Consider the following 72,089-nt stretch of genomic DNA (forward strand, 5'->3'; position numbering starts at 1 on the left):
AGTAATTAATTACCAGTTGGCATTCAAGTGTATTTCTCCCAATCGCATGTGGTAAATTCCCAATTCCGACTTGGTTACGAATGCAGCATTAGTTCAAGGTCAGAATACGAGTAAAGAGGAGAATGCATAATATGGAATTAAGTTCCATTTACTCACCTTTAACTTGGGTCTTAATTCCTTTTTTATGAATCTAATCTATTGAAGGTATTCATAATTGTTTTGAATTCAATCAGTCAGCTTTAGTAATTTGTTCTGTAGTTACCATAAATGGACATGAGAGGTCAGCTGTGTCCATGTATTCACCACTGTAGCTTCATTCTACTATTTTTGCTCCAAAACTGATATAAAAACAGGCTATAATTTAGATATTACATAGATTGCTCTTGATATGGAGACCTTGCCAAAAGTAAGAAAGTGATAAGATACTCGGTGAATGACCAGTTATGCCATGGTCTCTCAAATCATGCCTCGCGTCACTATCCCACTTTATTTTATGAAAACAAGTTTTGCTTCTTTGTAGGTGACTGATGTAGAATGTCAATTAGTCACCTCAATGCTGTCTGTAACACACATTATGTTAATATAGAGCAGGGGTGGGCATCTCATGGCCTCCCTTTTGTTGAGAGTTAGAATAATAGAACACACAAGGTGTAATTTCAAAATTTGGTTGTTCCTCAATCGTCACTCAATTGTCAGCTAAATGTTTTTAGATTGGTATGTTAGTCTAGCGGCCAGCTATCTAACCTTGTAGTAAGTACGGTCGAATTACCGACCGAGGTTGGTCCCCGTTGATCATAAGTTATAATATTAAAAACCACAAATATTTTCCTTCACCCTATGGCAAAATGTGTAAAAATGTAGGAAATGAGCTGTAAAAATGCTAATTTCTCTGCCTATGGCAAATTGTGTAGAATTACAAACTTGCTTTAAAACACCAAATATTTTCTCTATGCTCCATATCAACATGTGCAGAATTGCAGAAAATAAACTTTAAAACTTACTTTGCTGTCATGAGGGAGGCCGCAGACCCACGAGCCACTGCGCCCCATGAGTTCCATTTTTTGTGGTCCCCACCCCAATCAGTTGCCCATCTCTGATATAGGTCATTGCTATTAAGTGTTGCAAACATTGGCAAAGGGCATATCCCATGGTTGGTATTAATAATGCAATCAGTATTTTCAGTTGCACATTTTCAATAAATGTAACGTATTAATGTAATTTCAATCCCCTCTAGTTTTAAATTGTACGTACGGGATACTCATGGTATACGTCGTCCAACGAAATGCTTAATTCCAGGGTCCTTCCTCGACAATGTAGCAACGATAAGAACAATAAACGATAAGAATATGAACAGGGGTACATGGCAGTAGAATAAAATAGATATTAACATTTAGCATCCTCTCATGTTACGCAGAGTGGAACCCAAGAGCAGACTCAGATGAGGAGATTGGGATGAAGTAACTAAGGTATTAATTGAAACACAGGGGAAGATGGAGTGCAGGCCAGGGGAAGCTCGGACGGGTTGCAGGAAACCAGGTGCGGAGGCTGGAGCGAGAGGGGTTGGGACAGGGTAAGCAGGTCTGGGGGGGGGGGGAATCCAGGACAGAGTAGCTGGATGACGAAACGTTGAACTGGAGACAGGGACCAGAGTCAGAGCAAGCAGAACTGTAGCGGAGAGGAAAACAGCATCAGGCATGGATAACATGCTCTAATAGCAACAACCGGTTAGAAGGGTAGACTGACTGAGCAGAGATTACAATCTGTGGAAGTGGCAGGGCTGAGTATTTGTAGACGTCTTGATTATGGAATGGGTTGCAGCTGGTGGGGATCTGCTCTGACTCCAGCACACCTTTCTCCGCCCACACAATCACACACACACATAGAGAGAGAGGGAGGGGGAGAGAGTACTGGGGGAGTGGCGGCAGGTCAAGGACACACAGGATGAGCAGTAGAGGGCGTTGCAGGAGCAGATGTGACAGTATGTAAGAGTATTGTATACTGAACAAAAATATGAACTCATCGTTCAATGATTTACAGTTATATAAACTGAGTTACAGTTCATACAAGGAAATCATTCAATTCAAGTACATTTGTTAGGCCCTAATCTATTCACATGACTGTGAATACAGATATGCATCTGTTGGTCAGATACCTTAAAAAAGAAATTTAAAAGTAGGGGCATGGGTCAGAACCAGTCAGTTGTGTGTGTGTGTATATCTCTATAAAAAGAGGTTGGTGGCACCTTAATTTGGGAGGACGGGCTTGTGGTAATGGCTGGAGCAGAATTAGTGGAATGGTATCAAATAAATCAATGGTTTCCATGTGTTTTGAATTTCTTACATGTAAGTATTTAATTAGGCAAGTCAGGTAAGAACAAATTCTTATTTACAATGACGGCCTACCCCTGCCAAACCCTAACCCGGATGACACAGGGTCAATTGTGCACCACCCTATGGGACTCCCAATCAAACCCAGGATCGAACCAGGGTCTGTAGGGACACCTCTAGCACTGAGATACAGTGCCTTAGACTGCTGTGCCACTCAAGAGTACATTGATGCCATTCCATTTGCTCTGTTACAGCCATTATTATGAGCCATCCTCCCCTCAGCAACTTCCAACTATCTCTATCTCTGGAACACACTTGAGTCAACAAAGTTTGACACCTCGAGGATATTTAAGCAGGCCTACACAGTATTCTTTTGAAAGGTTTCACATCTCAAATGAATGCATGTTATTTTGTGCGTAAAATGGAAAATCACTTGCAGTATATGACTGAAATACAAAATTCATGTCAATATTTGAAACAAGCATTAAGCCCCAGAGCTACCAAAAAGAAATATTAAAAGGCAGCACTGTTCAAAACATGGTGACATTAAGATAGGTGACATATCAGTGAGGTTGGCATTCACAACATGTTCAGTTATGTTGCCCCTGGTTGGTTCCATGCAGGATGGAACAATCTGTAATGGTTAGTGCAATCCTGGGACATGCCTACCTTAAACCATAACCACAACCCTTACCAAACAACCCCAACCCTGAACGTAAAGATTGAAATATAATATTCAATGAGGTGACGTAAGCGTTGGGACGTCCCAGGATCCTGGATATCAAGGACCTATCTGTAATAGCAAAGACTTGTATCTGTGGTTATAGCCTAACAAAATGTGGCAATGTTTTATAGTTATGCAAATACGATCCGCTAATCAAACAAGCCTGCGGCTTCCTGGTTTTGATTGCTCCACATCCGTGTGTCTGTCTACCTTTTCAACCTGCGTTCCCATTTCTATAAGATTGCATCGTTCTAGAAATCATAGGCATGCCTTACATTCAGTGGTGATTTTAGCATGTGAATCTTGGTGGGGCAAAGAAAATGTAAATGTGGGATGCATGCCAGCAAAGCCACTACAAAACAATACATTAATTGCACTACAACAGTGACAAACTGTTAGGGCCTACATAAAGCTATGCCAACAGCAGAGTCCCAACAGCAGTCCCAACACCTTACTACTGTTATACCTGTCTATCAGTGGAGCCTTGTCTGGTAGCCTTGTCTGGTAGCGAAACAGCCTCATTTACTGCCTTTAAAAAAAACATAGCTGATATGGTTGACTTGCTTAAACTAATGTGGTTTCTACTGACAATTGAGATGTACAAACTATGGCATAAGGGGACGACAAGCGGATAAGAGGCCATCCATAATTTCGATTAAGACATTAATGAGCGAGCTAGGGCAGACGTAGTCAATATAACTATTTGTTTAGCACTTTTGAAATGTACAGCAACAGAATTCAGAACATGGGCCGTTAGTACAGTGTTTTCCCTGTACACCAAGTCAGAACCGTAGGATAAATAAAGGGGGCATATAAGCAGACAATGAAGCTCTTACAATATTCAATGATTACATTTCTCAAAAACAGGTAATAGGCTACATGTTCACCACCAATTCAGATCAGTAGGTGAAATTTAGAGGCGAAAATAGATCAAATTATTAAGGTGAGGCACATGGGCTACTAACAGTTTACTACACAATACTTAGCATTACTTTCTTAGCTACAGTATACATATCTCCCTGGCATATTACATAGTTTATTCAGCATCATATAATACATTTTTGGAATCGCCCTGTTGTGCTGTGCTCACTTGAACAGGAAGGTGGTGCGTCGGTCTGTCGTGGGCAAATTTTGGCATCAAACTTTGTCATCAAAGTCTGGCATTCTCTGGATTTATGGTGCTTTCAAGACAACTGTGAACTCTGGGGGGAAAAGGGTAGAATCATGATGACATCAGTGATCTTCAAGTCATAGCTGTAGAAAGAGGCCCGAGTTCCGAATGTACAATTCCGAGTTGGATGAAAGTTCTAAACGTATTTTCCCAGTTGTAGCTCGTTTTCCCCAGAGTTCGCAGTTGTCTTGAACTCACTAAAGTCCGATTTTGCAGTTCCGAGTTCCCAGTTGTTTTATGCGCGGCACAAATCAAGCTTCATTGACAGCATGGCCAATGTTGAATGTTTATCATTTCAAACTAGGAAAATAGACACTTAATCTTAGACTTGGGACTACACAACCACTCCACTGAATAGCAGGCTAATGATTACTTTGCAATGCTTGCAGTTAGCGACTGATTCCTTCAAAACCACTCATTGTTGAATTTGCCATTTCAAACTTGTTGTGTAATGTTAATGTCCAATGGCCGATGAGCACCTATTGTACCTATAATTTCTCGTAATTATTTATCTTCTTATGACAAGTATTAAAAAGGATTTGCTAGAAGATTGTCGACTTGATTCATGATGATGACTTCTAGTTAAGATTTTGAAAGTATGATGTCCAATCAAAGATACTGTAGATATAATGTGATTTGACGTAATTTTATCTGTGGCCAGTGACCTTCAGCCTTCTTGGATGGGCACTTCTAATGTAACTCTGTGGCAGCACCCAAGGAGCTTGAATTTTCTAGCTCTACCCTTAGACTTGGCGGTGACTTAGTGTCCCCATGAGTGACAGAACACTGAGCCAATCACGGCGCAACGCTTCGTATTTTCTGTTGGCTTGCCCCACCACCATAGAAAGCACTGAGCTAGGCTGAAACGCCTGCATTTTGGAGCTGCCTTACTCAAGAAAACAAAAAAGAGACCATGTTTGATTGCGGCTTTATTAACTTAATGATATATACATTTTTATTGTATTTTTTACTTTGTTTGCAAACTGATATGTGACACATTAATGCCAAATAACATGCAAAACAAGAAAGTCTCCCCAACAACAACAAAAATGTGAAGCTCAAAAGAGCCCCACCTGCCCTGAATGACGGTCGCCACTGCTTATATTATAACTTTTGCTGGTAGTAGGGCGGTGTGACAGACAGAGAGTGCAGATAATGTTACATGCCGACGAGAGGGATTCAATCAGGAGAGGCGCACGGTTGGCTCAATTTGGGATTCGAACTGGCTTTGGCAGACAGGGGTTCCACGAAGTAACGAGGTTAGCTAGCACCTCGTATATGGTCTTATTTTCAAAATGAGGTTAAGAGTTGGATTTATTCTTCGCAGTGTAATAGTTATTGCCACATTCTTAGGGCTTGTGGTGCTTTGGTCTTCCCTTTCGCCGAAAGAGCACGACGAAAATCCCTTTGCTAAACGGGTAAGTTTTCAATTACAACCAGCTTTCTATTTGTCAAACGTTATAATTGTATATGTTTCATGTGTTTTGTTGTAGCTATGCATTCTATAACATTTCTGGCATGTAATTCTGGCTAACGTTACCTAACCATGTTGCTAAAGTCGCTAACGTCAGCTAGCAAGGAAGTCTGAGTCGTTGTCATGGAGATTGTTAGCGATTGAGTCTATTTTAGCTAGCTACTGTAACGTCAGAGTGCAAAAATGTCATTGGGACGTGATGACAGTCTTACTAACTACCATTTGCTTATACATTTTGGTAGCTCACGTTAACTAGTTAATCAGCCGACTAACGTTAGCTAGCTAGCGTGCCTGCATTGAACCCCACTCATTCCTGAATGTCAGCTTGCGTTAGGTCATATTTAAATGATTTGACGAGAATATCAAACATATCCGAAAGGCTTTAGTCTGGTAGCTGTCTCTCGTTCAAATTGTCTCCTGTTGCTCACGAATTCGACAATAGTAATCATTGTATGAAAAGACACAACCAAGCGTGTAAAAACGTTGTGTTGAAATGACACGTAGCCAGCTGGCAAAACGAATGCCTGGAAAGCTAGCCATCTACGTTAATGCATCCCTGAAGCTAAACTCACACCTGTCAAGACTCGCACCGAAGCTGTAATTGCCTTTGTCGAATAAGTGATACTGTGTTAAAACAAACAATGCCGTGTAATTTCTTGGTTAGCTATGCAATGTTCCTAGCTATGTTTACTGTGAACCTCGTGATCATAAACGCATGTGCATACCGTAATGTGGCCAGTGAAGGAATTCGACTTTAAGCTAATTGCTGGGGGACTAGTTAGCCAATTGAGCTGTCAAGTAGGGCAGATTAAGACCTTTGCTGATCCTGCAAACCTAGATGAAGAGCATGATCATCTTTTTTAACCCTTTTACGCCTTGTAAAAGCTAGCAGCTACCGCTGTCAGCTAAACTTGCTTAATAATCTAAGTCTATCACACCCTCCATTTTAGGTCTTGGAAAAGCAATAAGCCTAACTAACTTGTTTTTGATACTATGTAGGAGGGAGATGCCTCTAACCTCTTGCCTAAGAATGACATTGCTGACCAGTTCAAACCCGTGGTCCCCTGGCCCCACGTGGAAGGGGTCGAGGTGGACCTGGACTCCATCCGACAGAAGAACAGAGGAGACGACAAGCTGGTTCCTGGCAAACCAGCCGGCGGTGCTCAGAACCAGCAGAATGTCATCCAGAAACAGTATGTCACCTTCAAGCCCCACACCAATGTCTACTCGGCACCCGTCCTAAGGAAGGGGACCCTGGGGAACTTTGAGCTCAAGGAGCCGGAGCCCCACGGGGTGCAGGATGGGCCTGGGGAGGGGGCGAAGCCGTTCGTTCTGGGAGCGGAGTACCACGAGGCCGCCCAGGCCAGCATTAAGGAATTTGGCTTCAACATGGTGGCCAGCGACATGATCTCCCTAGACAGGACCATCAGCGACATTCGCCATGAAGAGTAAGTAGTATAAGGCCTGAGCCCAATCCAGGCAGATAGACAAGGTGCTGGGTCATAGTATACATTTTTTTTTTGATCTAGGTCTATTGGAATGGTTTGTGTGTTTTTGCATTTGAATTGGAATGAAGAAGAAATCTGTGGCATTCACCATAAAGAGTAGTTACAGTAGCAGGTCTTAGAGCCCAGGTAGATGGCTACTGTATGGATTGGTGGTACTGTGTTGTGTAAACTAGTTGTCGTCCCTATTAAGGATGTAGCTAGGCCTATCGGAATGGTACGTGTGTTAAGGAACTGTCATCAACTTAATGTTTTTTCTCTTCTAAATATGTCTCACTGGGTGTTCCAATTGAATGTTACGTCATCGTTCCTTTCACAAATGTATTTTTTAAAAGATCATAATGTATCCATGGCTTGACATTAGGTCTGAAAGGCACTTGCCCATCAGGGATGTCAGATTTTTTTTTTTTTTTAATTTTGCCTGATGATTATGATCACTTGCCTGAAAATGTGAATTAACTATTTGCAATACTAGCTGCCCTTTACCGACACAGGGGAGGAATGAATATAAAGAATTTTAGTTGTCAGCAAAAAAAATATTATCAGAGCAGGCTCAACTTGCCAGACTGGCATAAATTGTCTGTCTTTCACTTAAACAATGGGGATGAGGAACCAGAAAGATCAGGTAGGCTATTGGAATTATTTTTACAGTTTTGGTTTCACCTGCTCAATATGGCAACCTAAGAGGAGGCTCACCTTGTGTCACTGTTCAGAGTTCACTTGCCCTAGTCAATGGGGTAACTCTTTATATCAATCCCGGTACATGTCATTTATCAGATACTTTTATCCAAAGAGACGCGTGCATACATTGGGATCTAACCCACTATTCTGGTGTCGCAAGCACAGTTCTATACCTGAAGGGCTGGTATGACAAGGGTGTGGGTCAGGATTTCAAAGGTTGGTTTTGCAATGTTAACAGAACAAAGGCCTACCACCAGACCAATAGAAAAGCAGTTCTTTGGTAGTCAAACTATTCAGTTGGTCCATTATCAAAACTGTATATATTGTGTGTCACTAACTCACACCTTGAGATCCGAGGCGTGGCTTCTCTATTCTGTTTATAGGGTTTGCGACATATTGACATGTATTTTGAGAAGAGTTACACATGCTTACATTTACACACATATTTGGCTATAGGCCTAGGTGTTCAATTTAAGATGTGTTTATCAAGTAAAGTCTGTATCGGCCACATTCTACCCATTGAGAATGTGGAAATGTAGCATCATTCTTCTAATAATGGTAAGATTTGTATTTTTAACCTTTTTATTTAACTAGGCAAGTCGGTTAAGAACAAATTCTTATATACCAAACCACATGATCTTTGTTTTGGAGGTGTTCAGAACACGGTTAAGGGTAGAGAAAGCTTTGTTTTAGAGCATTTAACACAAAATCCAGGGAGGGGCCAGCTGCGTATAAGACCGTATCATCTGCATATAAATGGATGAGAGAGCTTCCTACTGCCTGAGCTAAGAATGATGCTAGGAAGAATGCTGGCATTCTATACAACACCTTGATTGAGTTATACACTGTAAGACGCATTGTCTGAAATTTGCTACTCAATTTATGACAAGGTAAGCCTATTATACATCACAAATTATACACGTGGTCTGATGGCTTGCAAGGTTTGTTTCTACTAGTGTTCATTTTGGCATTTAATGGTGACTGAAATATTCGTCAAACAACTCTTTTTCAGTGGCAATTGACAAAACTGTAACTGACAAAAAAAAGGAATTTCAGTTGACTAAATTGAGAATTCTCTGACTACTAAGAGTTTTTGGAGTGATTGCATCACGCTTCGCTAACCTGCCTTTAAGTAGCTACCCTTTGCCTGGTTGAAACACAAGCCCAAAAAACAGCATTGAGTTTAATAATAAAACGGTCTAGGTGTGTTTTTCTCTCCCTTGAGTAGGCTATAGAAGAGTAGGCCATCTTTGAATTTGTAGTCTCGCTCAGCCCTCACACCCTGGGACTAGCTCCCCCGCAACTGCATCCTGGACTTCCTGAAGTGTCGGCCCCAGGTGGTGAGGGTAGGCAACAACACCTCCGCCAGGCTGACCCTTGCACGGGGCTCCTCAAGGGTGTGTGCTTCGTCCCCTCCTGTACTTCCTGTTCACCAACGACTGCGTGGTCTTGCACTACTCCAACACTATCAAGTTTGCTGAAGACACAACGGTGGTCGGCCTGATCACTGACGGAGAGGAGTCAGCCTACAGGGAGGAAGTCAGACTTAGCAGTGTGGTGCCAGGAAAGCACGCCCCCATCCACTTCAACGGAGCTGTTGTGAAGTGGGTTGAGATCTTCAAGTTCCTTGGCGTCCATATCGCTAACGGACCTCCCCCCTCCCCATTCAGCTGAAAAGGTGGCGCGGGAAATAAAAAATAAAAAAATTGAAATATTTAACTTTCACACATTAACAAGTCCAATACAGCAAATGAAAGATAAACATCTTGTTAATCTACCCATGTCCGATTTTTTAAAATGTTTTACAGCAAAAACACAACATATATTTATGTTAGATCACCACCAAATCCAACAAAAACACACAGCCATTTTCCCCAGCCAAAGATAAAATTAATCACTAACCTTTGATAATCTCCATCAGATGACACTCCTATGACATCATGTTACACAGTACATTTGTTTTATTCAATAATATGCATATTTATATCCACAAATATCGGTTTACATTGACTGCATTTTCAGAAATGCCTCCAAAATATCAGGAGTAATTACAGAGAGCGACATCAGATAACAGAAATACTCATCATAAACTTTGACGAAAGATAAATGTTTTACATATAATTAAAGATACACGGGTTCTTAATGCAACCGCTGTGTCAGATTTTTTGTAAGCATTACGAAAAAAGAATACCATGCAATAATCTAAAACGGCGCTAAGACGTAAATATACAGTGGGGCAAAAAAGTATTGTCAGCCACCAATTGTGCAAGTCCTCCCACTTAAAAAGATGAGAGGCCTGTAATTTTCATCATAGGTACACTTCAACTATGACAGACAAAATTTAGAATTAGAAAAAATTAGGGGAAAAAATCCAGAAAATCACATTTGTAGGATTTTTAATGAATTTATTTGCAAATTATGGTGGAAAATAAGTATTTGGTCACCTACAAACAAGCAAGATTTCTGGCTCTCACAGACCTGTAACTTCTTCTTTAAGAGGCTCCTCTGTCCTCCACTCGTTACCTGTATTAATGGCACCTGTTTGAACGTGTTATCAGTATAAAAGACACCTGTCCACAACCTCAAACAGTCACACTCCAAACTTCACTATGGCCAAGACCAAAGAGATGTCAAAGGACACCAGAAACAAAATTGTAGACCTGCACCAGGCTGTGAAGACTGAATCTGCAATAGGTAAGCAGCTTGGTTTGAAGAAATCAACTGTGGGAGCAATTATTAAGAAATGGAAGACATACAAGACCACTGATAATCTCCCTCGATCTGGGGCTCCACGCAAGATCTCACCCCGTGGGGTCAAAATGATCACAAGAACAGTGAGCAAAAATGTGAATGACCTGCAGAGAGCTGGGACCAAAGTAACAAAGCCTACCATCAGTAACACACTACGCCGCCAGGGACTCAAATCCTTCAGTGCCAGACGTGTCCCCCTGCTTAAGCCAGTACATGTCCAGGCCCGTCTGAAGTTTGCTAGAGAGCATTTGGATGATCCAGAAGAAGATTGGGAGAATGTCATATGGTCAGATGAAACCAAAATAGAACTTTCTGGTAAAAACTAAATTCGTCGTGTTTGGAGGGCAAAGAATGCTGAGTTGCATCCAAAGAACACCATACCTACTGTGAAGCATGAGGGTGGAAACATCATGCTTTGGGGCTGTTTTTCTGCAAAGGGACCAGGACGACTGATCCGTGTAAAGGAAAGAATGAATGGGGCCATGTATCGTGAGATTTTGAGTGAAAACCTCCTTCCATCAGCAAGGGCATTGAAGATGAAACGTGGCTGGGTCTTTCAGCATGACAATGATCCCAAACACACTGCCCGGGCAACGAAGGAGTGGCTTCGTAAGAAGCATTTCAAGGTCCTGGCGTGGCCTAGCCATTCTCCATATCTCAACCCCATAGAAAATCTTTGGAGGGAGTTGAAAGTCCGTGTTGCCCAGCAACAGCCCTAAAACATCCCTGCTCTAGAGGAGATCTGCATGGAATGGGCCGAAATACCAGCAACAGTGTGTGAAAACCTTGTGAAGACTTACAGAAAACATTTGACCTCTGTCATTGCCAACAAAGGGTATATAACAAAGTATTGAGACACTTTTGTTACTGGCCAAATACTTATTTTCCACCATAATTTGCAAATAAATTCATTAAAAATCCTACAATGTGATTTTTCTGGATTTTTTTAAAAACTAATTTTGTCTGTCATAGTTGAAGTGTACCTATGATGAAAATTACAGGCCTCATCTTTTTAAGTGGGAGAACATGCACAATTGGTGGCTGACTAAATACTATTTTGCCCCACTGTATTTCTCCGCCATGTTGGAATCAACAGAAATACGAAATTACATAAATATTCCCTTTTGATCTTTAATCAGAATGCAGTGCAAGGAGTCCTAGTTCCACAATAAATCTTTGTTTTGTTCCATGACGTCCATTACTAGTGTCCAATTAGCTGCATTTGCTACCACTTTCAGCTCACATGCCCAAAAGCTGATGCTGGTCCAGGCGAACTCGGACGAAAACTTCAAAAATATATATTCCAGGTCGAATAAACTGGTCAAACTAAGTAGAGAATCAATCTTCAGGATGTTATTTTCATTTATATCCAATAACGTTCCAACCAGAGCATTCGTTTTCGTCTGCAGTCAAATGGAACGCAGGTGATATCAACAGACAATTGCGCAACCAGGAATGTCATTCTGCCAGGACAGTGACTCATTCCCCTCCGGTCAAAATTCACACTAGGATTTTCATTCCACGTTCTACTGAATGCTGACATCTAGTGGAAGGTGTAGGAAGTGCTAACAGATCCATATCTTGTTTGGAAGTGAATAGGCGATGACTTAAAATTAGACCCGCCTTCAGAATTTCCACTTCCTTTTTGGAAGATTGCCTGCCCTATGAGTTCTGTTATACTCACAGACATAATTCAAACGTTTTAGAAACTTCAGAGTGTTTTCTATCCAATAATAATAATATGCATATATTAGCAATCTAGGACAGAGTAGGATGCAGGTCACTATGGGCACGCAATTCATCCAAAGTGAAAATGCTGCCCCCTATCCCCAACAGGTTTTTAACTTCTTACGGCTGAAATCCCGCTACCGGGATCGATATGACAACAGCCAGTGAAAGTGCAGAACGCCAAATTCAAACAACAGAAATCTAATAATTAAAATTCCTCAAACATACAAGTATTTTACACCATTTTAAAGAAACTTGTTAATCCCACCAGTGTCCGATTTCAAAAAGGCTTTATGACAAAAGCTTTACGTGAATGCCTAGTCACAGAAAAACACAGCCATTTTTCCAGCCAAAGAGAGGAGTCACAAAAAGCAGGAAGAGATCAAATTAATCACTAACCTCATAGTACTTCATGTTACACAATACATGTATGTTTTGTTCGATAAAGTTCATATTGTATCCAAAAATCTGTTTACATTGGTGCGTTATGTTCAGTAGTGTTTTGCTTCCAAAACATCCAGTGATTTTGCAGAGAGCCATATCAGTTTACAGAAATACTCATAATAAACATTGATACAAGTTTTAGACATGGAATTATAGATCCACTTCTCCTTAATGCAACATGAACTCAAAACAAATGATTTACCCAGTCAGATATAGCATAGCGGCAAGTAGTCAAATTGTTTGCTATCCCTTTTTCTTTCTGTGCCACCAAAATGTTCGCATATAGGCTACTGGTAATGTTAACATGGCCACGTTCCACTGAGAAAAGTATGAACATTGTCATTTGAAATTCAATGTATCAAATTTTATTTACCACATGCACTGAATAAAACTGGTGTAGACATAACTGTAAAATACTAGCTTACGAACCATTCCCAACGATGCAGAGTTAAAAAAATTAAATAAAAAGAATAGTAACTAGGGCAATAGGGCAAAACAGCCCGGGTTGGCTTAAATTAACTATTTAGTCTCCAATGTTTATTGAAATCAAATACATTTGCACAATGAGCTAACTTATAGCAAACAAATCACTGACTTTCATGTACACAAACCTATAGCTTTGTCCTACCAACATTTTTCTGCATAGCTTCCTATTCTCTTCCCAACAGCAGAAATAACAAACATACAGTAAGAATTCATATATAATATTATTATCTGCCCATGTAAATTCCCAATTCATAGATGTTGCACATTACATACTAAAACCGACAAGTGCAGAGAGCGAGAGCCTTGCTATTGGGAGGCGCCGCCGTAGGCAGACCTGGCTCTCAAGAAGACAGGCTATGTGCACACTGCCCACAAAATGGCGATGGAAACTGTGCTGCACTTCCTACCCTCCTGCCAAATGTATGACCATAGACATATTTCCCCTCATATTACACAGACCCAAAGAAGTAGAAAACAAACCAATTTTGATACCTCCCATATGTATTGTGTGAAATACTCGTGTACATTCGCAGCAGCAAGATTTGTGACCTGTTGCCACAAGAAAAGGGCAACCAGTGAAGAACAAACACCATTGTAAATACAACCCATATTTGTGTATTTTCCCTTTTGTACATTGTAACACTGTACATGGCCATAATATAACATTTGAAACGTATATTCTTGAAACTTTTGTAAGTGTATTATTAACTGTTATCCAGTTCACTTGCTTTGGCAATGCCAATAAAGCCCTTTGAATTGAGAGCGCAAAGCACAATCACAAGATGGTGCTGCAAAGCAGGCTATTGGCAAAGTAGCTTGGGTTACACATCTCCATCACAGTCACGTCATTGTTATCAACGTTCCACAGACGCCGCAGCCACATTGAGGTCTAAAAGTAGAATGGGAGCTAATGACTGTATTGCCCAGAGATGTAGTCGATTCCCTCGAGTCCCAGGTCCCTTGTGCTCAGGTCCGGGGCCCAGTGCTCAAGTCGGGTCACTGGGTCCACATGAACTCAAAACAAATTATTTACCCAGTCAGATATAGCATAGCGGCAAGTAGTCAAATTGTTTGCTATGCCTTTTTCTTTCTGTGCCGCCACAAATGTTCGCATATAGGCTACTGGTAATGTTAACAGGGCCATGTTCCACTGAGAAAAGTATGAACATTGTCATTTAAAATTCATTGTATCAAATCACATTTTATTTACCACATGCACTGAATAACACTGGTGTAGACCGTAAAACCGTAAAATACTAGCTTACGAACCATTCCCAACGATGCAGAGTTAAAAAAAAAAAAAAATTTTAAAGAATAGAAACTAACAAGGAATAAAATATACAAGAATTGAGCTATATACACAGGGAGTAGCAGGTCAATGTACGAGAGGTAAGAGGTATTAGACGTAGATATGTACATTAAGGCGGGGGTAGGCATCAGGATAATAATAAAAAACAGTAGCAGCAGCAAATGAGTGTAAAAGTGTATGTTTGTGTTGTGTCAGTTTGAGAATGACAGTGTGAGATGGTTTGGGTACCATTAATTGACTATTTAGGAGTCTGGCTATTTAGCAGTCTTGTGGCTTAGGGGTAGAAGCGGTCTCGGAGCCTATTGGTCCAAGAGACAATGCCCTGATACGGTTTGCCGGACAGTAGCAGAGTGAACAGTCTATGGCTTGGGTGGCTGGAGTCTTTGGGAACTTTTCAGGCCTTCCTCGGACACTGCCTGATATATACACTGACCAAAAATATAAATGTAAAGTACTGGTCCCATGTTTCATGAGCTGAAATAAAATATCCCAGAAATGTTCCTTCCCCAGAAAAAGCTTCTCTCAAATTGTGTGCACAAATTTGTTTTCATTTCACTTCTTATGGCTGGGGGGGCAGTATTGAGTAGCTTGGATGAATAAGGTGCCCAGAGTAAACTGCCTGCTACTCAGGCCCAGAAGCTAAGATATGCATATTATTAGTAGATTTGGATAGAAAACACTGACGTTTCTAAAACTATTGGAATGTCTGTGAGTATAACAGAACTCATATGGCAGGTAAAAACCTGAGAAAAACGTGTCGGTTTTGTTGCTAAACAACCAACCCGTCTATAAAGAATGAGGGGAAAATATATAAGTTGCTTGGCGACATGGACAAAAATCCATATAACACTAAATTGACTGAATTATCACTAACGATGAGTTGAACGATAAATGTATAACATACTTTTTTACATTTCCATGAACTACTACTTTGAATGCTGTAGCTATCAGTTGTCCTGTTTTTAGAAATCACCTGTGTTGGGGTAATGTCATAATGTTACTTTTATACGTAATCAGACTGCTTTTTATGAGTAACTGAGTGAAGTAACGCATTTTCAAATTGGGTAATATTGTTAATTTATCAAACAATGCCTGCGTTACTTTCATAATCCTATCTCTACCGGGCGTGTTTCCATGATCCAATCTCGATTTGCTTCCTCAGTTAGTTCTTATGTGAGCTGAGAGGCTGTTTGGAGAAATGTCATAACAGCTGCTGTCCATAGAATTGTATAGAGGCCGCACCTCTGATCTTTGCCATTGATCGCTTCTGTGATGGCAAAGCCCATAGCGGGTTTTCCTGTCCAGTGGAAATGGTCCCCTCTATACATCTCTATTGGTCTGTGTATGTGCAGTCTATAACCAGACCTGGCAGCTCGTGAGATTTAGACTGCAAATACAGTGCATTTGGAAACTATTCAGACCCCTTTTTCCACATTTTATTACAAAAAAACAACAAAAAACTGATCTATCATATTTACATAAGTATTCAGACTCTTTACTCAGTACTTTGTTGAAACACCTTTGGCAGCGATTGCAGCCTCGAGTCTTCTTGGGTATCACGTTACAAGCTTGACACACCTGGATTTGGGGAGTTTCTCCCATTTTTCTCTGCAGATCCTCTCAAGCTCTGTCAGGTTGGATGTTGAGCGTCGCTGCACAGCTATTTTCAGGTCTCTCCAGAGACGTTAGATTGGGTTCAAGTCTGTGCTCTAGCTGGGCCACTCAAGGACATTCAGAGACTTGTCCCGAAGCCAGTCCTGCACTGTCTTGGCTGTGTGCTTAGGGTCGTTGTCCTGTTGGAAGGTAAACCTTCGCCCCAGTCGGGGGTCTTGAGCAGGTTTTCATCAAGGATCTCTCTATACTTTGCTCTGTTCATCTTTCCCTCAAGCCTGACTAGTCTCCCAGTCCCTGCTGCTGGAAAAACATCCCCACAGCATGATGCTGCCACCACCTCTTTCAACTTAGGGATGGTCCCAAATTTCCTCCAGACGTGATGCTTGGAATTCAGGTCAAAGAGTTTAGTCTTGGTTTCATTCGACCAGAGAATCTTGTTTCTCATGGTCTGGAAGTCCTTTAGGTGCCTTTTGGCAAACTCCAGTCTGAGGTCCTGAGCACTCTCGAGCACATTTTTTTAAATCAAGGATCTTTCTATACTTTGCTCTGTTCATCTTTCCCTCGACTAGTCTCCCAGTCCTTGAAAAACATCCCCACAGCATAATGCTGCCACCACCATGCTTCACTGTAGGGATGGTGCCAGGTTTCCTCCAGACGTGACGCTTTGCATTCAGACCAAAGAGTTCAATCTTGGTTTCATCAGACCAGAGAATCTTGTTTCTCATGGTCCGAGAGTCTTTAGGTGCTTTTGGCAAACTCCAAGCGGGCTGTCATGTGCATTTTACTGGGGAGTGGTTTCTGTCTGGCCACTCTACCATAAAGGCCTGATTGTTGGAGTGCTGCAGAGATGGTTGTCCTTCTGGAAGCTTCTCCTGTCTCCACAGAGGAATTCTGGAGCTCTGTCAGTCACCTCCCTGACCAAGTCCCTTCTCCCCCTTTTGTCAGAGGGGCCTCAGGGGTACATACGTATGTAGCCAAATGTAGCTGCTGCTCATTCCGTTTGCTCAAAAATGGATAAATGGTTAAAAAATCAAGTACGGCTCGCATCCATAGAGACGCATACCAGCTCTACTGGCAGTACTGCTACTACATCAAATGGACTTTGGTGGTCAAGATGTGTTGGTATCTGTACTGATGGTGCACACGCCATGACAGAGATACAGATAGTGGAGTGGTTGCATGCAAGCAGTTGCTTCTGACGCCACTTGGGTACACTGCAGCATCCACCGAGATGCTCTTGCTGCCAAGGGAAATGCCTGACATCTTTTTTAAAGCAAGGCCCCTTGACTCGTGTATTTTCTGCATTATGCAATGATATGCACAGCGATCATGTAACTCTTTTACAACGTACAGAAGTGCGCTGGTTATCAAGGGTTAAAGTATTGACATGTTTTTTTTTTATTGAGAGAAGCTTAAAGTTTATTTTACTGACCATCATTTTCACTTGTCTGACTGTTTACGTGATGACGAGTTTCTCACACGACTGGCCTATCTGGGTGATGTTTTTTCTCACCTGAATGATCTGAATCTAGGATTACAGGGACTCTCCCCAACTATATTCAATGTGCGGGACAAAATTAAAGCTATGATTTAAGAAGTTGGAGCTCTTCTGTCTGCATTAACAACACACAGGTCTTTCCTTCATTGTATGACTTTCTTTTGTGTGCAAATGAACTCAAGCTTACGGACAATGTCAAATGTGATACAGCGAAGCACCTGAGTGAGCTGGCTGCGCAATTCCGCAGGTACTTTCCCGAAACGGACCACACAAACAACTAGAATCGTTATCCCATTCATGCCCTGCCTCCAGTTCACTTACCAATATCTGAACAAGAGCGCCTCATTGAAATTGCAACAAGCGGTTCTGTGAAAATTCAATTTAATTAGAAGCCACTGGGTTGCGCTCAGAGTATCATGCCTTGGCATATCGGGCTGTTAAGACACTGATGCCCTTTGCAACCACGTACCTATGTGAGAGTAGATTCTCGGCCCTCACTAGCATGAAAACTAAATACAGGCACAGACTGTGTGTTGAAAATTATTTTAAGACTGAGACTCTCCAAGACACAACATTGCAGAGCTATGTGCATCCTTTCAAGCACACCCTTCTCATTAACCTGTGGTGAGTTATTTACAATTTTTTATGAATAAATAAGGTTTTGTATGTAAGCTGGTTAAATAAAGAGCAAAATTCTTTATTATTTGTTCCCTGGTCCTATAAGAGCTCTTCGTCACTTCCCATGAGCTGGGTTGTTACAAACTCACACTCATTCTTATGTTTAATAAATTAATTGTGTGTGTGTGGCAGGCTTACAATGATGGCAAAAAACATTTGAGAGTGTGCTGTAGCTGTTCAAAGGAGAGCTCTACGGACAATTCCTTCGACCTTCTATAAACGTGTGTGTGCCTTTCCAATCAATTGAATTTACCAAAGGTGGACTCTAATCAAGTTGTAAATACGCCAGACTGGAGGTACAAGGACACACTGATTATTCACGGTTGTATTGATGACCTGTGGACAACGATTCCACAGGTGAGTGTCACAACTAGAACACTGGAAATGTGTGTTACAGAAATATGCTCAACATTGTGTTTCACAAGCATTTCGCTACACCCACAAGCATTTCGCTACACTTGCATTAACATCTGCTAACTATGTGTATGTGACAAATAAAATGTTATTTGATCACTCTTAACTAAATATGATCTTTAGTCTTCTTTAATTTTCCAATTCCATATGGCCAAACCAGAGGAGAACGACTGCCCCCACTCTCATTGAAGCCATGGAAGTTCAAGGCCAACAGTGGTACGGCAGGCATAGTTAGCAGAAAACCAGATACCCCAATATAATGAATGTGGAAAAATTGCCATTTTTGTGGAAAAATATTTTTGGAAGACCATCATGGTGCCAGTAATTGCCCTCTAATACACCAAATGTATGTCCTTGAACCTATTTTTTTTTTTTTTTTTTTAATCGTACACAGAAGTTGAAGGGTAATTTAGTTGCTAATGGCAGCCTGCAGTACCCCGGGGGTCGGTCTTCAACTTGAGTTACTCGATGAGAGGGAGCAGCTTCACTTCCTGTAGTAGCTCAAACGTTTCAGGTTATGTCTCCGTGAGATGCCGTTTTAATAGATTTCATTTGGCTTCAATGCGCTATTGAGTCTTCAATGTGTATTGAGTCTTCACATAGGAATGAATGGTGTCACCTCATCGTTTTCTGTGTGTGCACACATTGGGCCACACACTGTCACTGATTTAACTCACAATGGACTAATACTGTGTGGAGAACAAACAGGCGAAGGTGTATTTCTCCAGCCTTTCATCTGGCCACGGGGCCCAGTGGGAACACAAAGGGCACCTTTGAACAGTCAGCATGAGACCGGACGGGCATCCCTGGTTGGACGCTATAGTACAGGCTTTAGGTTATGTGGCTGGGCTGCTGACACCCCACGTGGACTTTACTATAGCCTAGTCGGTATGGGAGATAATGGATGCTAGACTAAAGAACATAATGAGTGATTGTGGCTGGGCTGGGCCCCCTTTTTGGTTTGTTGCTTCCTAGGAATGTAGGACAACCATACTGTCGACTGATTACATTAACTGTAGTAGGTGTGAGACTGTTGCTGCACCCAGACCAGGGGTGGAGTGGAGGGTGAACGTCTCTTTAGCAACTCTCTATTTGTGAAATGGCATTCACGCACTTTAACCACGACATCACTGCCCCAGACCTAACTGTTGATATTAGACTTCATGTCTAGACTGCATTGCCTAGTTGGTCTACATATGTAAACCATCCCATGATATATGGGCAGCTGTACATTATTCCATCAGTTTGAGGTTGTTGACAGCCATGTGAACTGCACCGTGTTAGGAAAATAGAACTCGTGTGGACTAACCAGTTACTGACAAAGTGCATCACTTGTAGTGACTTGAGCTGCTCTATACAAAGACTGTCCTGATTGGCACACTGCTATTCACGCCTTTCTGTGGATCAGTACACAGCAGATGTAGGCAAAGGTGTCACTCACTCCATTAGGGGGGGCTCCCGAGTGGCGCAACGGTCTAAGGGACTGCATCTCTGTGCTAGCGGCGACACTACAGACGCTCTGGGTCGAATCCAGGCTGTATCACAACCGGTCGTGATTGGGAGTCCTATAGGGTGGCACACAATTGGCCCAGCGTCGTCCAGGTTTGGCCGGTGTAGGTCGTCATTGTAAATAAGATTTTTTTTTCTTAACTGACTTGCCTAGTTAAGTAAAGGTTACATAAAAATGGTAATAGTGTGGAGAGGCTTTGCCATAAAGATATAGATAGATATATTTATTGCAAACTGATTACCAAACATTGGGAAATATTTATCTGGAATAGAAAGCTGTTTTGTCAATTTGAACATTACCCTTTTTAATAGATGTTCACAATCATTTGTCAATCTGTGTTTGATTACAGAAAACCCATGTGGCTGAGGTGGATTGGTTGTACTTTAGTTGTGCAATCAGGATGTGAATCGTCTCAACACAGGATCTGTAGTTCCGGTTTTGGCCACAAGATGGCCCACTTCAGTCACTATTGAGCAGCCTTGTCCAATACACTTAATTTTAGCCCTGTTCAGGACATTGGGTAAGACTGCAATACAATTGGAAGTAACTCTCTTTTGAGTTTCATGGCAGATAACGTAAGACATTCTCACCTCTGCAGAGGGGCTGAGTTGCGTTGCCTATATGTGCATGCTTGGCCCCAGTCCCATAACACGTTGGGAAGAAGGATGTTCAGTATTTTCACCACAGCTCTGGCTCAGCTGCTCTCCTCCAGGTGCTGTGTGAGTAAACAAAAACAACTCTCTGATGAAGCTCGAGCCTGTATCAATTAGACTAGTCCCGAGACACAGCCGTAGGTCTACAGATGGGACTAGTTGTCAGCCTGGTATAAATAGTAAACTGGTTTAAGCGCTCAGTCTTCTCCGCGCTGAACAGTTCATATCGTGTTTCTGCGAAATCTGAATGTATCCACACATGACACTATTACAACACTGTTAAAAGTTATTCACTTCTAGAATTTGTGTAAGCCTTGTGAAAACATTGACGTTACACCCTTAACCTCCTCCTTAAATCACAACTTTAATCACTTTTGTTTTTAGTGCTGTGATATTCATTACTTTTCTGTTGACAGATCATAGGCCTGTTTATTTAGGATGCGTGTGGTACTTTACATGTGACTTGGCTGTGGCCTACGTGTTCCAGGCTTCGTGTGTGTGTGGTTGAGAGGTAGGTTAGTAGCGATCTGTCATACATTAGTGTTTCTCTGGGAGGGTGACTGCGTTAGAGCTGCCTAGCCTGGAGGGATCCTGTCAGCAGAAATGTGGTGAAACAGTCTCCATTTAAGATTTCTGCGAGGCGCTTCACTAAAAGGCTGCGGCGGTGTTTTATAGGCAGGAAGATGGCTGACCTTCGCTCAGCACAGGACCCTCTTTCCCTCTACACACACGAGCATACACTTGTTTTAGCTCTCTCCTTCCTATGCTATTTGTCAGGCGCGCACACACACGTACTGAAACTCACATGGAGCCCCTAGAGCGACAAGTAACCTCCACAGACTGAGTTAAGGCACCGGTGTTACTCATTAGTGTTGCTCTTGTCTTCCCCTCCGTAGAGCTCGGCACAGAGAGAACTGTTGTCTTTATGGACGCGTGATGAATGTTTCCACACACAACGATCACTCTTCAAGCCTCCAGTCTGCATCCTGACTGATATGTTGGCTAATAATCTTAGCTAAATTTTGCGTCATTTATGTTTACGTCGTCTGTCCACGAGATGAGTTGGCGAAATGCTTGCAAAATCCGTATGGAAGTTTTGCGATTGTAATGCCATGTGGAGAAATTCATTACCTTTTACCAAGAGTAGGTCGTTCAGTGTGTTGTCATGCAGAGAACTAAAGTCTCTGGAACAGACCTTCCCTCTCACACAACAGCAGCAACCCAAGCCATTCAACTGTGTCCGCTCCCTTGAGTTAATTAACATCAGGTCCAAGACCATCACTGGATATGTTTCTATTTGTGTCGTTTCAGATGGGAATGAGCGAGGCTTTCGTGGAAACTCATCTAGGCTAACCGCTGTTCTGCAATGGATCCCTGTTGGACTTTTTTTTTCCTGCAGAAAACACTCCACACTGTCAGAGCAAATTACCCATAGTCCTGGTGAATATTCATGAAATGAAGTGCAGCAACTTCAAAATTGTCCTCAAATGCAGTAGATTTGAATACAGCCGTAGAGCTTACCCCATGTGTAGACTATTGCACAGTGTTTACAAGAAGCTGATATGACTAATGCTTTCCCCCCCTGCCCTTCGAACTCATCGACGCCTCAACTCAAAACACAAGCCAGCATACTGTCGCTGAAGGATAAGCCATTAGTTACGCTGTTAAACACTGAGATGGGTTGGGGATGGTAAGAGCACTGGATCCCAGTTCAGTAGAAGATCCCCCTCTAATCTTTTCCTTCACAACTTTCTATAAGTCTCTCCAGGGAGACTTCTTAAGTGGCACCCTATTCCCTATATTGTGCACACATTTTTTGACCAGAGCCCTGTGGGTCCTGTTTTAAAAGTAGTGTACTATATAGGGAATAGGGTGCCATTTGAGACACTACCCGTCTGTCTTTAGTGCCTCCCTCTTTTGGCCTTTCCTATCCTTTTATTTACTGTTGAAGCTTTTTTGTGCAGGTCATAATAAAGTGGCAGTCCAAAACCTCCCTGTAAAAGTGAGTAACTTAAGGAGGTGCCTGAGGATCTTTATCTGTTTTCAGGCCTGGGGAGGCTGAAAGACACTTTCCCTTAGCTGTGAGCTCTCAGGTTATATTAAAGGTTTGGTCAAACGGGACTAATCTGAGGTGTTTATCTGTGTTGGTGGGTGAGAACCAGGAGGACAGGTCAGAACAGGAGCCGTTCCGCATGTTACTGCAGGGGAGATGCGATGGGAGCAACACACACACTAACACAAGGATTAACATTTGCATTGCAAAACACATTAAAAACATACACACGTCACAATGCACACAAACCTGCCAGGTGTTTCTTAGAAAGAGAACATTTTATATATAATCATCCTAAACAGGAAGGACGGGTAGGCAGACCTGTGTGATTCACCATAAATGAAACCTCCCAGAGATGCTCTATAAACTGTTCTCAGTTCAGTCTCTAAGCCTTAACAACCCCTCCCAGATACTCTAGATCTGCTGTTCTGCAAACCGTTTTCAGTTCAGCCCAGACCTGACCAACCTCTTACTGCTCACTCCGTCCTGAATTCCGCATATCACTGATAACGCTCACAATTCTTGGGTCAAGTGACCTTGGACGCCTCGGTGCTAAGTATTTTCCTTTCAGGTCGTCCCCGAGGCAGATTGCTTTGCCAAGGCTAAAAATAGACCCTCAGTATGCCACACCAGTGTCTGGCCCGGCCTCTCGCTCTCTCACACACACTCCGCTGTATTAACAGGGCAATTGGCTGGCTTGAAGCCTATACGTAGGCATGGCATGTGGCAATGGGAGGTAGTGAGTACTGTTGTTTTTGCAGTAGAAGAGCAGCAGAGACCTTTAGTGAGTGAGTACGCTGAGAATGAGGAAGTGGAGTCCAGGACACACACACACACAGCGCACTCTGCCAGAGGAAACCACACAAAGCAGGGCTGCCTTCCTGCCTCACAGATGGTCTGCCTGTGGAGGAGGAGGGGGGAGGGGATTGGGGGGTTGTGACAGAGGCCTAGCAGAGCTCTGGGTAGACACAAAGGAGAAAGAGCTAGGCAGCTGAGCTTAGGGCTATCATGTGTTGGAATGGATCTAGCTCGCAGCAATTGCTGGTGAAGCTAAGCTAGCCAGGGCTGTGTCTATTCTGATGTCTTCAGATTGCCTAGTGGAATCTGTTGTGCCTTTGGCCTCTTTTTGTGTGTGTGTGTGTGTGCAGTCCTATATCACTCCAAAGCAGTATTTTCTAAATGTATGAAATGCTATAGAAACTTAGTCAAAAGATGTTTCTTTCCAGCTTCTGTACATAAACAGCCTAATCTATATAAATATTCCCTGTTATCCACTACATGTACAGTATGTATGCCTACAGCCATTTGAATTCTTCCTCTCCTCCTACTGTAGGTGTAAGTACTGGCACTATGACGACAACCTGTTGACGTCCAGTGTCATCATCGTGTTTCACAACGAGGGCTGGTCCACCCTGATGAGGACAGTCCACAGCGTCATCAAGAGAACGCCCAGACGATACCTGGCCGAGATCGTCATGATCGACGACTTCAGCAACAAAGGTAGCATTGGTTTGAGTACAAGTAATTACAACACAGGGCTGATAGGGTTTTGTCTTTGTACCAATATTGTCTTTTGAACTAACGCTCACCCCCTTACAAGCTCTGACTTTGCTGACAGCTACTTTATTGATGTACTTACTGTGATATGTGGTTGTCCCACCTAGCTACCTTAATATCAAGATCAATGCATCTAGTCGCTCTGGATAAGAGTGTCTGCGAAATGACTTGCATGGAAATGTTTGTTCCATTTTGAATTAGCCAATCAAGTTAGACTAGAAGGCTTCATGACATCACTCTGCTGAAGTGTATCAGCGCTTCACTGCTGTACTTGTACATTTCCTCAGATACAAGCCTTAGTGCATAACATATCTATTCTTGGTTTAAGTTTAAAAGCACCCTGCCTTGTTTCAGCTAGGCTAGTAGATAACTACTGTTGGCTGTAAGCAGGGGACCCCCACTCCAATTACCAAGTAAAACGCCCAGCAATTGAATCAGCGCTCTGCAACAACACTTTGCCATTGTCATGCTAAATTATCACTGGCTATGAAAAGCATTGGAGTGGAACAGCCTTTCTCCCCCAGTGTCTCCCTTAGTCTTGCATTGTGAGGCCCTGCCCAAGCAATGGAACACCATGCAGTTGTACTGCGAGAGCCTAGTCCACCATTCAGTAGAACTGTGAGAGCCTAGTCCACCATTCAGTAGAACTGTGAGAGCCTAGTCCACCATTCAGATGTAGAACTGTGAGAGCCTAGTCCACCATTCAGATGTAGAACTGTGAGAGCCTAGTCCACCATTCAGATGTAGAACTGTGAGAGCCTAGTCCACCATTCAGATGTAGAACTGTGAGAGCCTAGTCCACCATTCAGATGTAGAACTGTGAGAGCCTAGTCCACCATTCAGATGTAGAACTGTGAGAGCCTAGTCCACCATTGTGAAAAGCTGGCTGAGTAATTCCCCTGAAGCGGGGGCACCACATCACCAAAAGATACGTAATGGACACTGACTTCATGAGAAAATCAAGAGCTCAGAGAATTCCTCTCATTGAGCATGCAGCCTGCCACGGTTTGCTATTACCAACGCCTGTTAGTGTTCCAAACCATCTGCATGCTATCACAAGCACTTCATTGCCAGTAAAGTTAGTCTGGCCATTGGAAACAAGGTTTTGAAGGAGAAAGATGCCACGTTATTGCTCAGGTTTCACATCAGTTGTTTCACATTTTGTTCTACAGCAGGCAGCCACAGCCAAACATTACACAAGTAATTATAAAGGTTGTGACTCACAGACCGCAAGCAATATATAGCGATGCCAGGGGTTCATCGTCGTTGCACTTCTGATGTGGAATTAAACTCAAGGTTAGGGTTTATAAAATAGTATTTTAGGGTTGATACAGAAATATCTCTGTATAGTTAAACCATGAAACCGTCTTGCTGCTGATGGGTACTTATCACAGTGGTAGGCCGTGCCTTTTCTTACTACAACAAAAGCGGTACCTGCTGCGTGCCGACCCGGTAGTGACTAACCTGCCGTTTTTACTTGTAGAATTACAATTCTCGTCAGTGGACAACAACTTGACTTTGAGCCAATCAGAGAGCACAAACCCCAACGTGGGAGAGCTGAGTTTTCTCCGTACCGCCACAGTTAAATGTCATGCGCCAGTCACACTTCATATGCAATGTTAGCTAGCTAAGTGCACAGACTCGATGCACACAACACTAAAGATTTCCTGAAAGCTAGCTAACCACTGGAGCAAATATTGACAAGGAAATCACAATGGATTAGTTTCCATGAAACCGCTGCCTGTGTTAGCTGCAGTGTCCTTAGCTAGCTACACAAAATTACCAAAAGTATATGGACACCTGCTCGTTGAACGTCTCATTCCAAAAACATGGGCATTAATATGGAGTTTGTCCCCCCACATTGTTGCTATAACAGCCTCCACTCTTCTGGGAAGGTTTTCCACTTGGAACATTGCTGCGGGGACTTGCTTCCATTCAGCCACAAGCATTAGTTCGGTCGGGCACTGATGTTTGGTAAATAGGCCTGGCTTGCAGTCGGCATTGCAATTAATCCCAAAGGTGTTCGATGGGGTTGAGGTCAGGGCTCTGTGTAGGCCATTCAAGTTCTTTCACCACGATCTCGACAAACCATTTCTGTTTGGAACTCAGTAGTGAGTGTTGCAACCGAAGACAGACCATTTTTACTCGCTTCAGCACTCTGCGGTCCCGTTCTGTGAGCTTGTGTGGCCTACCACTTCGCGGCTGAGCTGCTGTTGCTCCACTTCACAATAACAGCACCTACAGTTGACCATTCACTGAGCTTTTCAGTAAGGCCATTCTACTGCCAATCTTTTGTCTGTGGAGATTGCATGGCTTTATGGTCAATGTTATACACCTGTCAGCAACAGGTGTATGTTGCACTAGCTTGCAAATATGCTGACGTTAGCTAGCTAACGAAACAGAGCTAGCTAGCTATGTTGCATCATCTAGTGAATATGCTAACGTTAGCTAGCTAGTTAAACTTTTGGCCATGGGCTGGTACTAGCTGTATGGGATTATGGAGAATGAATTTCATTGTTTCTTCGTCATCTTGCTAGGTAGTAGTCTAGCTCTGGCTAGTATCAACAAGGACTTTCTGCAAAATTGCAACATTAGCACAGCTAGCTAGCTAACATTGGAATCTAGGCCATAAACTTAGCAACACACTGACATGCAGTGTCAAACAACGCTTCTGCCACCTTCTGGTTTAGAGTATTTTAACAAGGCTGACGACTTCCAAGGTCTTTGCTGTGTGAACAGGAGATTGACGGCCGACACTCTGTTCAGCGGTGCTAAGTACTGTCGGCCGGCAACCGTTTGATAATCCTACCAGTGTGTCTGGACTATAAACTTCTAGTGACGATTGTAGTGTATATAATCTGCGCGACCAAGACACTACCCACTTTATATTTGTAAACACAGTCATACTTTTCATAGCACAATGATGATCTAACACTGTAGGATATCCTATTGTGTACATATCAGACTAGGAATGCTACCTCTTCTATTACTTGTTATTGATTTGAGTCTTACTGATGTATTGTACTGCATTGTTCTGGGGCCTAGCACACAAGCGTTTCACTGCACCTTTTGTACCTCCCGGTAAACTGTGTACGTGACAAATAAAAGTAGGTTTAATCTCACTGTCCCTGTCGGTCTCCAGTGCACCTGAAGGAGAGACTAGAAGAATACATTAAGCAGTGGAACGGCCTGGTCAAACTGCACCGCAATGAGAAGCGAGAGGGCCTCATCCAGGCTAGGAGTATAGGAGCCCATGTAGCCAACCTGGGACAGGTAGGTTACAGCTACTCCATCACCTCTACACTTACTGTGTGACAGATGAGACAAAGAGGAATGAATGAATGGATTGATCTGGAGTCACTAATATAGATTGAAAGATATGGAATGGTAACAACTTCTCTGTCAAGCAACTGTTCTCTCCGGTGTCTGACGTGTTTGGCCACGGTGTGTGTCCTGTCGTCTATAGGTTCTTATCTATTTAGACGCTCACTGTGAAGTCGCTGCCAACTGGTACGCCCCTCTGGTGGCCCCCATATCCAAGGACAGGTATGAGTGGTCTGCGGCTGTGATTTTGAATATTTCTACTTCATATATGACTTGTTCTACTGTAATAATGAAAAATATTCTGACCCATCGATGAACGGTGCAGGTCATGAATCTTCTCCACCAGAAACATCTCTGTATTATGTCACAGCATAACTAGTGATATACATTGACGTTTATATACAACCTAATTCATGTGCAGATGATTGTATTGAAAATGTATAGATGGGTGTATCCATCCATGCTGAATATGCAAAACTGTTTATCTATGCTAAATATTGATCAGTAATTAATATCCATTTAGTGCAGTGGCCTGCCCCACTGTAACATCTTGTGTGTGTGTGTATTCTCATTGCCTGTTTCCAGAACGGTATGCACTGTCCCTCTGATAGATTATATAGACGGCAGTGATTATACCATAGAGCCCCAGCAAGGTGGTGATGAGGACGGGCTGGCCCGGGGAGCCTGGGACTGGAGCCTGCTGTGGAAGAGAGTGCCTCTCTCCAGCAGGGAGAAGGCTAAGCGAAAGCATAAGACCGAGCCTTATCGGTAAACATCCTGCTACCATCCATGCCTTGCATGCCCATCTAAAACCCAGATGTATTGTTTGTTTCCCCCCTGTGTGTGTGTGTGATGCATGAAACCCTCCATCTCCCCACCGGCGGTCCCTACCCAGAACGGTGTGCACGGTCCCTCTCATAGACTCCATAGAAGGCCAGACATTCCGAATTGACCCACAAGGGGGAGGGGACGAGGATGGCTTTGCCCGCGGCGCATGGGACTGGAGCATGCTCTGGAAGCGTGTGCCCCTCAGTAGCAGGGAGAAGGAGAAGAGATTAACTAAAACTGAGCCCTATCGGTAATTTATCTGCACTAAAAATCTACCCTGCTTGCAACATCAACCCCTAACTGAGGCACAAATGATGTACTAGAGTATACAATATGCTGTCTGCATGTACAGTACTATTTGCTTGGCCTTGGCTTGCTCATACTACTGCTTGGCACTTCTCTATAATGTATGCTGACTATGAAACACAAGTACTACCTCGTATAGTGGTCTGTAGATGTAACAATAATCAGAAAGATATGTAATACCCATGAATTACCAACTGTAGCCCTCAATGTGGTTTATTAATTTCTCTAACTTGCTCTAGTTCCAAATTTCATGCTCTTGAGGAAACTCCTATGGCCTGGACCAATTTAAAAGTATCAATTTGTCCGAACCCTGAATGCTAGCAGTCTCTGATACCTGGAAGGAATTTTGACAGATGCCACTGCTTGTGCCTTTAGAAATCAACGCTTAAGTCTTTTGAAATTAAACGCTTTGAAATCTCTCGCTAATGTCCTGCATTCTCATTCTCAGTTTTTCTCGGTGTGATTTCCTCACCAATAATCTCTTCTGTCTTCTCCACAACTCGGTATCCTATCATGTATCCTACCACGATATTCTATTGTTTGAGAAGATAAGTCCGTAATGTTTCACCTTTGGCTAGCATGATATTTGGTCATTTGACAGTAAAGATTGTTTGGGAGCACTCTTTGGGTCAATGTTCTTGTTCACTCTTTTTGTCATAATGCTTATGTTTCTCTCGATTTCATCATGTATCCACCTTCTTCCCTACTACATTTTAGCTCTTGTCCCTCTCTCTGGATGAGACTCCTGTGGATTGTGGGTAATGTAGTTTTGGGCCTTTCTCAGGTCTCCTGCCATGGCTGGGGGTCTGTTTGCCATTGAGAGGGACTTCTTCTTTGAGCTGGGCCTCTATGACCCAGGATTGCAGATCTGGGGAGGGGAGAACTTTGAGATATCCTATAAGGTAAACGCTAAGATCACTTAAAGCTCTCCATCTACGAAATATTTCACATCATAATAAAATACTTGGGCTATTGTTTAGTCCTGTATTGATACTGTTACTAATCATGCATAATGATTAGTAGCTGTTTATTTATTTGCTGTGAATTTCAACTTATCTCTCTATTGTACTGGTATACTATTGTATTTTCAGCTTTCTATGTACCATCTGTGTAACTCCAGCATGTTTGTTCTACCGTCCTGATCTGATCCCAGATCTGGCAGTGTGGTGGCCAGCTGCTCTTTGTGCCGTGCTCCCGCGTGGGCCATATCTACCGCCTACAGGGCTGGCAGGGCAACCCACCCCCTGCCCACGTTGGCTCCTCGCCCACACTTAAGGTCAGTGTGCCAAGTCTGTCAAACTAAGCACCCAGGCTGCCCCTCTTAGCCTGCTCCCAGATCTGCGTTCAATGTCTTTCCAAGTCCTATGGTGATTGTCACAATGACTGTAAGAGTTGGCAGGACAACACAAACAGATCTGGGACCAGGCTAGCTCACTCTGGCAAATCCCTGGCAGCTTTTTTTGGCTCCTTTGAGCTGACCTGGCACCATCTGCTTATTTACTTGGATTCATCCTTATAAACTAATATGGTTCAGCCAGTTTCAAATGTCTACACGGGTGACTAGATTGAATGATATATTGTGCTAAGCACAGTTCATGTAGGCCTACAGCCGTTTATCAAATGGTCAGTAGTGAATTAATTATATAGATATCACCATATGTATCGGTCATCTTGTATTGTATCATAAAACATCAGCAATCTTATGGAAAAACACCATATGAGAAGTAGCATATGGACTGACTGATGTCCTTCAAGAGGTGTTGTCCTTCATGGAAACTAATAATTGGTGATTTATTCTGATCCTCCCTGCTCCAGAACTATGTGCGTGTGGTGGAGGTTTGGTGGGACGACTACAAGGACTACTTCTACGCAAGCCGGCCGGAGACCCTCACCCTGGCCTACGGGGACATCAGCCAGCTCAAGAAGTTCAGAGAGGAGCACCGGTGCAAGAGCTTCAAGTGGTTCATGGAAGAAATTGCCTATGACATCCCCATGAACTACCCACTGCCCCCCAAAAATGTGGAGTGGGGAGAGGTAGGCCAAAGTATTGTCCATATTTCGTTTTTAGTTTATTCATACTACACAATAGTAGCTAAAATCTGAATTGTAGTCTTACTTAAAATATCAACATATGCATCTGTTGAAGAGTAGTGTGTTACTGTCTGCTACATGACCAAAAGTATGTGGACTCCTGCTCGTTTAACATCTCATTCCAACATCATGGCCATTTAGTAGAGTTTGTTCCCTGCTTTAACAGCCTCCACTCTTCTGGGAAGGCTTTTCACTAGATGTTGGAACGTTGCTGTGGGGACTTGCTTCCATTCAGCCACGAGCATTCGTGAGGTTGGGTGATTAGGCCTGGCTTGCAGTTGGCGTTCCAATTAATCCCAAAGATGTTCGATGAGGTCGAGGTTAGGGCTCTGTGCAGGCCAGTGAAGTTCTTCCACATCGATCTCGACAAAACATGTCTTTATGGACCTTGCTTTGTGCACGGGGGCATTGTCATGCTGAAACAGGAAAGGGCCTTCCCAAAACTGTTGCCACAAAGTTGGAAGCACAGAATCATCCAGAATGTTGTATGCTGTAGCGTTAAGATTTCCCTTTACTGGGACTAGGGGTCCTAGCCCAAACCATGAAAAATAGTCCCAGACCATTATATCTCCTCCACCAAACTTGACAGTTGGCACTATGCATTTAGGCAGGTAGTGTTCTCCTGGCATCTGCCAAACCTAGATTTGTCCGTTGGACTGTCAGATGGTGAAGCCTGATTCATCGCTCCAGAAAACGTGTTTCCTCTGCTCCAGAGTCCAATGGCGGCGAGCTTTACACCACTCAAGCCGACGCTTGGCATTGCGCATGGTGATCTTAGGCTTGTGTGTTGCTGCTCGGCCATGGAAACCCATTTCATGAAGCTCCCGACGAACAGTTATTGTGCTGACGTTACTTCCAGAGGCAGTTTGGAACTCGATAGCATTGCAACTTGCCAGTCCCGTTCTGTGAGCTTGTTTGGCCTACCACTTCACTGCTGAGGCATTGTTGCTCCTAGACGTTTCCACTTCACAATAAGATCACTTAGGCCACTGCGCCATTCGGGAGAACAACTAAGGCACTGCATTGCAGTGCTTGAGGCGTCACTACAGACCCGGTTTCGATCCCAAGCTGTGTCACAGCCGGCCGTGACCGGGAGACCCGTGAGGCAGCGCACAATTGGCCCAGCATAGTCCGGGTTAGGGGAGGGTTTGGGCGGCAGGATTTCCTTGTCCCATCGTGCTTAACAAATCCTTGTGGCGGGCCGGGTGCCTGCAAGCTGACGTCGATCGCCAGCTGGACAGTGTTTCCTCCAACACATTGGTGCGGCTGGCTTCCGGGTTCAGCGGTTTGTCAAGAAGCATTGTAGCTTGGCTGGGTCTTGTTTCGGAGGACGCAGGGCTCTCGACCTTCGCCTCTACCGAGCCCGTAGGGGAGTTGTAGCAATGGGACAAAACTACCAATTGGATATCACGAAATTGGGGAGGAAAGGGGGTTAAAAGTACAACAAAAAATCAATATAAATAAAAGTACTTACAATTGACCGGAGAAGTTCTAGCAGGGCAGAAATTTGACTAACTGACTTGTTGGAAAGGTGGCATCCTATGACGGTGCCATGTTGAAAGTCACTGAGCTCTTCAGGAAGGCCATTCTACTGCCAATATGAGGCTATGGAGATTGCATGGCAGTGTGCTCGATTGTATACACCTGTCAGCATCAGGTGTGGCTGAAAGTCAAATCCACTCATTTGAAGGGGTGTCCACATACTGTTGTGTATATGTAGTGTATGTGCATTTGGAATGTATAGTGAGCATTATTGCTTTGTTCCAGGTCCGTGGATATGAGACCAGCTACTGCATTGACAGTATGGGCCACACCAACGGAGGCAACGTGGAGATTGGGCCCTGTCACAGAATGGGTGGGAACCAGGTCAGAAAACTCTTTGTCATTTGGGATTAGAGACTTTATTTATTCCTAAACATTATTCCTCATTTACTGATAAAACACTCTTGTAGCTTTTCAGGATAAATGAAGCCAACCAGCTCATGCAGTATGACCAGTGTTTGACGAAAGGACCAGACGGATCGGCGGTGATCGTTACACACTGTAACATGAACGAGAACACCGAGTGGAGATACTTCAAGGTATGCAGCTGCATCTAACTTCATATACAAAGTGTGTAATCCTCAGATAAGAACCTCTTTAGATTGGTGCCATTGTTTCAATATATGATTGCTTCATAAGACGTGGTAAACAGTTGGAAAGAGAATCCATCCTTGTTACCAATACAGTTTTATGAGTTTTTTTCCTATCACGCTACAGCTTGAGATGGTACTGCTGAACATAGCTTATTAGCATGTATGTGTGAGGGTATATGTCGTGTACGTGAACTCACTGTTTTGTTTCCCTCCCAGGACCTCCACAGGTTCACCCACGTCCCCACGGGGAGGTGCCTGGACCGGTCGGACATCCTCCACAAGGTCTTCATCGCAGACTGTGACACCAGCAAAAGCACACAAAAGTGGGAGATGAACAATATTGTAGCGGTTTAAAGCTACGGCCCCACAGAGGGTACATTACTCCTACTGGAACTCACTCGACAGGATAGGGCATCGAACACTGCACTTCAACTGTCTGCTGCATTGAGAGGTTGTGTACGTCCAAAATGGCACACTATTTCCCTATATAGTGCACTACTTCCAGAGCCCTATGGGCAGGGGTGTCAATTGTGTATGGCAGTCAACATACACCAACCATTTTAAAATGGGCTACTAAAGTTATTCCAATCCCCATTAAATGTCAAATGCAGTTTAAGCGGCAATAGCTGGCAGGCCTCCGAGCGGGTGGAAAGACTGTCTGGCTAGAGCACATTGATCTGAGGCAGCTTTTGTCTTAAAACAGTGCGGAGGTAGAAGATTGCTGTAGAAGGCTATGACACTGCACTTTTGACTTTACATGGAACTTAACTCATTTTTAATCTCGGTGCTGAGCTAATACTTAGCAGCTAATTGCTGTATGACATGTTTGTAGAAAGTGAAGTTCCTTATTGACTGGGGAATGAAGCTACAACTAAGGTTAAGGTGATAATGGCTGGAGTCAATTTTGCTTGTTTTCGCTGTCTCCAAATAGCTTTTTAGAGTTGAAATTGTGTAGGTTTAGCTGAAATGACACCAATACCTAAGGGCCCTGGTCAAAAGCAATGCACTATATAGGGGATACTGTGCTCTCTCAACCATGTCCCAAGGAAGGTACTCGTCCGTACACACACTTGGATAATGGACCTTTTTTCAGTTGTAGTTGTTTACACGTTCTTGCTCTCTTCTCTCGATCTTTACATCTTATTGGGGTCTTTGGGCTATTACTCAGGGGTCTGAGAATTTTTCTAACTTTAAAAAAACATTGGTGGAGGATTCATTAATCAATGTGCAGAATTGAACATTCAACCATTCGAAACCACTTCTAGTAGTCGTGTAATAAACTGCCCACTAGCTAGGATTTTAAGAATACTATGTTTTTGAAAACTGCAATGGATTATAACCTGGTCTCAGATCTGTTTGTACAATGACCCATATGTGTTTCATTGGCAAGAAAGAACAAAGATCTGGGACCAGGCTAGATGGATAAGTCCACTCATGAGTCATGGTCAAGAATGAACACTGGATGTTTTGAAAGGACTTAGTACTTCAATGATGTTGGTCTTAGGCACAGTGAAATTCCAAAAGCTTGAATTTAACATGTTGGCTCTAACTGGTGAATTTCAAATGGCTATATATAGAAAGGGTCTGTGTTTTTATTGTTTTTATATATTTCCAGCTTGGTATGTAAATGTTGTTGTTGAATGATGACTACAAAGCAACCAGAATCAGACACCAATTTGTTCAAAGCAAAATTAAGAAATTGTGTTTTCTTTGGGGTATGATGTGATATGTATGCATTTTTTATAATGTAAATAGGTTTGTTTCTAAAAGAGCTATGCAGTGAGCCTTGGATGAAGGTGTACATATCTAACTTATAAAAACATTGGCTCGAACTGTACTCATGGCAATAAATTTAACCTTTTTACCAATGACTTTTTCCCCTTTTCCTTGAAATTACAATTTTTATTGTAAGCTATGTTGCGATAGGCCTATTGTATTCATGCATCTTTTGAACCTTCAACATTGTTCAGGTCTGATTACACTAAATACCCCAGATTTTGGGGTCCTCACCCCTCCCCCAGATAAACATGGTCTCATTTGTATGTTATCTATCCAAAAGAAAATGCCTCAACTCTGTCTGGCCATATGTCAACCACTCCAACTGCAGTGGATTTGAGACATGCATTTCTCTCAGACCATCTGTGCCCTATTGACTTGTTAGCTGGTAACCCAGGTCTACAACCAAAGGTGAAAGTGAACCTTACAGCGAGCTAGTCTGATCGGGCGGCAGGTAACCTAGTGGTTAGAGCGTTGGACTAGTAACCGAAAGGTTGCAAGGTCAAATCCCCGAGCTGACAAGGTACAAATCTGTCGTTCTGCCCCTGAACAGGCAGTTAACCCACTGTTCCTAGGCAGTCATTGAAAATAAGAATTTGTTCTTAACTGACTTGCCTAGTAAAATAAAAAAATTAAATTGTAACTCAAAAAGGTTGCAAGAGCGAATTCCTGAGTTGACATGGTAAAAAAAGTCTGTCGTTCTGCCCCTTATAAACAGGCTGTCATTGAAAATGTTCTTAACTGACCTGCTAGTCAGTTACAGTTCATAAGTTTATACATTGGTTGATCAGAATACATGAATACTGCATGGATTAAGACAGTTCATAAGATCAGTCATTGAAATAAATGCATTGTGTAATTTAGATTGCCTGACTGGGGATACAGATATGCATTGGTTGATCAGAAAACCAGTCAGTATCTGATGTTGACATCTCCATTGCAGAGATGATCAGAATGTTGGTGAGTAATGCAGGCCATGGAAGAACTGGGACATTCATCTTACTGACAGTGTACAGATCCTTGTTACATGGGGCCGTGCATCATGTTGAAACATGGCACAAAAGCTTATGCCTTGCTCTTAACACTGCATTTCGTTGACATACCAGCAAACCCCTTATACCGTGTGGGAGAGCTTGACTTGGCTTAGGGTAGAGAAGTGAACATTGAGAGGTTGCAAGACTGACAAGAGTGCAGTTGGGCATTCCTGCTAACTTGATGTGGCATTGTGTTGACAAACTGCACATTTGACCGGCCTTTAATGTATTGTTTAATATGCTCCCTAAATGGGTAAATAGAAATACACAGAAAATGAGCTTTTATTTCAGCTCATGAAACCCAACATGTTGCATTTATTTTGTTCAGTATACTTCATGAATTGCCTGAGTATTAAGCTATATCATTGAAGTTTTAGTGCAATTGAATAGGTCACTACCTTGAAACTATTAGCTAACCAACATGGAGTACATTTGGCTTTTACACAGCCAATTCAGATTTTTTTCCCCTGCCAAGCGGGCTTTTAAATGATCAGCTCTGAAAGACCAGTTAGTGGGGTGTGAAAAAAAAAAAAACCTGAATTGGACTAGTTGTCTAATCACATCCCTAATCTAACTTGTCATCAACAAGGCAAGGAAGTTAATCATAATATACAAAACAAAATTTTATTATAAAAAGAAATCATTCTACACTGAAACTCCACGTTAAAAATGGGTCGCAAACGTCTACACATTTTCTTGTATTTCTTAAAAACGGCAGTGGAAACGATATCAATATAGGGCGGAAAAGAACATGCCACCATCCAAAGACAAAACAAGCAGTGCTTTGAGAATAAGAGCTGTTCATTCACAAGACAGCACAATATGACCCCTGTATGCATTATTGCAGCCATTGCACATCACTGTACATGTTCTGAAAAATCCAAAATGCTATAAATGTTACATTGTAAGGTTCACATTGTTTTGCAAATACTCCAGCTCAAGTTTCCAGGCAGTTTAGTCGTCATCCTCGTCATCATCCTCTTCCTCATCATCCTCCTCCTCTTCGTCATCATCATCGTCATCATCATCCATGGGCGCTGCCTTCTTGCCAACAGCTGGCCTGCCAGGGCCACTCTTAGCAGTTGCACCTGCGCCTCCCTTAGCCTTGTAGGCAGCAACATCCTACAACAAAAATGGACTTGGTTTTCATAGACTTAGTCTCCTACAACAGTTCTAGTCGGTAATGTCATGATGAAGTGGTTGAGTGGACCTTACCTTCTCATACTTTTCCTTCAGCTTGGCGGCCTTTGCTTCGTGTGGCTGCTTGTCTTTGGGAGTCTGCTTGCCCCACAGCAGACCCAGCTGCTTGGCGATGTCACCAATGCCCATGCCTGGGTTATCAGCCTTGATTCTTCCACGGTGTTCAGCACAGAACACAAAAAAATGCAGAACTATTGGGGATAGAATGTTGAGAACACATTTAGTTCAAAAATCTGAACAGAACACTACAGAAATCAATAGTTGTATAGGTGGAGTACTTACGGTGGCCTTTGGGGGCATTGGGGTCCTTCTTTCTCTTTCCTGCTGCCTTAGATCCCTTGGGGGCACATAACCCTTCATGTCCTTGTCATAACGGACTTTGTCACCCTTGGCCATGTCCTCAAACTTCACCTTCTCTTTTGCAGACATTGTCTGGAAAAGAGAAAAACTGCATTAGTCACACCACTCATTGCAGCATCCATGTTGCGCTAAATCCCCACCATTTGATACATTGATTTGCTAACTGTTTCGTAGGCACGCTTTGCCCCGCCCCCTGCCCCCGGGAAAAAACAACTTTTACATGGCGGCCGCTCAGTCAGAACTTACCCTCCACCTCTCTGAGCATTTCTTTGAGAACTCGGAAAAGTTCACTGAAGTTCCTGGGTGTTTTTTCTTGTGTTCTTCCCGGCACGTCGCAACAAAGAACGCATAGGAAGAAGTCTTTCCCTTCGGCTTATTAGGATCTTTACCCGGCATGGCTGCTATATTCTGAAAAAGGGGAAAAAAAATATAAAACAAAAATTGATTAAAGTCTGAAAATATATAAATAACGTCTAAAGGTATACGTTTTCAGATGGTACCACCGAGTAAACGACCCACAAACCACTCCACGGACAGCCCAAGGACGCGAAACCGCGTTAATCCGATTGAGTTCCTGCTTCATTGTGGCTATACGGCTAGGACAATAAGTGTCCCTCCATTTTGTTTCCCGCCTAAACCAAGTCTCCAAAATTGCAATAAGTAGGATCAAACCATTTATTCATTGATAAATTGGGTCATCAGAATGATACCTGTTAGTCATAAATAAAGACCGAAAGGCTACCTAAACCATTTCTGCAAGGCTGATCAAAGTTAAGTCTAGTGAACGACGCTAGCTAGGCTAGCTCAATGGCAGCAAGTATGGAATGCATCGTGCAACATCGCCAACTACCTAGCACGATGTTAGCATGTTATGTCTGAAAGAAGTACCCAAAAAGTATTTTCTGGACGGAAAACATTTTCAAAATGTTCCTTATCATACTGAACATTCTTGGCTACGACCAGAACAATACATTCTTAAAAAATATGTTAAGGCATCAAGTTAGCCAGCTAAATAGCAACTGCATCACAGCGCGCCATTCCCAACTTCGCTGGCTTAGTTGAGTAAAATAAGTTTACAACATATATTCTTCAGTAAGCATTTGAGAGGTTTTGTCTTAAGTTCAAAAGCATTCCAAAAACAAACTAACATGTAGAAAATCACGAAAGATTTGATAGGCGTAGAAGTTCTCTTACTCACCTATTATCCAGCCACACAAATACAATGAGTGCCAATGTAAAGTCCTTCGCACTGTTTTGTGAGTGGGAGACAGTTCGCACAAACTTGATTAAATGTTTTTAGAGCTCCTCCCGCTTGTCATATACGATTGGCTGAAATTACACATTTCAATTTGAATCTGGGACCCAAGGGCATGGACGGTGTTTGGATTGGCTGAAGGTCTATATTTTGAGACTATCATGGTTGTCTGTGGTGGCTTAATGAAAAACTCTTGTGATTGGCCGGAGTGGGGATTTAAAATAGACGGCGCCAAAAGCCTAAACACTTTGAAGGGGTTGTGTGTTGGATGCCCGTTGAACTGGCCAGTGCTATCCAAGATCATTGGGACGTCCCTACGCTTAACCTTAACGATTAATTTACCGTAACTATTTAAAATGTTAACTGCAATGGGACTGATAGTGACGTCTCAAGGATCATATTAACAGGATCCGTTGCCACTGCTAGCCCGTCAGATAATTAAGGAAACAATAGAAATTAACAGTTATTGGATGAAAAAAAAAATAGTTAAAACGCAAAAATTAAGCCAAACTGTATTCATGAGCAACAACATGCGCAGACATTTTGAGGTGCAAATAAAAACGTTTTCTTTTTAAATATTTCAGACAGTTACAACGTTACTACAGACAGACCCCACACAGCCATTGATACGTTTTGCCTGAGCTCCTATAAATGCTCAAATGTTTCCATGTGCAAGTGTCCATCTAGCCAGTCAGAAATGTAAAAGCAAGCTCCACCATAACCGTAGAACAAGAGCACAAAGGCCAGCAGGGGAACAGCTGTCAGCTGCGTGCAGATGCGACCCCAGTGTGCTCCCACGCTTTGTGTTGTACTACCGAGCCGCAGACACTGTAGCAATGTAAAGCCACGCCACGCGACTGAATCTTTTTTTTTCAAACAGTTTTAAATCAGGATATCATTGCAATATTGGCCGAGTAGTAGCTTTATATAGCCTAGTTACGCCTATAGCCTAGCCTAGTGTTGCAGCCTGGTCTCATAGACTAGACGTAGAATAGTACATTAAATCCGGATTACTCAAATTGGTATGATATGTTACTTTTGATATGCTTACATAAGACACATTTTGCTTAAGGCAAAAACGGGTAGGGTATAATGCGAAAGTCTAGCAACTCACAAAGGTTGTGAGTTCGAATTTCATCATGGATAATTTCAGCATTTTAGCTAATTAGCAACTTTTCAACTATGTACTACTTTTTAGCTACTTTGCAACTACTTAGAATGTTAGCTAACCCTTCCCCAAACCTAACCTTAAAACCCTTTTAGCTAACCCTAACTTTAACCTAACTCCTAAACAAACCCTAACCCCTAGCTTAGCTAACGTCAGCCAACTAGCTAACATTAGTCACCTTGCCACCTAGCTAGAATGCATAGTATATCATATGCTTTGCTAATTCATAACATATTGTATGTTTCACATATTCATTTCACAAATTCATAACATATTGTACGTTTGCATTTGTTAAATATAATATGAATTGTAACGTAACATATCATACAAAATGGGTGATGGACATCCACAAATAATACATACCAAAGTAAACATATCATACCATATAGAGGGTACAGAATAATACATAATGCTCTGAGACCAGGTTGCAGCCAGCATGATAATTTCCCTAATCAATCAGTGCAGCAATCAACACTACAGACAAGTATGTTTATTCTCACAAATTGATGTACATTATCACATAATCAATGTGTGTTTGCTAGCTACTGTCCCCATGTCCTTAGCTGCAATTTCAGATAGACCTATTAGGCAACATACCTGAGCTATTTTGATGCATCAGCAATACATGTACCCATTTTATAACTAATTAGTCCAGGTGTGTGGCGAGCTCGAGCTTGGTGGTCAATTGTTGTGGTCAGCTTTCTAGATTTACTACATTAAAGTAGTAGTCCAATGTCTAAATAATTTATGGAGAACTTCTCCTTGCTCTACACTCTTCGAAAAAGGTGCTTAGAACCTAAACACGTTCTTTGGCTGTCCCCATAGGAGAACCCTTTGAAGAACCCTTTTTGGTCAGTTAGATCCCTTTTGAGTTCCATGTAGAACCCTTTACCTGGAACCATTCGCCTACCTCCTCATGCCTTTTGCACACATTGTATATAGACTGCCCATTTTTTCTACTGTGTTATTGACTTGTTAATTGTTTACTCCATGTGTAACTCTGTGTTGTCTGTTCACACTGCTATGCTTTATCTTGGAGGTCGCAGTTGCAAATGAGAACTTGTTCTCAACTAGCCTACCTGGTTAAATAAAGGTGAAATAAAAAATAAAAAAAAAAAAGGGTTCTCCTATGGGGACAGCCAAAGAACCATTTTGGAACAATTTTTGTAAGAATGTAAGCCTAAAACAAACCTATGGCACTTCTCTTGAAAAATTAAAAGGGCCTACTTTGTTGCTAGCATTAACAATGTTCAGCCATCTTCACTGTTGTTCTGTCAGTCAGGCTGCTTCATGGTAGAAACTAGGTGGTAGCCTATACAATTACAACCTGAAGTGACTTTTCGTAGCAGGTTAGGAGAATTTATTCAGCAGGTTCAGGAGAATTAAGGTAGCAGGTTAGGGATTTAGGAAAGGTTAGAAAAAGGGTTAGAGGTTAGCTATAATGCTCTGCTAACCGGTTATGCTTTTGAAAAGTAACTTCCGGTCGTAGCTGTACTCCATCAAGTCACAACCCTGCTTCATTCCTCCTGTTCTGTTTTGCATTCTCACAGCCAGGGCCACAGCAGAACAGGAGCAGTTCAGCTCAAACCGGTTTAAGTGTGTCAGGAGGAGAAAAAGTAAACAGAGTTGTTGGGGTTGTATGTCAAGATTTATTGTGAGTGCCTTTTCTCCTGCAGGCCTCAGCTGCTCAAGTGTAAATGAGGCTGAGCGTCCATGTTGCCACTATGTTGAATGCTGCCATAGCAGCTGCACTGGATAAGAGCGTCTGCTAAATGACTTAAAGAGGAAGATTCCTAGAAGGTCCAAGGATCTCCCAGTACAGTAAAGTTGTTTATTCTCATTCCATAGCACCAACATAGTAGTATGCTTATGACATAGTAGGCCCTTGTTTACGCTTGCCAACAAGTGACTCATGTTAATTATAATTAGGTTGGTCCTATTTCACACATGTACAAATTTGCTTTTTGCATATCCCATTCCCCCCGAGTCACCCTTGGATCTTGGGTTCACAGCCAAGGATAAGCCATTATTGATGGAAACCTTGGAGCAATTAGGGTTAAGTGCCTTGCTCAAGGGCACAGACAGATTTTTTATCTAGTCGGCACAGGGATTCAAACCAGTGACCTTTCGATTACTGGCCTAACACTCTTAACCGATAGGCTACCTGCCACCCCAGAGGCCTACCACCAGTAGCTGGGCAAATTGGAAAGTCACAATTAAGCACTGTAAAAAAAAATTGACAGGTGAATTTGTGGCTAACCTATAGTAAATGTGAACAAATAGCATACCAAATGGTTAGATATCAAATGAAAGATAAGGCCACAAGACAAAAGATGTAAAGTAGATGCTCAAATTTTCCTTTCTAGCCTCACCAACACAGCCGTTCTCACCCAGCCCCATAGTAAAAGCACATAGCCTCACAAGCAAAAGGAGCTGACAAGACCATCAGCATTAGCATAAAACTGTAAGCCCCCCAGTTGTTTACCAATGGGCCCAACTGACAAAACACCCTTTCACATACTCACAGGACCCGAGATCCTATTCACACTGGATCCTCATTGTGGGAAGCAGATGACTTTATCCACAGGGTGTCAAACATAGGTATTAAAGGTGGCAGGAGAGTGCAGGTTCCTCTCCAATTACCATCTTCAGTGCTGAGTTTTTCGCACGAGTTACATTGCAAACAGTGGATTGATTTGTCTCAACTTGTATATGATTTTAGACATAGGGAAAAAAACAGGATAGCAGTTTATGGGTTGTTTATGTGTGTTGACTTTGAACTCAGGACTGAAGTAGTGAAGTATTTTGGACTCCTGAGTGGCCCAGGGTCTAAGGCACTACATCTCAGTGCTTGAGGCCTCACTACAGACACCCTGGTTCCAATTGGGAGTTCCATAGGGCGGCGAACAACAGGATCAGAGTCATCCGGGTTTGGCCGGTGTAGACCGTCATTGTAAATAAGAATTTGTTCTTAATTGACTTGCTGAGTTAAATAAAGGTAAAAAATATATATATTAATATATATATAATGGTGAGATGCATTTGTGCGATTTGACATCCTTCATTGTGGGCCTATTCTACAGTTACTGGAATCTATTATCAGTGACTGAGAATAACAGTGAATCCGTGAATAAATCTTATCCACTCAAGAGCCTTAATTCAGTTTGTTTACATAGAGCAGTAGAACAATCTCTTCTAATTACAACAATATGAATCAGTGATGTTTTGCAACTGACTGACAAAAGCATGTTTATCAACAACAAACTGAAACATAACAAGCTCACAAAGGAAACATGAGGAAACCTAAGGTGGTTTCATGATACAACAAGTAAGGCCTGCAGGCAAAATAACACTCAAACCGATCTGTTTATTAATATTCTCACATACAGTGTTGTAATTGACATAAAATCATTGGATAAGTACATGGAGATGTCATGGAGCAGTAGAGCAACTTGTTTAAACAGCTCCACCAGTCTAGGTGATCTGACGTTGTTATTCACATTTTAGTCATTTAGCACTCTGATCCAGAAGGACTTACAGTTAGTTAGGCCTAGTAACACACACAGTACTATAATCATTTTGCAAAGACATTTACAATACAGTTGTACAGCCCACTTGTTTCAGCCATGTAAAATCATGCTTCATAGGCTCATCACAACATCACATTTTATGATCCTGCTGACATTTATGGCATTTAATAGCCTTGAATATAAAATGGAATGTCTCTCATGAATGGCATACTATTAACTATTGAATAATGTTTTTGGGATGTGCGACAACTCAATATAAAGGCACACTCGTGGTATTACTGTACTACAACTATCTGTTTACGTTTGGGTGTAGATAATGGGGGTGTCACATCATTGCGAATGCCAAATGAAGGGTCTGCCAAGTCAGATATACAAGTGTTGAACTGTAGCCTTGGCAAAGGAGGGACACGGGCTGCATTTATTGAATTGTCTTCACAGATACTAAATATACTGGGTGCTGTATTTGAGACTGAAAATAATCCATTTTATTTGTAGGCCCAAGTATTGTGAAAGATGGGCCTCTTTTTTTTCAGCTTCAAAGCTTGTGCTTTGTTTTAGCTCCAGCCTTCTGAACTTGTCGTTGTTGTAGCTGTCTCCAAGTGAAGAATGAAATGCATGTAATTCTGTAGTCCGGAATGGATGGGCCCATCCCCCTTGGCCCCATTTACTCTTTACTCTTGTTTCAATTCAGAAGATTGCACCGTCCGTGTTCACTGTCCATTCAAACGACTGATGGCTCAGATGGTTTTGCATGGAATTATAAAGGAGATTTTGGGTCCAAAGAAGACATCCCTGGAACAACATGAAAAATAAAAACATGTGTTTAGTAGTGTGCCCTATTAGCCTGGAATCCAAGACTATGGTAAACAGTCCATGCCTTTCTAGTGGATGGACCATGTGATTCAGGAGAGAATGGCCTAGTTAATGAAGGAAGCATCTAGTCAAGAATGGCATTATTTTCAAGTGATAACCTGATCAACTGTGATTGAAAACTGATAAGCTCCCTGTATCTGTTTGATTTCCAGGCATATAGTGCCTCTTTAAAGGAAAAACACTTCTCTGTAGTCAACAGCTGACTAAAAACAGCCAAAATGCATAGGCCTAGCCATAGCGTATTTGCATTACACGAGCAAAGGCCATGATGTAAAAACAGCACGGATGACCTTTTAACAAAAGTCAACTCCACATCACAGCTCACTGCAAGGCAGCACACGTGCCTGCCTGTATTAATAGGTGGCTTATGATAATCACAATGTAGGCAGTGTTCACTGGGCAGCCTGTGACTGGATCCAATTCGTTCCCAACTATAATTGCCCGCCGGCCTCCATTCGGCCTCCAGTGCACATAACAGCACCACAGAGCCATCCACTGTTCCAGAACTGTATTAACATCGACTGTATATGTGCTGAACATGGGCGCCGCCTACTGGCGGAGAATGGAATTGCTGTACCTTGGGCAGCAGAGGAGCTCACTGAAGTTACAGTAGCACACCATGTCGCATTTGTTCCCCTCCCAGAAATGGTTCTGCAGGGAATCGATGGGTCGCATGGTCGCAACTCCGTTGGAGATGCCAACATTGCGACAGTCCCTGTCCTTCAAGACTTTCTTGTAGCAGGACCAGCGGTTTGATGGAATGGCCTCGCTGCCCATTGCCAACAGTCCAACCAAGAGAATTGCAGCAATGAGTAGTACCTTCATTTTGATCAAGCTGTAAATAGGACGACATAATGTATATAATTGGTTAGAATGTCTCCAAAGTCACCCCAGTCATTAATATATACATACATTTTAACATTAACTACAAATCCAACCCACAAAAAATGTATTCCCGTTAGGGTCACCATAAGCAGGGTCTGAGTTTTAGTAAGGTCCAGAGGGGGTGGAGGACATTTTTAAAGTTTATATTGCATTTCTATCAAATAAAACAAATCTAAAATGCTATTTGGAAGAGAGCAAATACAGACAAATATGTACCCAGTCATTATCACATTGGTTGCTGTAGCTTAATTTACCTCAGTTGATCAACAAAACACGTAGCCTATTAGATCTACAATTTGCCACTACACATTAACTCAGCACCGAGATGAAAAAGTTCAATATGTAGAGAGGATCTGTTAGAATATGTATTTATTTATTAACAAAACGCAAACAAATATGTTTACTTTGCAGGACTTTGTATTGCAATGTCCTGCAATTATACACATTTTATTATGGGCTGTGCAGCTTAAAAGCTCATTTCCTGCAATTGGATACATGTTGCCATGACTTATGCCATGTTAAAGATGTAAAGTTCCACGCATAGAGGACCTGCGTGGTTCTGGTACCGGTTCCGACCGACACGTTCGCTTATAAAATCGACCTGTGGACACCGTAGATCAAAATGGCTTGCATCGAGCGGTAACGCGGGTTCATAACGACTCATTTGTGTATCTCTTCCGCCTGTGTGATTTAGGACAGAGAGGAAGAGGAATAGAGATGCCCATCTTTCGGCGGAAAGATGTCTCCTATCAGTAGGTGGCGTTTTTTCGCCCACCAAGCAAAGAGTTTTTGTATGGAAGTCAATGAGAGAGTGTTGAATTTGGTAAACCCAAAAATGTATGGCTTATTTGCTACGTTAGGTTTATTTCATCCAGTAATAGTTTCCGAATGGTTAAATTGTTACGAGTGTATTGATATAAGCAGGGCACGTGACATCCCGGCAATTTTGAAAAAACACTTTATATGAGTGTTGTCTCGAGATGGCTATGCAATATTCATTACATGAGGCCAGTAATGTAGCGTCTGTCTCCATTGAATACAGGCAGTTGACGTCGAATTTTCAAAAGAGATTACAATAATTAGATGTATCCACCAATCCAAATAAATAATAGGCGGGATCTAGACAGCACACCGTACCGCTTCGTTGACAACATTGTCAAGACAGCGAGACATGTATATCCATAATCTTCGTTTATGATGTGAAATCTGACACCACTTGAAGCTGGGACGTCCCTCCTACCATTTCATTCGCTCTTCCGACTGTCCATCAACTCCTGGCTAAACCATACATCACAGCCGCTGACAAAGCACATGCCTTAAAATCCTGACATCGTAGCGCAACAGGATAGAGTAGTTTCGTCGCTCGAGCACGTTCAGAGATCGATTTATAACCAACTTTATTACAGTAATTTAAAAAGATTACTCGTTTTTAAACAAAAAACACTTTTTGTTTGTCCTAGACAGACAATATTAAGATGAAAGGCGAGTTCAGGAAGCCAAGCCAGAGCTCTCTTCACAGCGGTGGGGGCAGACGTTTTGATCAAGAGAGACCTGCATATTTGATCTAATACTAGACATACAAATATGTATTTTACAGTTATAAGGAAGGTGAAATCTTATAGTTATTATTTTTATAATTTCATTATACTATATTTTAAGCGTTATTCATACAGTTTTGTTGAATAGGAAATACATACAAAATAGGAATCATATTTTACTTGTGTACTTGAGCTTGTGTCCTCAAAGTGACTACACCTCAGCAATTTATATCTATTTTTATCAGAAAGGTGAGATTTCTTTCTTGGAGTAGGCAGCATTACTTATGGCCCTCATGATAAATAATTTGTTTTGGTGATTACGTAGATTACATTTTAGATTACATTTAGTTACATTTATTAAGAGATATGATATCTGAGTGAGCGTGATTAATAAAATCAATGGGGGCCCCCTGGAGGTCAGGGTCCCTGGGCACGTAATTCAGCCATGATTACTAAAAGTTCAAATACTTGGCTAGACTAATTTGACTAATTTACCAATCTTCAAAATGTTAACATCGACTAATTGAGTGACTGAATTGTTAGGTTAGATTACTCGTTGGTTATTACTGCATTGTCGGAACTAGAAGCACAAGCATTTCGCTACACTCGCATTAACATCTGCTAACCATGTGTATGTGACAAATGAATTTGATTTGATTTGACTAATTGAGTCACTGTCAGTGAGTGACATATAAGAAGAGGAAAACTGCTGATGCACAACCAAATTTCGAAAATTCACCAATTGTACAATTCTAACTCTCAACAGTAAGTTGAGACTCCGTCTTCTTTGTGAGCAACTCCAGTGTAGATTTGGTCTTGTGTTTTAGGTTATTCTCCTGCTGAAAGGTGAATTCAGCTCCCGGTGTCTGGTGAAAAGCAGACAGAACAATGTTTTCCTCTAGGATTTTTCCTGTGCTTAGCTCCATTCCTTTAAAAAAATCCTGAACCCGGCCAATTCTTAACTATTACAAGCACACCCATAACATGACCGAATCAAATGAAATAAAATGTTGCGCCGAATAAAATAGGTGTAGTAGACCTTACAGTGAAATGCTTACTTATGAGACTATAACCAACAATGCAGTTAAAAAATAATACAGATGACAGAACAATTTCAAACGCATGAAGGTACAACGTTCATCGGTACAAACAATAGTACGCAAGTATAAACACCATGGGACCGCGCAGCCGTCATACCGCTCAGGAAGGAGGCACGTTCTGTCTCCTAGAGATTAACATACTTTGGTCCGAAAAGTGCAAATCAATTCCAGAGGTGGTGGCAGGATCATGTTGTGGGGGTGCTTTGCTGCAGGAGGGTCTGGTGCACTTCACAAAATAGATGGCATAGATGGCATCATGAGGACGAGGAAAATTATGTGAATATATTGAAGCAACATCTCAAGACATCAGTTAAAGTTAAAGCTATGTCGCAAATGGCTCTTCCAAATGGACAATGACCTCAAGCATACTTCCAAAGTTGTGGCAAAATGGCTTAAGGACAACAAAGTCAAGGTATTGGGTGGCCACAAAGCCCTGACCTCAATCCTATAAAAAATTAACCGAAAAACGCGTGTGCGAGCAAGAAGGCCTACAAATCTGACTCAGTTACACCAGCTCTGTCAGGAGGAATGAACCAAAAATTCACCCAACTTATTGTGGGAAGCTTGTGGAAGGCTACCCAAAATGTTTGACCCAAGTTAAACAATTTAAAGGCAATGCTACCAAATACTAATTGAGTGTACGTAAACTTCTGAACCACTGGGAATGTGATTCAAGAAATACAAGCTGAAATAAATAATTCTCTACTATTATTCTGACATTTCACATTCTTAAAATAAAGTGGTGATCCTAACTGACCTAAGACAGGGAATCTTTACTAAGATTAAATGTCAGGAATTGCGAAAAACTGAGTTTAATGTATTTGGCTAAGGTGTATGCAAACTTCCGACTTCAACTGTACATGTATGTAGAGTTATTAAAGTGACTATGCATAGATGATAACAACAGAGAGTAGAAGCGATGTAAAGGGGGGGGGTGCAATGCAAATAGTCTGGGAAGCCATTTGATTAGATATTCAGGAGTCTTATGGCTTGGGGTAGAAGCTGTTTAGAAGCCTCTTTGACCTAGACTTGGCGCTCCGGTACCACTTGCCATGCAGCTGCAGGAGAACAGTCTATGACTACGGTGGATGGAGTCTTTGACAATTTTTAGGGTCTACCTCTGACACCACCTGGTATAGAGTTTCTGGATGGCAGGAAGCCTGGCCCCAGTGATGTACTGGGCCGTTCGCACTACCCTCTGTCATGCCTTGCGGTCAGAGCAGTTGCCAGACCAGGCAGTGATGCAACCAGTTAGGATGCTCTCGATGGTGCAGCTGTAGAAGCTTTTGAGGATCTGAGGACCCATGCCAAATCTTTTCAGTCTCCTGAGGGGGAATAGGTTTTGTCGTGCCCTCTTCATGACTGTGTGCTTGGACCATGTTAGTTTGTTGGTGATGTGGACACCAAGGAACTTGAAGCTCTCAACCTGCTCCACTGCAGCCCCGTCAATGAGAATAGGGCGTGCTCAGTCCTCTTTTTCCTGTAGTCCACAATCATCTCCTTTATCTTGATCACGTTGAGGGAGAGGTTGTTGTCCTGGCACCACACGGCCCGTCTCTGACCTCCTCCCTATAGGCTGTCTCGTCGTTTTTCGGTGATTAGGCCTACCACTGTTCTGTCATCAGCAAACTTAATGATGGTGCTTAGCTTATTGATGAGCTTTGAGGGCACTATATTGTTGAACGCTGAGCTGTAGTCAATGAATAGCATTCTCACATGGGTGTTCCTTTTGTCCAGGTGGGAAAGGGCAGTGTGGAGTGAGATAGAGATTGCATCATCTATGGATCTGTTGGGGCGGTATGCAAATTATTGTGGGTCTGGGATTTCTAGGATAATGGTGTTGATGTGAGCCATGACCAGCCTTTTAAAGCACTTCATGGCTACAGACGTGAGTGCTATGGGTTGGTAGTCATTTAGGCAGGTTACCTTAGTGTTCTTGGGCACAGGTACTGTGGTGGTCTGCTTAAAACGTTGATATTACAGACTCGAACAGGGAGTGGTTGAAAATGTCAGTGAAGACACTTGCCAGTTGGTCAGTGCATGCTCGCAGTACATGTCCTGGTAATCCATCTGGCCCTGCGGCCTTGTGAATATTGACCTGTTACTCAGATTATCTGCGGCGAGCGTGATCACACAGTCTTCCGGAACAGCTGGTGCTCTCATGCATGTTTCAGTGTTATTTGCCTAGAAGCAAGCATAGAAGTAGTTTGACTTGTCTTGTAGGCTTGTGTCACTGGCCAGCTCTGGGCTGTGCTTCCCTTTGTAGTCTGTAATGGTTTGCAGGCCCTGCCACATCCGGCGAGCATCAGAGCCGGTGCAGTACGATTCAATCTTAGTCCTGTATTGACGCTTTGCCTGTTTGATGGTTGGTCGGCGGGCGTAGCAGGATTTCTTATAAGCTTCAGGTTAGAGGTGCGGCAGGGTAGCCTAGTGGTTAGAGCGTTGGACTAGTAACCGGAAGGTTGCAAGCTCAAATCCCGAGCTGACGATACAAATCTGTTGTTCTACCCCTGAACAGGCAGTTAACCCACTGTTCCTAGGCCGTCATTGAAAATAAGAATTTGTTCTTAACTGACTTGCCTAGTTAAATAAAAGTAAAATCAAATTTAAAAAAGAGTTACGCTCTTTGAAAGTGGTAGCTCTAGCCTTTAGCTCAGTGCGGATGTTGCCTGTAACCCATGGTTAGGGTATGCGTACAGGCACTGTGGGGGCGACGTCACCAATGCCCTTATTGATGAAGCCAAAGACTGATGTGGTGTATTCCTCAATGCCATCGGAGGAATCCTGAACATATTCCAGTCTAACAAAACAGTCCTGTAACTTAGCATCTGCTTCATCTGACCACTTTTTTATTGATCTAGTCACTGGTGGTTCCTGCTTTCATTTTTGCTTGTAACCAGGAACCAGGAGGATAGGATAAATTATGGTCAGATTTGCCAAATGGAGGGTGAGGGAGAGCTTTGTATGCGTCTGTGTGGAGTAAAAAGGTGGTCCAGAGTTTTTGCACATTTGTTAGTTTATTTGCGTTGTTTGTATTAGCCACCACTATGTTTGAAAATATTGAGAGTGGTACACACTAACGTATTGTATTGGATTTGCCTAAACATAACACTTTGTATTCAGGGCAAAAAGTGAATTGCTTTGCCAAATTCTTTTGCAGTATTACTTTAGTGTGTTGTTGCAAACAGGATGCATGTTTTGGAATATTTTATTCTGTACAAGCTTCCTTGATTTCACTCTGTCAATTAGGTTAGTATTGTAGAGTAATTACAATGTTGTTGATCCATCCTCAGTTTTCTCCTATACAGCCATTAAACCCTGTAACTGTTTTAATGGTGAAGTCCTAGTGGTTTCCTAAGTTAGGAAGGACACCTGTATCTTTTTAGTGACTGGGTGTATTGATACACAATTGAAAGTGTAATTAATAACTTCACCATGCTCAAATGGATATTCAATATCTGTTTTTTATTTTTATTTTAACCACCAATAGGTGCCCTTCTTTGCGAGGCATTGGAAAACCTCCCTGGTCTTTGTGGATGAATCTGTGTTTCAAATTCACTGCACAACTGAGGGAGCTTACAGATAATTGTATGCGTGGGTTACATAGATGAGGTAATCATTCAAAAATCATGCTAAACACTATTATTGAACACAGAGTGAGTCCATGCAATTTATTAGGTGACTTGTTAAGCACATTTGTACTCCAGAACTTATTTAGACTTGCCATAACAAAGAGGTTGAATAGTTTTTGACTCAAGTCTTTTCAACTTTAAATATTGTATTAATTTGTCATATAAAAAATATATAAGTCCACTTTGACCTTATTGGGCATTGTGTGTAGGCTACTGACAAAAACATCTACATTGTATAAATGTTCAAGTCAGGCTGTAACTCAACTAAATGTGGAAAAAGTCAAGGGGTGTGAAAACTTTCTGCAGGCACTTTAAGTAGGACCCTGATTCACATAGTGTTATGATGTTGTTGATTGTAGAATTTGAACCTAGCATAAGTTGGACATCCTCTATAACATTTTTCAATTTGCAACAATATTGATACTGGACATAAATATTGCATTCATCTGTTATGTCAAAGATTGTTGGATATATACAGCCTATTTTCTATGTCGCTTATGCCACTAAATAATTAAACATTGTGCTTTAAATAGATTCAATATTATTTGCATTTCAATTATATTACCATAACCCATTTATTGCAAAGATTCCCACGGTACAATGATTGCAGCCTTATAAACTTCCCTTCTGTACATTGCAGTTATAACTAGTGCTGAGCAATTTACCGAGATTTGGGTTGAATTATTTTGAATTCCATTTCGTTCGATTTTTTTCTGTGAGGTCAATGCACAAATGGCAGTTTCTCGAGAGATAAGTCAGATCCAGCCTGAATTGTGTGATGTAGTAGGGAGTTGTCGTTTCCAACAGGCCAATATCCTGCATATTTCAGAGCGTAAATCGTAGTAATTAACTACAATGACCATAATCCACTGCGCATCTACTTGTCCTTTCTATCTTTTCTTTGTGCCTGCTACGGTAATTTGTGCCTGCTACGGTAAACGGCAGAAGAATGCGCGATCGTGAGGGGATTTAAAAACACTGATCTAAGTGATCGAAAGTTCGTATTCAGTCATAGAAGTATGCCTTATTTACTCCGAAGAGATACAAATGAGTGATTTTGTCAGACAGAATATTCAGCAGCTTTGTAGGGATGAGATGATGACTTGGAATTAAATAATACAATCATAAAATAAAACCAATGAAATATACACAACAACTGAAATATGTTATTAAAGTAATTTGAACATTAACATTATGGTTAATAAGTGATAAGCAGTAATGAGCAGTCACTGCCATCATGGTACTTTTATTAATTGTTTTATTCTGTGTTGTTACAGCATTCAACCCAAATAACCGAAATCGAAAACGAATTAATATGTTTTAATCATCGAATTATAATCATTCATCATTAGTTATAACTCGTGTTAATTTACGTATAACTCCCCAACATTATTATATTTCCAATTACATAACATTATCTGCTGATTAAATGAGCCCCTACCTTATTTAGTACTCTCCCCAGGAACGGCAGTAGCTTCTGACCCGTTTTCCTTGGGTACATTTAGTAAGTATAAAACAGAAAACAGAGGAGTCTTTATCCCTACTCTACCCCATGCTAAGAGTATGACCATCTCTCCCCTCTCCTCTCAGCCAGTAAACCAGAGAAATAACCAAGGGCATTGATTAAGTCCGCACTCTGCACAAGCACGAAGTTAACGCCATGCATACATGCAAGTACGTTAGAGGGCTAAGAGGAGGCCAGCATTGGGGAGTGATCCAAACCAAACCTCTCAGTTCTCAGACAGATTTAGTTCATATATGCTGTGGAAAAGTACATGAACGGGGTCTGAATCATGGTTTTACAGTCTAGCGGACAAGCAGCGTTTGTTCACATCCAGAATAATGTATAACACCAATTTAGCAGCTTGAAGTAGTAGGCTACATTTTTAGTATATGTGTTTTCAATGTGTTTTTCTCTTTTCTTTTAATTGATTGTATATCAGCCATTTTGCATTTCAATAGACAACCATCCAAGAGCGAATGAATGAATGCCTGATACTGAATGTTGCCTTTCACTGAAACTCTCTAAAGCATCTGAATTGCTGTGAGTGTTGTAATCAGATGTGGTGGATGCTCGTACTGTTTAAATGGAGTGTCTGTCTGGGTGTAATGAAATGCACGTGATGCATGCAGTAAATGAACCAGTTGGAAGGGAAATGCAAGTTTCTCTATAGCTGTAACCTTTGCCTTGACTTGGCTCCTTTCCTTGTTGACACGCAGAGGAGCTCCACTGACTGCTGATAGAGCTGGTTGGCTGTGAAAGTATCCGTCACAGCCAAATGTAATCATCTACTTCGTGTGTTAAATCAATTGCTTCTTATTGGACGGCAGCACAGTTTTATCCGTTGCAGTTCCACTTAAAACAAATCAAGCGGTATTTACTTGGTGTTATACAGCTACCGAAAATTGAGAAATGGCCTTTTGGGGCTCTGAAGTATATCCTACTCAATAAAAGATGGCATTTTGCGGTTGACTCTTAATGATGTAATTGACACTGTAGATTGGTGTTTCATGCTCTTCTATGGATGAGCCTTGTTTCATTGGAGGATCAGATGGGTTGATGTTAAGAATAGTTTATTAAGACACATTTTATATTTTGATTGGCCTATAGTAGCTCAATAAGTATGGGAGACCAGGGATGGTTGTAACACAGGATAGTTGTAACACTCAATATCTCCAATCAGGAACAAGCTAGAATCATGTGACTCACTGCACATGCTCAGTTTAGTCCTCAACCCTCATCAAGAAGCAAGAGGTAAGAAAGTACTTTTTTTAACCAAATATGTTTTTCTGATGGCATCACCTGCTTTGTAGTAAGATTCACCAAACGTATATGAGCTTTATAACCAGTGTGTGTAGATATGTTTGATGCATAGTGAACATAAATATAAACACAACATATAAATGTTGGTCCCATGTTTATGAGCTGAAATAAAAGATCCTAGAAGTTATCCATCTGTACAAAAAAGCTTATATCTCTCAAATTCTGTGCACAAATGTGTTTACATCCCTGTTAGTAAGCGTTTCTCCTTTTCCAAGATGATCCATCCACCTGACAGGTATAGCATACCAAGAAGCTGATTAAACAGCACAGGTGCACCTTGTGCTGGGGACAATAAAAGGCCACTTTAAAATGTGCCGTTTTACCACACAACACAATGCCACAGATAACTCAAGTTTTGAGGAGCGTGCAATTGACATGCTGACTGCAGGAATGTCCACGAAGCTGTTGCTAGAGAATTTAATGTTAATTTCTCTACCATAAGCCGCCTCAACGTCATTTTAGAGAATTTGGCAGTACTTGAACCGGCCTCACAGCTGCAGACCACGTATAACCACGCAAGCCCAAGACCTCCACATCCGGCTTCTTCACCTGCGGGATCATCTGAGACCAGCCACCCGGACAGCTGATGACTGTGGGTTTGATGACAGCTTATGACTGTGGGTTTGCACAACCGAAGAATTACTGCACAAACGGTCAGAAACTGTCTCAGGGACGCTCATCTGCGTGCTCGCTGTCTTCACCAGGGTCTTGACTGCAGTTCAGCATCGTTACCGACTAGTGGGCTTGCGTGGTTATCGTGGTCTGCAGCTGTGAGGCTGGTTATTGTCCCCAGCACAAGGTGCACCTGTGTAATGATCATGCTGTTTAATCAGCTTCTTGATATGCCACACCTGTTTGGTGTATGGATGATCTTGGCAAAGTTGAAATGCTCACAAACAGGTATGTAAACAGATTTGTGCACAACAGTTGAGAGAAATAAGCTAACTGTGCATATCGAAAAGTTCAGAGACTTTTAATTTCAGCTCATGAAACATGGGACCAGGACTTTTACATGTTGCATTTATATTTTTGTTCAGTGTAAATGGTATTGATTGAGGCTACCGGTACTCTTCAAGTGATTGTTAGTGATATAGCACCATCTTGTGGTACATTTTCACACTGGCAACTTCACAGATTTTGTCATATTCATTAGAGAAAAGTTGAATGCCTTTATTATGTTGTTACCTTCTATAATGATTTTTTATGCATGATTATGCATTATATGTTTAAGGGGTAATCTGCAGTTGCTACAGATGTAGGATCTTAATTTGATCATTATTTCGTTGTGAGCATATTCATGCACAGAAGGATTCTTTAAACTTGAGTTTTAAAACGGCTTCTAAAGTTAGTAATTTCCACTTAGAAATATCAGACTTGATTTGCCCTAAGAAAAATCTATCAACCCCAACAAAAAATGTCGGTTAATTATAATCCACATAATTCACATTTCTTGTTGCTGCAGGATTATTTTCATGCTGTATCAAACTGGCTCAAATTGAGATCCTACATCCATTTGTGTATTTACAAATGATTGATACAGTTCCTTCAGAAAGTATTCCCACCCCTTGACTTTTTCAACATTTTGTTGTGTTACAGCCTGAATTTGAAATGGATTCAATTGAGATTTGTTTGTCACTGATGTACGCACAATACACCATAATCTCAAAGTGGAATTATGTTTTTAGAAATGTTTACAAATGAATTAAAGGAAAAGCTGAAATGTCTTGAGTCAATAAGTATTCAACCCCTTTGTTATGGCAAGCCTAAATTAGTTCAGGAGTTAAAATTTGTAACAAGTCACACAATAAGTTGCATGGACTCACTCTGTGTGCAATAATAGTGTTTAACATTACTTTTAAATGACTACCTCATCTCTGTACCCCCACACATACAATTATCTGTAAGGCCCCTTAGTCAAGCAGTGAATGTTAAGCACAGATTCAACCACACAGACTAGGGAGGTTTTCCAATGGTTTGCAAAGAAGGGCACTTATTGGTAGATGGGTAAAACAAATAGGCAGACGTTGAATATCCCTTTGAACATTGGGCAGTTATGAATTACACTTTAGATGGTGTATCAATACACCCAGTCACTAAAAGGATTCAGGCATCATTCCTAACTCAGTTGCCGGAGAGGAAAGAAACAGCTCAAGGATTTCACCATGAGGCCAATGGTGACTTTAAAACAGTTACAGAGTGATAGGAGAAATGGGTCAACAATATTGTAGTTACTCCACAATACTAACCTAAATGCTAAAGGACAGTGAAAATAAGGAAGCCTGTACATGATACAAATATTCTAAAACATGCATCCTGTTTGCAACAGGGCACTAAAGTAATACTGCAGAAAAATGTGGCAGAGAAATGTTACTTTTGTCATGAATACAAAGCATTACTGCATGTTTGTGGCAAATCCAACACAACACAACACATCACTGAGTACCGCTCTTCGTATTTTCAAGCACGGCGGTGGCTGCATCATGTTATTATTATTGCACACAGCTGTCAAAGGTGATGCTAACATGTATTGACTCAGGGGGTTGAATACTTAGCTAATCAAAATACATTTGTGTTTTATTTTCCATACATTTTTTAGACAAATGTTACAGTATTTTGTGTAGGTCGTTGACAAAAAAAAAATACAATTAATTTTGAATTTGAATCCCACTTTGTAACACAACAAAATGTTTAAAAAGTCAAGGGGTGTGTGAATACCCGTTGCCCATTGATTCTTGAAGAATATAGCGTATAAATGCCTCATAAGCTTAGTTCAACTGTCCTACCCCATCAGAACCAAAATATAAACTTGTTTGTAAACATTGCAAATGTAAACAAACAAACCAAATCAAATTGTATTGGTTTACACATATTTAGCTACAGAACATGCTTAAAACTATTTTGATATCTTAGGTGGTCAGTCCTTGCATCCAACGCGCTATCTATGCATTTTAGAGTGGTTACATTTCTCCATGCTCTTCCCTCAGCTTTTTACCAAAACAGAGGCAGGGTATCCACTTTGTAATTGTTTGAAGTGAAGACTGTCCCTTTAACTCACAAATGAATTTCTCAAACAATATGTAGCCTACATATTCGAGTTGATTATTATGGACAGAATGGTGATATGCTGGTCTTGCCGCATCTCCATGGTTCCATAGTCTTCCGTTTGACTGTTTCACTTCTGCGAGAGGAGAAAATAAGAAATGCAAGATCATTGTTGTTAAGTCTATTGAAATTGGATTTATTGATAGGTTTTGAAAAAACATTCAGACCTTGGGAAAAAGTGCTATACAATGTAATCCATCCAAAAATGACAAGATAATATTTGTATTGCCAGTGCCAAAAGCTCCAATAGATCAGTCTTTGTCAGCAGGCTTGTGTGTATTGAAGCCATTTCTTAACCACAAGAGGTCAGTATTTAGCTACATTTGCGTACACCTCATCCTGCATTAAAAAATCTGAAAAACTCCACAGCACTTTGTGGAAGGAAATTACACCCCACGTCTGTGGTTAAATAAATGTTATTCCAATAAGAATAATTTCCCTATCCACAAGTGTTCCCTGTGGAGTCAGACAATATGGCTGCAACTTATATTACATTTCATATAGGTGTCAATGTAACTTTTACTGCTTGTCTGTTATCAAGGGTCACAGCCTGTATATGCACGTCTCAGGTTTCACCCTCGGTTTCTAACTATGCTTTATGTTATTCAGGGCCTAAGCAGTCGCATATCACATTGACTTATATTACAAGTTCCATCAAGTGAGCCTTGCCCTTGAAATGAGACCGTTCACTTTTCCTTCCACTTCCAATAAGCAGTGGAAATAGAGGTCTTGAACAGTAACAGAGAATGAAAGAGTCTTCCCAGAGGCTGCAGTGAATTTGATTTGTGTTTCACTGTAATCCTAAATTCGAAGGACTTTGACAGTTGTATCGTTGTGGTTTTCTTGGAAAATGTCATCTCTTTTCTGACATTTGTTTCGTTTTGTTTTAATCTGCTTTATTGAGTTTTGAACAGCCAACGCCAGGAAAACCGTGTAAATCATATTGGAAAAGCTCAACATGGTGTGGTTTATTTTTTCTATAGACCAGAATTTTGAATTATGCTTCTACATTTCAGAGTAAAATCATTGTATAAATAAATACAGAATCAATACATTTTAATGTACGCAAAACATAATTGACGGAAAATGCAGTTGATTATGATGATTTCCTACATGTTGCATTGCGTGTGTAAACTAGTTTATACATCAGCAATCAATGGCAATGTATAGTTATGAATTATGACAGGGGCACTCTGGTTTCCATAGTGACAGCAAACACAGGAGTGGACTCGTTGCTCTTAAATTTCATAGAGCAGTAATTTCATTTACAACTGTAGCCAAACACAGCTGTAGGATTTAGGTGTACTTGAAAGTCCTAGCAAATCTTTGTTGACGCTATACAACACCCGGCTGGGTGTGTATCGTGTGTTGGTTGATGTATGTGGATATCAAAACCCAAAGTACTACATTATGACTGGGTCATATTGCAATATGAGACCATATATGAGCAGTCCGCTCTCTCTCATTGGTCAATTTACCACTCAGAAACACGTTAAAACGAACACAACAGACAGTAGGAGTACACTTAGTTGAAATAAAGGAGCTGCTATTCGACATGGCGATCTAAACTTGTCTTCCAGGAGCACATTTGCTATCAGCAGCACGTTGGAGTCAATGTCATAAAAACTCTCCCCGGTTTATTACAGCTGCTATAATAGGACTGCTGAAGGGAGCGAGAGTCTCGCAAACTTATCGGTTCAAATACTATTTGAAATCATTTTTTAAAAACTACTTGTGATTTATTGAGCTTGCCTGTTACAACAAAAACCAATAGAAAAGCCACAAAAGTGCAAACCCAGCCCACCTGGCTCTCCAGATAGGCTTAAGCAAACGCTCAAAGTATTGAAAGATTTCTCATATATGTGAACCCAGGTATGGTCCGTCCCATTTGAGCAGAGCTGACATGGAGCCCCTAGCTCCAGCGATAGTGTAATCTAGTGGTGTAACCCAAGAACCTGTTGCTGGTGGTCTGGCAAGAGGCTTCATGGCTGCAACAGTCAGAAGAGAGGAGAATCCCTTTACAAGCAGGGCTTAGTTGTATACTTCCTCTCATTATGAGGCTGTGAGGGTATTTAGATGTGAGAACAAAGGCTACTGTAGCTAACATGGAGAGAGAGAGAGTGTGTGCGTGCATGCATGGGTGTGTGTAATACCAACTCTATAGAATACTGCATAATGTATTTTTTTGTTATGGATTTGTGAAAAGGAAGTGTACCTAGAAGGCAGATGTCAGACACGACAGAGGGTTCTAGCAGAGCAGACACATCAAATCAAAAATGGAAGTAGAGCAGAGTTACCCTCAACAGAAGTGTTTCATCTTTTTTTAAAGTTGTTCCAACATTAGTGTTTTCAGATGCAGACTCTCTTCTAACTCTCCCTTTTAAATGCACTCAGAACAGAGAGAGAGAGAGAGAGAGAGAGAGAGAGAGAGAGGTAATCTTTGATGAGCATAAAAACGATGTAAACCATATCCCATGGCCATCACCTCAGTACCCAGAAGTTGCACAATTGAACACTTTTTGGAAATTCTGCAGTGGTGCCTGAGACAGTGTTTTCCACCACCATCAACAAAACACACATGTATGGAATTTACCTTGGAAGAATGATTTCGCATCCCTCCAATATAGTCCCAGAAACGTGTAGAATCTATGCAAAGGCGCATTGAAGCTGTTCTGGCTATTATGATACTTTATGTTGGTGTTTCCTTTATTTTGGTAGTTAACGCCACCTGTATTTTAGCAATGTCCTGCATGGAGTAACCTGTTGAACCGTTCTGTACTTTCAGAGGGGTTGGGTTAAATGCGGCAGACACATTTCAGTTGAATGCATTCATTTGTACAACTGACTAAGTATACACCTTTCCTTTACTTTTGGGGCAGTTTTTTGATTAGTCCTAGTACAACCTATTATAGTCTATGTGTGACTAGTGCATAATGCATCAACTACACGTAGGTGTAAAATTGCACTAATTGTAGGGAACTTCATGAGCTCTGGAGACTAAATAGCCTAAGAACTTGTTACACGAGGGGATACTAATTATGTATTTTTGGTATGATATTTAGTCATCGAATTATGAAATAAGACGTGGCAGGCAGACAATAAAATCTGTTATGTTCATGTCTGACAGGATGCGGCTATGGCGACCACCGGTCAACTTCTTGGTGTTCTCCCCCCCCCCCCCCTCTCCGGGCAGCGTAAAAATGGCCCTTCTTTTTTACCCAAAGGGCGCCAAAAGTGTGTGGTCAGGGTTTATGTTAGCTGCAAACATGATCAAAACCATTCTGCAGCAAGTAAAGAAAGCAGCGGGGTGTTGTGGAAGTGGAAGGGAACCTGGAATTTGGGCCACCCGGGAGAGACTTCCAGGTTCTCAGCCCTACGGACAAGACGACCAATAAACAAGGGGCCACTCCGTTGCATATCAATCTGCCACCCACTCATTAAATCAATACGCTACGTAGTCTGTGCGCGCTTAAAAGGAACATTTTTGGAAAGAAGTGGTGAGTTGGCTATCGAAATCATAAATGTTGCGAATTTCTGTTGTCCGTCAGATTACAATAGACTATAGGCCATAACTTAAAATCATTTGTAATTGTTTTTAATGAAATCGTCTTCTCAAGCGAATATATTTGATTTAAAAGTTGCAACTTTGTCTCCAAAAATGATTAGTCTACATCCCTGTCCCCAAATAAAAACATAAAACCATAACCATTGTCAACCTAATTCCTAATATACACATGGTTCATTTCATGGAGGATATTAGATCTAATTAGAAATAATATATAGGCCTAACCATACTGCCTATTGCCTATCAAAAAAGTGCGCTACCGATACTCACAATGATTCCAAAATTAAATGTTTTTTTAAGGCCATAATTTCCATGTAGTTGATGAGCCTATAGATTTAGTGCTACGTGAACTATAGCCTCATCGAAATGAGAGCATTCAGGCTAATAAATTATGCATTGAAATAAACTCAAGTTTGATCATTTCTAACGAAAGATCTACTACATTTAAGTGAGGATGCACCAAACATGTAGCTAAGCTCCTTTATTCATTCGATTATGTATTTATTCATCTATTATTCATGTATATAAAAACATTTGCATTTTCTATTTGTTAAAATGGTAGGCCTACTGTTGCAATCTGGGCATGTAATACAAATACCTGTATTAATCATGTCAACGCATAATACAGTAACTCCTTTCAACTTTATAAATATTGTAATAAATTGTATAATTACATGGCATTATCCATATTATTAGCAGTTCAACTTGTACCCTTATTCAATTTAGAAATAAAAACGTTTTGTGTCAAGCAGCACGCTAGGGTACTATAGCATAGGCCTAATTTCAAGGAAGCCAATTGCCAGAAACCTATCGATGAACAATCACGGCATGCACAGACCATGACATCTTAACTTGTTTCAAATGAGAGGAAATGTGGAAATTAAATTAATCAGTAGCACTTATAAATCAAATGACAACATGGACAGAAAGACTACTTAGAAAGGACCAGGGCCACGTCATTGGACAGCTAGATCGCTCAAAATTGACTTCGAAATTGGACGTCTGTCCATGTCTTGAGATGTTGGGAAATGCCTTCAAACCCAGCCACTAGGGGCAACTATGAGCGGTATTACCATCAAGTAGTAGAGGTAATCCCATGACTCCGGATCCGAAGGTAGCGTGTTCAATCCCAGTGGAAGACACACTTTTTGTTTTAACCCTATCCCAAACCTTAACACTTAACTTCGAAATTTGATGTTTGGAGCCACTTCAACATTTGACATTTGGATAAATGTGGATTAACGTCAGAATCTGAAGTCAAAATTGGTTCAACCTTGAGATCTTGTTTGCACCACAGCATTTTGGAACAATCCCTCAAGTTCTCCATCTCTTCAAACTTTGAGATCATTAATTAACTAGACAGGTTCGAATGGACACCTACTCTGCTGGGTTTCACACATGTTTGAACAGCACTGTGGCCAAGCAAAGCTGAAGTGCAGTACTACACCAGATGATTATCTCATGTATCATAAGGGAAAGTAAGTGTAGTCTGGTGCTGAGGCAGCTGGCTCTGGAAACATACTCACACAAAAAATTACCTCTGTCCCATTGGCCAGCTTGGCAGCAGCCTCTGTGTCATTGGCCGGCCCGAGAGACCCAGTGGATTTTCCAGCTCTGTGATTTGATGAAAGGAAACCTGATACTCGTGAGACCAGTGATTGGCCGAGCCATAGAGAACGTTCACAGCCCTCTTTTGATCTGAGTAAAAATAGAACAATATCTAATGTGAGGCATTATACAGGCTTAACCTGTGTGATTTGGACTTCACTACTGCACTGGCGTCAAATGCCTGGTAGCTGGGGGATTACGGTCGGGGTTATAGGTTATACAGGGCCTTCAGAAAGTATTCACACCACTTGACTTTTTCCACATGGTGTTGTGTTAGAGCCTGAATTTAAAATGGATTTTATTAATTAATAATAAAAAAATAAAAATAAATTAAAAAAATTTGTCACTGACCTTTATTTTTAAATTTTTTATTTCACCTTTATTTAACCAGGTAGGCTAGTTGAGAACAAGTTCTCATTTGCAACTGCGACCTGGCCAAGATAAAGCATAGCAGTGTGAACAGACAACACAGAGTTACACATGGAGTAAACAATTAACAAGTCAATAACACAGTAGAGAAAAAAAAAAAATGTAAAAGGGAGGGAGTCTATATACAATGTGTGCAAAAGGCATGAGGTAGGCGAATAATTACAATTTTGCAGATTAACACTTGAGTGATAAATGATCAGATGGTCATGTACAGGTAGAGCTATTGGTGTGCAAAAGAGCAGAAGAGTAAATAAATAAAAACAGTATGGGGATGAGGTAGGTCAAAATGGGTGGGCTATTTACCAATAGACTATGTACAGCTGCAGCGATCGATATCCCATAATGTCAAAGTGTAATGATGTTTTGTAAAATTGTAAATCTGAAATGTATTTGGCAAGCCTAAATAAGTTCACGAATAAACATTTGCTTAACAAGTCACATAATAAGTCACATGGACTCTCTCTGTGTGCAATAATAGCGTTTAACATGATTTTTTGAATGACTTCCTCATCTCTGTACCGCACACATACAGATATAGTGCTTTGAGAAAGTATTCATACACCTTGACTTATTCATCATTTTGTTGTCTTACAGCCTGATTTGAAAATGGGTTAAATATTTTCTCTCTCACCCATCTGTGCACAATACCCCACAATGACAAAGGGAAAACATGTTTTTAGAAATGTTTGCAAATTTATTGAAAATGGAACACAGAAATTTCTCATGTAGGTATTCACGCCTATGAGTCAATACGTGTTAGAATCACCTTTGGCAGTGATTACAGCTGTGAGTCTTTCTGGGTAAGTCTCTAAGAGCTTTGCACGCCTGGATTGTACAATATTTGCACATTATTACGTTTTAATTCTTCAAGCTCTGTCAAGTTGGTTGTTGATCATTTCAAGACAGCCATTTTCAAGTCTTGCCATAGATTTTCAAGCCGATTTAAGTAACTAGGCCACTCAGGAACATTCAATCTCATCTTGGTAAGCAACTCCCGTGTATATTTGGCTTTATGTTTTAGGTTATTGTCCTGCTGAAAGGTGAATTTGTCTCCCGGTGTTTTCTTGAAAGCAGACTGAACCATGTTTTCCTCTTGGATTTTGCCTGTGCTTAGCTCCATACCGTTTATTTTTTATCCTGTAAAACTTCCCAGTCCTTAATGATTACAAGCATACCCATGACATGATGAAGCCACCACTATGCTTGACAAAATGGAGAGTGGTACTCAGTAAAGTGTTGTATTGGATTTGCCTCAGACATAACACTTTGTATTCAGGACAATAAGTGATTTGCATTGAATGTTTTGGAATATTTTTTGTTCTGTACAGGCTTCCTTCTTTTCACTCTGTCAATTAGGTTAGTATTATGGAGGACCTACAATGTTGTAAATGGATCTGTGTTTGAAATTCACTGCTCGACTGAGGGAGCTTACAGATAAGTGTATGTGTGGGGTACAGAGATGAGGCAGTCATTAAAAAATCATGTTAAACACTGTTATTGCACACAGAGTGAGTCCATGGAGCTTATTATGTGTATTTTTAGTCTAATAAATGTATTTAGGCTTGCCATAACAAAGGGGTTGAATACTTATTGACTCAAGACATTTCGGCTTTTAATTTTTAATGAATTAGTAAAAATGATTGAAACATAATTCCACATTGACATTATGGGGTATTGTGTGTAGGCCAGTGACACAAATTTGATACATTTCAAATTCAGGCTGAAAAAGTCAAGGGGTGTGAATACTTTCTGAAGGCACTGTAATTGTAAGGTCCCTCAGTCAAGCAGTGAATTTCAAACACAGATTCAACCACAAAGACCAGGGAGGTTTTCTAATGCTTTACAAAGAAGGGCACCTATTGGTAGATTTGTAAAAAAAAAGCAAACCTTGAATATCCCTCTGAGCATGGTTCCTAACTCAGTTGCCGGAGAGGAATGAAACTGTTCAGGGATTTCACCACGATGCCAATGGTACATTTAAAACCGTTACAGAGTTTAATGGCTGTGATAGGGAGAAAACTGAGGATGGATCAACAACATTGTAGTTACTCCACAATAGTAAGCTAAATGACAGAGTGAAAAGAAGGAATAAAAGTGTTTGTTTGGGGCAAATCCAACACAACACATTACTGAGTACCACTCCCCATATTGTCAAGCATAGTGGTGGCTGCATCATGTTATGAGTATGCTTGTAATCGTTCAGGACTGGGGATAAAAGAAACAGAATGGAGCTAAGTGCAGGTAAAATCCTAGAGGAAAACCTGGATCAGTCTGCTTTCCACCAGACACTGGGAGATGAATGCACATTTCAGCAGGACAATAGCCTAAAACACAAGGCCAAATTTACACTGGAGTTGCTTACCAAGAAGACAATGACTGTTCCTGAGTGGCTGAGTTACAGTATTGACTTAAACTTAAGACTTGAAAATGTTTGTCTAGCAATGATCAACAATCAATTTGACAGAGCTTGAAGAATTTTGAAAATAATAATGGGCAAATATTGTACAATCCAGGTATGCAAAGCTCTTAGAGACTTACCCAGAAACTCACAGCTGTAGTCGCTGCCAAATGTGATTCTAACATGTATTGACTCAGAGGTGTGAATACTTATGTAAATTAGATATATCTGCATTTAATTTATTTTCTATACATTTGCCAAAGAATATGTAAACATGTTGTCATGACATTGCCCTCTTTGGGTACAGCAAGCCCCATCCCCCTCTCCCTGTCTCCTACACCCAGGCTGCTGTGGTCAGAGAGAGGTCGTAAATTCCCGGAGGAGATTATCTCCTCATGGCCACAGTATAGAGACAGAGTGAATTTTCATAGAGAACAAAGGAATTTCTTCCACCTCACAGAACTTGAGGTCCGAACAACATTTATGTTCTGGAGAAGGTATAAAAGATCGGTGAAGAATCCAGCTACGAACTGGTCCGTTTGGTACAATTTTGTGAAACTCATGGGCAACAATACGGCCACATTACCATAACGCTGTTTATATAATAGCCTCAGATATGAGGCTTACATCTAATTGTTGTATAAGATGAATGAGTGAGGATGAAACTGTTTGTGAAATTGTGTAATGTGATTTTGGACTGTTTAACGAAGGAAACTCCAATTCCCTTTGGAGTTGAACTAAATCAGAGGACCGCCCATGAGCACAGTTATGGTTAGGCATCCTGGGACAGCCTTTTTCTGCTCTCCCAAATAAAAACCCCACTTTGAGAATTTCTATCAACAGACCATGTTTCTCTCCATTATGAGGGGACAAAGGTTGCAGACCAGCTTACCTCGATAAGCGAGAGAAGGCCAAGGTTTGAGACGATTGCTGAATCTTTCAACCATCCCACGTGGTTAAACTCTTAGACTATCGATACCGACAGAATAAGAACAAGTCTTTGATATTAATTACGAGTCTGCAGCTAGGAATTCGGTATAATTGAACGTGAAGACCGACAACCGCCAAAATATCTATCCATAACGACATGAATGAATGTCACTCTGAACTATCCACACTAACCACGACAGAGAGGGCGGACAAACTCTCCAACAGAAACAAACTTTTCAACAGAGATCCCAACGACACACTGAGCGTAAATATATATACTGATTGCAATTGTTCCCGAATGAGTGAGCTTTCATGTGCAAAGGATTAGCATTTCAATTGTTATAATTATCAACTGTGTGTTGTCTTATCTCAATCGACCCCCACTTCCCTTTTGTACACCAAGCAGCGATGCCGGTTTATTCCACTGGGGAAACTCCGTTATCATTTCCTTGTAACTGTCTACTGTTTGTTTATGCATTTCTGTGAATTACTTAGTTAGTAAATAAAGGATTTAAGACAATTGATGTATGGATGACTCATAGTGAAGACTGAGTTCGTGCAGATAACCAACAATTTATGATGTTTGGAATGAGACTAAAGTGAGGTAAAAGAAGAATTCATTAATCAGAAGACTATTGATCAGATATGAAAATATCTGAAAAGTTATATTAGGGAAATTATAACTTTGTAATCTGAATATTTTCCTTGGTGCCCCGACTTCCTAGTTAATTACAGTTACATGATTAATCAGTTTAATCGCGTAATAATAATTACAGAGAGTCATTTGATAAAGATGAATCTTCAGTTTAATGATGCCAAAAGACATGACAATGTTTTAACTTTGTCATTATGGGGTGTGTTTAGATGGGTGAGACTAAAACATAAATGTAATCCATTTTGAATTCAGGATGTAACACAACAAAATGTGGAATAAGTCAAGGGGTATGAATACTTTCTGATGGCACTGTATATGTGGATATCAGTGTTCAAGGTTCAGGGGCGGTGGATGGATGAATCAGTGGGAAAAAGGGCCATTATCTTCCTGTCTGATGTATGACAGGTCCTATGTGCTTGTGATGGCTGATGGGAGTGCTCTGGGACTCTGGGAGAGTCTAAATAACACTGTGACGTCGTCATCAGCCCAATTAAAACAAGGAAGCATTCATTGGGCCGCATGCTCATTAATCAACCCGGGCCGTTGCCTGTTGACACATAGTGGGTGTCGGATGTGTGCGTTTGTGTACCCTCACCTCGAAAGCAGTTGTTTGGTTTCTCACTGGATCTGGACTGACGTGTACAGAAAATACAGGGTAGTCATAGATCCAACTTAGTGCCCGTTCAATATGGCAGATTGCATATGGGTCCACCGGCTCTGCACCATATAGGGGAATGCGGTGAACCCTTTCGGAAAGCTTAGTAACACATGTGGGGACAGGGAGGGTGAGAGGGTGAGAGGGTGAGGGTGAGGGTGAGAGAGAGAAGTGAGAGATGGCGTGAGAGGGGTAGAATGTGGATGGTTGTCATCGCTGTGGTTTAACGCAGGCTAGACACAGACTTCTCCAGAAACTCTCCATTACTGCCCATGATGGATGACAGAGGAACCTGGCCCCGGATGCACCGTCCTCTTTTCTCTTCACAGGGCCCTAACTGACTAACTGACTGACTGGGGAGCTGGAGGGACCCATCCAGGGGTTATTCACCATCACAACACTGCTCCACTCTGACCTGATGCTCATTAATGATCCAGGAGAGAGAAAATTAGAAAGTGTGTGTGTGTGTGTGTGTGTGTGTGTGTGTGTGTGTGTGCACCCAATTTCTCACGTGAATTTGTGGGAGGCACAGCCTATGTCCCACACTGTGTCTTATGAAAACAATGTAATATTGCTGATGTTTTGGGAGACAATCTGGTGCGTAACAACACCAAAGTGTAGCCATTCAGGTCAGATATGGCACAGAACAATGGTGTTAGATTACAGAGATCTAATTTTCCATGTCTTTGAGAGGACTCAGCATGGCCTCTGTTGATATAAGCTTAAAGATCTTTTTAGGCATTGAACAAAATCAGTTTATTGACCTTACATTTTAATGTCTGGCATGGCAAAATGTCATGTGGGCCCCTAAAAAATAACCTACATTGATATGCAGAATTCTGGTCCTGAAAATAAATATTATCAGTCAGGAAACTGTTCTGCATTTTGAATTCAATTTTAGACTTTATGCCCCTGATCATAACACTTATAGAGAAAGATAGGGGACATCTTTCGTTTTTTGCTGAATTCCCTTTCCTAATCTTCAGAGGAAGGTGGCACAGGGTGTAAATATTTATTTATTACATCACAGGCTGGAAACACGCTGTGACCTACTCAGCGTGATGCCGTCATCTCGACCTAGTTATCCCGGCCACTTCTCCGGACAGATAAGGAAATAACTGAACTCGCTCCCGGTCAGAAACGCATTGACATACCATGCATGGGAACTGGTCACAGAGGGACAGTGATGTATTGACATACCATGCATGGGAACTGGTCACAGAGGGACAGTGATGTATTGACATACCATGCATGGGAACTGGTCACAGAGGGACAGTGATGTATTGACATACCATGCATGGGAACTGGTCACAGAGGGACAGTGATGTATTGACATGCCATGCATGGGAACTGGTCACAGAGGGACAGTGATGTATTGACATACCATGCATGGGAACTGGTCACAGAGGGACAGTGATGTATTGACATACCATGCATGGGAACTGGTCACAGAGGGACAGTGATGTATTGACATACCATGCATGGGAACTGGTCACAGAGGACAGTGATGTATTGACATACCATGCATGGGAACTGGTCACAGAGGGACAGTGATGTATTGACATACCATGCATGGGAACTGGTCACAGAGGGACAGTGATTATTCATACCATGCATGGAACTCAAACCATGATGGGAACTGGTCAGAGGACAGTGATGTATGATGTACGATAATATGCTCTATCACATTTTCAACTGGTCAAACCGATGAGGCCTTTGTCTGCATTCGATAGTGATTGCTGCAAGATTCATATTTACAAAATGACAAGTTGTATTGATTGCCATCAATTGTCGAGGCTACTCAGAAAGAGTTCCGGTTTTTGTACATTTTCATTTTTAACCCCCAGGCGCATTAGTTGTCAGCCAAATACGGACTTGAATTATTTGTTCTCTGTTGTTGGCGAAACCCTGCAGCGACATCTGCGTTGCTGCAGCTGCGTCGGGAGATATGACTGCTGAGAGTAATCGAACCATCTTTAAGAAGTCAATGAACCTCGTCCGAATAGGGATGACATCATATCCTCTTGGGGTAGCCTAATAATCTAGGTGTCTTTTGACCGCTGCTTCGCCATCACTCATACAGCAAGGAAGAGAAAATCCCCTTCAGTCCCTGGACCCAAAATGAAGAGCAATAGACCTGAAAAGCATTTGCAATATGATGTATTATCTCATGCATGTTGCATGTAATTTAACAGGATTTTGCAAATGCGATCATAGTCCTTTGGCTACAGATAGGTTTAGACGTATACATTTGGTCTGCTTCATTTAAAAACTGGGTCATACTAGTGGTACATTTTATAAAATGCTGCCTGCTTTAAAATGTCACATAAAAAAATGCAAATAAGCATGAAACGCGTCAAAAATGTTTATATTTGAAATCTAGCTTCCATTTTAGTCCTAATTTTAGAAAGATATCTGTAAAAACATTAACCGAAGAACATCTTTGACATGTTTGTGGTTTTATTTTAATTCCTTGAAAGACTCATATGGGGATCAAGTGGCAATAATCTTAACAGTTAGTAGGTTATAGTCCTACGAACGAAAACCTGAACTTTTTTTCTGTCTCTCTTATCAATGATGTGCCCAAAAGCACCGTCATTACAACGTTATGCTATTAATTGGTTTGTGTTGAAAATATGTTTAACATTGTGAATGGTGTATATCATTCTAATGTAGGCTGGATTTCTATCTGTTTCTTGACGTACAGTGGTGTGAAATGCATGGACATTGATTTGTAGGGTTGTTATGGATGGTCAACTATAGAGTTCAATAACTTGGGCCTATGAGCATTTCGGTCTAGGAGCATTTTAGGTATTCAATTGTTGATGTGTGTTGTCATATCGAAATGACAATATATTTTTGTTGGGTGATTTCAAAGTACTTCCAAAGTATCCTTCAACACCACATGTTGGATAAAAATGCATGATGCATTCAATGGTGCGATAAAGCAAATAAAGCCACTGATTTGCAAAGTAGTCTACAAAGCCTGGAATACAGCGATTTGTTAAATCATTTTGTCCTATATTAACGCATTAACCTGAACGAATATTATTTAACCGTTAGCCTATAGTTAGGGTAATTTTTTTGCAAATTAGCAACTATGATGTCGATTTGATGAAGGCTGTATACGCCTCCCATTCCATATGGGCCTGAATTTATATTCCAGCCAAGTTGACCAGACATTCACCTCCGCAAGGGCTGGCTTGGTTAGGCCTATCGAACAGCATTCGGGTACTGTCTATTCATTTCTTTAATTGGTTAGTTTAAAATGTTAATGTTCTGCGTAACTCGTGTCTGTGAAGTCCCTGGTCTGTTTATTTCCCAGTGAAATAATATTACACTACTACCGCCGCGGTTCATCATGCCGCGGTGACGCGCCTTCCACTTAAATAAATGGCATAAAATGTCTCGAATCTGGCCAAGGTCAGTCAGTGTCAATCCACAGCGTTTAGCTAACAAAACATAACTATTATGGCTATTAGAAGGTATCCAGTCTTTAATTATTTGGACACCAATTATTTACAAACCCAACTGGGAACATTGAATTAGACCTAAGTCTGAAATGTAGTCATTTTAAAACGAAGACACAGTGCTCCAGATGCTCCACACACACACACACACACACACACCTTGATATGATAGTCCTGCATTACTCAAAGCACTGTGAACAGTCAATCGTGAATAAGTAGTTTTACAAGCAGAGAGGTTGGGTATATTTCAATTCCAAACTCTCTCAATCCATGCAAATATATAAGTTTCCTCACTGAATCTTATTCGTAGTAGTATGCCTAGCCTATATATTTGTTTAAATGTAGGCTAATATATTGCACTGTATCCTATTGTGAAACACATAATAAGTGCTACCTACATTTTTAAAAGGTTGCGGGTAGGGTTACGTATTGTTTGAAGGTGTATTTTGTTAAATCCACAAGGCCAGAATAACGATGTTGACGCGAGGCGTAGATGGCAGTATAGTCTGCAGTGTGTGTGTAAACGCAGTCATTTTCCGGTTAATGTTTTTGCGTGCAGCATTCCCAAATGGATTTATGGTCTCTATTAACGGTTTTAAATGTTTATCACCGACAAAACAGAACAGTCGCCTCCTGCTCGCCGGGATAAATGGAGTGTTAGCCGAGTCCCCTACAATGACACGCATGCCCCCAGCCACTTGGGAGGTCTGCCTCTCCTCCTCTCTTCTCACTTGATCTCATAGTGCCGCGCGCCACAGGCGAATAGAGGATGCAGTATGAGTCAGGGTGTTCAGAACAATATTTTGGAATAGTAATTTGCCTAATACACATTGTGTATATA

At 41.4% G+C, this 72,089-nt stretch overlaps 2 protein-coding genes and 1 pseudogene across 5 annotated transcripts; 1 reads left to right on the forward strand and 2 right to left on the reverse strand.

Moving 5' to 3' along the window:
• The first annotated feature begins 5,277 nt into the window (after window positions 1–5,277).
• Window positions 5,278–35,132, forward strand: LOC115145616 (N-acetylgalactosaminyltransferase 7-like). 2 transcript variants are annotated; one of them, XM_029687125.2, is made up of 12 exons: window positions 5,278–5,640; window positions 6,696–7,144; window positions 24,354–24,520; window positions 27,720–27,850; window positions 28,044–28,123; window positions 28,487–28,669; window positions 29,820–29,937; window positions 30,189–30,311; window positions 30,851–31,069; window positions 32,894–32,992; window positions 33,079–33,207; window positions 33,478–35,132. In XM_029687125.2, the coding sequence occupies exons 1-12, from the start codon at window positions 5,518–5,520 to the stop codon at window positions 33,613–33,615; spliced, it is 1,959 nt and encodes a 652-aa protein (XP_029542985.1). In that variant the 5' UTR covers window positions 5,278–5,517; the 3' UTR covers window positions 33,616–35,132. The 2 variants fall into 2 exon arrangements, with proteins under 2 accessions (XP_029542985.1, XP_029542984.1); XM_029687124.2 differs by lacking the exon at window positions 28,487–28,669 and adding an exon at window positions 28,797–28,979 and having other exon boundaries at window positions 5,286–5,640.
• A 1,155-nt stretch (window positions 35,133–36,287) lies between these two features.
• On the reverse strand, window positions 36,288–38,935 carry LOC115145617 (high mobility group protein B2-like; annotated as a pseudogene). Its single transcript, XR_010459682.1, has 5 exons — window positions 38,830–38,935; window positions 37,878–38,039; window positions 37,554–37,703; window positions 37,287–37,462; window positions 36,288–37,193 (listed from the first exon to the last, which is right to left on the reverse strand). The product of XR_010459682.1 is annotated as a high mobility group protein B2-like (transcript).
• Window positions 38,936–44,138: 5,203 nt separating this feature from the next.
• On the reverse strand, window positions 44,139–53,184 carry LOC135561845 (scrapie-responsive protein 1-like). 2 transcript variants are annotated; one of them, XM_065003924.1, is made up of 3 exons: window positions 53,054–53,184; window positions 45,035–45,292; window positions 44,139–44,376 (listed from the first exon to the last, which is right to left on the reverse strand). In XM_065003924.1, exons 2-3 carry the CDS (start codon window positions 45,280–45,282, stop codon window positions 44,322–44,324), a joined length of 303 nt encoding a protein of 100 aa, XP_064859996.1. In that variant the 5' UTR covers window positions 45,283–45,292; window positions 53,054–53,184; the 3' UTR covers window positions 44,139–44,321. The 2 variants fall into 2 exon arrangements, with proteins under 2 accessions (XP_064859996.1, XP_064859997.1); XM_065003925.1 differs by lacking the exon at window positions 53,054–53,184 and adding an exon at window positions 45,892–46,031.
• Window positions 53,185–72,089: the final 18,905 nt, after the last annotated feature.

Source organism: Oncorhynchus nerka, linkage group LG18 (assembly GCF_034236695.1).
Source record: "Oncorhynchus nerka isolate Pitt River linkage group LG18, Oner_Uvic_2.0, whole genome shotgun sequence".
Taxonomy (NCBI): Eukaryota; Metazoa; Chordata; class Actinopteri; order Salmoniformes; family Salmonidae; genus Oncorhynchus; species Oncorhynchus nerka.

What these genes read in the sequence shown, in the direction of transcription:
- LOC115145616 (XM_029687125.2), top strand. Translation starts at nt 5,518, where the DNA reads ATGAGGTTAAGAGTTGGATTTATTCTTCGCAGTGTAATAGTTATTGCC. An exon ending in ATGTAGCCAACCTGGGACAG is followed by an intron (nt 27,851 to 28,043) that starts GTAGGTTACAGC and finishes TGTCGTCTATAG; the next exon opens with GTTCTTATCTATTTAGACGC. An exon ending in AAAATGTGGAGTGGGGAGAG is followed by an intron (nt 31,070 to 32,893) that starts GTAGGCCAAAGT and finishes GCTTTGTTCCAG; the next exon opens with GTCCGTGGATATGAGACCAG.
- LOC135561845 (XM_065003924.1), bottom strand. Translation starts at nt 45,282, where the DNA reads ATGAAGGTACTACTCATTGCTGCAATTCTCTTGGTTGGACTGTTGGCA. An exon ending in GAGCTCCTCTGCTGCCCAAG is followed by an intron (nt 44,377 to 45,034) that starts GTACAGCAATTC and finishes ATGTTGTTCCAG; the next exon opens with GGATGTCTTCTTTGGACCCA.